The sequence below is a fragment of the Adiantum capillus-veneris genome, chromosome 5 (assembly GCF_014529385.1).
Source record: "Adiantum capillus-veneris isolate H3 chromosome 5, ASM1452938v2, whole genome shotgun sequence".
NCBI classification, from domain to species: domain Eukaryota; kingdom Viridiplantae; phylum Streptophyta; class Polypodiopsida; order Polypodiales; family Pteridaceae; genus Adiantum; species Adiantum capillus-veneris.
The window spans coordinates 84,066,134-84,138,222 of NC_140935.1; the positions used below are offsets into that span (position 1 = coordinate 84,066,134).

Sequence of the window (72,089 nt, forward strand, 5' to 3'; positions counted from 1 at the left end):
AACGATCGCGATTGTTCATCTCAAAGTCAGCAAAAACAGCGAACATGTGATCCTAATGGGTCGTTTTAGGGTCCCTAAAGCCCCCCCTAGGGTGAAAACAACATAAAGCACGCATATAGACACTCAAAACAGTGATTAAAGGCCTCACACTCGTAGTTGAATACCTACACCGAATCTTGAATGATTACTTGAATGAAAGAGCAAGAGGAGAGGAACACAATGCAATAATCAAATCTGAATTTGGATTACCGTAGCCGCAATGGCGAAGATTACAAGTTTGAACAAGAATGAGCTCTCAAACGTACGCTGTCTTCTCAGTTCTCTATTAAAAGGATTATTTTCAAACTTGCAAAAAATGACCTTTATAGATTAGGTCTTTACAAAATGGCTTGTCCGGCCATAAGCTCCCAAACCTCTAACTGGCTCTCTAATATACAATTGCTCCCATAAGAATAATCATACATCCTTGACAATTTCCCGGCTTAGAGATGCTTCTTTACAAAAGAATTTTACAATGGTTTCTCAGAAAAATATGGTCCTTCTGGCAACGGCCGCTTGTTGCTTCGTCCGCTAAACACTCTTCTTTGATCTTTCTAGCAAATGTTTCGTTATAAGTGTATGGTCTCTGTCTACTTGGTTTCGCATCATCTCTCATGGGTATAGTATGTTGAAAGATTTCTGGATCAACACCCTTGAGATCCTTGTAAGACAAAGCGAAGATATCTCGGTATTCCTTTAATAAGATCAACAAAATCTTTTCTTCTTCTTCTGTTAGGTCATTCACAATGTAAGCACTTCTCGTGGTTCAACCAAGTCTACCCTTTTAGCGTTTTTAGGCCCTTCATAAGATTCGACTTGTTTCCGTAGTTCCCTAGCAGGTTGTTCAATTATGATTTTTGGATCTTGGAGAGTATACTTTTTATAATGGGATGGAACATGCATTACATCCTTACCATCCTCTTCCGTGGTTTCCATTTCGGTTGTGTATATCTCCTTTAGAGCTTTTTTCAACTCTTGATATTTCTTTTTCTGCTCGACTCTGGTCATGAGTAGTTTCTTATTCTGTGATTTTTTCTTGAGTACTCTTCCTTGTTTTTCTTGATGTCTGAGACATTTTTGAACTTTTGTTTGAAGGATATCTGCCAGTTATTTTGTCCTTGACACAATCATTAGCATCTATCTGCATCAAGAATTGTGTTTTACTGGAGACTGATGGCATAGGTCGTGTTTTCACGATATTGGTATCTCTCTTTCGTCTATACCATTTTTGCCTTCTTGATTTTTAGTTTGAAAAGTCAAAAAACTTTTCCTCCCCTCCCCTTAAGAGTAACTGAGCTCTCCTATGCTCTTTTTCTGACCCTGAATCTTCTAAGGTAGCTAAGTGTTCATCTAGCTCATCAGTTGCATCATAATAGAGGTCAGAAAAGACTTGTTGAGATTTCATCAAGTCCTTGGGTTCCTCATCTTTGTTTTCAATGTTGAGGACTGACATCATTTGGATGGGAATTATGTCGTAGCCATCCTCATTGCAAAATTGAGTAGGCGTAGACATATTAACACATACATCCACTGTCGCTAAAATTTGACTCTACTCGAATGGTTCAAATAAATGCTCTGAAGCTCCGCACATCCAAATAGGAGTGTATTTGTTTAACCAGGATCGGAGTTTAGTTTCAGCCAAAGAGACTGAATCAAACTCTTAGATGGGTGTTTTCAAGAAATCTCTATAAGTGTGATCTTTTAGATTAACTCTTGTTATAGATCCCACCTGCTTCAAGTACAGATAGTTGTTTTTCCAATCTTGGATAAGATGTACCTGTCGCATGAAAGGTCTTCCCAATATGATTTCATAGTTGAGTTTTTTCCCAAAGTCTACTATGGCAAAAGTGTGTTGATATTCAATTCCACAGGAGTTGACTATCACTTTTTCAAGTAGCCCTAGTGGTCTCTCAATGTATCCGTCAGCCAACTGCAGTTTCATTCGCGTTTGTCTAAATTATGGCTGGCTGTCCACAGGATTTTCATACTGCTTTAGTGGCTATGGTTATGCTAGCTCCACTATCCAGTATTCCATGGTTTCAATGTCATTATATTTCACTGGGAGGGTGGTATTTCCTTCTTTCCCTTTATAATATTCTTCGACCTTGTTCATAGGAACTGATCGAATCTCTTTGTTTTCCATTTTATTTTTCAAAATTTTCAAATTCTTAGAGATTAATCCCATTATCTCCACCTTCTCTAGGGTTTTCTGTAAATCGTTCCACAAGTATGGTCTGAGTTTCAACAATCCTCCCAAAGTAAGAGTGCATTGGATGGGTGTAGACATGATTGAATGAATGTTGTCTACTTCTAGGGTTTGTTTTGCTCTTTTTACTTGAGTGGTCTTGCAAACGATGGATTCATCTTCGTTATATATCTCCCAAGTAAGAAGGTAATGTTTTTAATGTCAATGGTTTAGATATTCTTGAAGCTTCCGATCAGCAATTCCCATACAAGGATTGTAAATCCATGTTCATATCAGATGGTTGGTTATCCAACCAGACTTCCTCTATAGGAGCTGACTTTAAAGTTAGGCTCCCATCGTTGATCTCTCTCGCATTTTCCCATAAGTGTCCTGGCGAGTCTTCCTCTACTAATGGAATTCCGTCTAAGGCATCTTCGTTGTCCGGCACTATAAGCTCTGGTTCATTCGTTTCAAGGTGGGGTTCTGCCACCATATCGGATTTTGCTTTCGTTTCTTCTACCACAAGCTCTTCAAGTTTTGCAATACTTTCAAGATTGGGTTTTTGTTTATCCAAAATTTCTTGCGTGATTCTTACCAAATCTTGATAAGCCTCTAGCTTTGCTGCTTCCATGTCTGGAGATGGCTAGTTTTTTCATTTGTTTTCCATGTTTTGTCCTGCTTTAAGTCCTGCTTGGTAGGCTTACAAGGCAGCATTAATAGACTCAAAAATTTTATCAACCAGAATGGATCCTCCAGATTTCACGGTTGTTTCCTTGAATTCACTGCCAGTTTCTTTCAGCTTGTCGTGGGCTAGCATTTTTACTCTCTTCGTTTTCAACCGTTGTTTTTGTTTTCTCATCTCATATCTTTTGCTTCTGCTCCTTTTGATTCTTTGAGAAGAAACTTTTGTGTTCTCCAAATCATTAGAGAAGTTGTATTTCTTTTTCTTTGCTGGGCTCTAGTGATTACCTTGATTGGAACAATCGGTTCACTCTCTGATGAGCTACTAGGCATCACTTGGACTACGTTTACGACAGCTTTTTCCTTGTTCAAAGGATTCTTAGGACAATCTTCCGGAAAGTGTCCTCTCTTTTTGCAACATTGTATGCAATAGGCTTCAATTGGTTTGAGGTTTTTGTCAGGCTCTGCACATTCGTTCTTCCAATGGTCATCATCACCACAGTTATGACAATTTCCTATTCTAGACTTTCATCATGGGTCTTCCATGGGAGGTCTGACACCTTGATTAGCTACATAATACATCGGTGGGAGCTCTGGTGGAGCATAAGTCATGGTTTCTTCCATTGGTGGTGGATGTGGACTATACCAATCTCCTTCTACCATCACTGTACATGGACTAGGCTCTGCATAGGGTGTAACAGGCACTAATGCTTGTTCATCTATGACTCCTTTCGAGTGCATGTACTTTACACGCACTGCATTATGTCCTGGATATGGAGGTTTTTGTCCCAACACAGGTTGAGGTCTTTCCATGCCCATTGGTGTCTTTGAGCTTGGGCCATATTAGGCTGATATCTGCACATGAGTTGTCCTTGGGGCCTCATGTGCACGTATTGAACATTCCCATCATACTTTGGTCTGAAGTAGCACTCGTGGGTCTCATGGTTGGTACATTTACCCTCGATTGCACACCATTTTTGTGGCCTAATTGGTTGTCCCTGGGAGGTATCCCTTGTCCTGGTCCTCTCATAGGTGCTTTTTGCATATTGTTCATCATGTCATTCATCCTTTTTAGCACATTAGGAAAAATTTGAACTCATTTTTGGGCCTTTTAAGAGTGCCACATCATCAAAGTTGTACAAAAGAAAGCAACCCGGTAGACCCCTCTAAATATTTCTTAAAACCCCATGATATGACCTATCATTGGAAAGTTCTTGAAAAATGGATTCTAAAGAGCCAAGGTCCGAAAAATTTGGATGACTTCTATGAAAGTAATGCCATTTTTTTTTCAATCAGCCAGGTTTTGTTACCGTTACGGTAATCTAAAATCACCTTTTTCTAGATCTACATGAAGGCAATGTCCGATACATGCATGCTATATATCAATAGATAGCATTTGAAGAGTAGATTCTAAATATCTAACCTCCGACAAGTTTGGATCTTATTTGCAAAAAATTACCGATCGCCACTTTTTGAAAGCTATACCACATCAACAATTCTTACAAGGCCCATTTTTGAGTCCAAACTTTTCCTAATGTATCTTCTATGATTGAGAGTGGTGCCGCAGCAGCTGTTCCCACTTGTGCTGGTTTAATGGATGCTGTCTTCTTAGTTTGGTTATCCTTAGGGACATCTTCTTCATTGAAGATCTCACAATTGTCCCCTAGGTCAATAGCATCAGACACACACGCTTCTAGGGTTGTATGTTTTTTACTTTGGAGTATAGCGTAAAGTTCTTTGTTTAGCAGTCCCTCCAGAAACAAAGATACAAGTTGTTCTTCTACAGGTATCTCCATCTCTGGACATCTTTCAATGTATTGTTTTGTTTGAGTTGCACAATCCCTAATAGACTCACCATATTTCTGTTTAAAGCTGTATATTTGAGCTACCGTATTATGTTTAATTACCGTTTTGGAACAAGAAGCTACAAATTCTTCAGCTAATGTGTTTAAGTCCATGATTGACCTTGGTGGAATGTTTTGGAACCATGTCAAATCTTTTCCTTCTAATGTCATTTCAAACCCTTCGAATTGAGTATGAAAATCGAATCTATGCTCTGCTCTTAGCACTTGCTTAAAGCTTGCTAAGTGGTCATATGGATCTCTTGATCCACTGTTATTTTTTACCCATTTTTGAAAATCAGCTGGTCTGACACGTCTATTTGGTTCAACTCTAGGTCTTCTGAAAGTTGGTCCTGTTCCGAGTCCTTCAAACCAGTCTGTTGGAAATAGTGACTCATGTAGCCCTAGACTAGCCTTAGTGTCACCCGGTTTTCTACGTGATGAGGTGATTTCTAGTTTCTTCACATTACTCTCAGATGATCTCTCACGGTGTTCATCCCTTGGAATTGTTTCTAGTCCTTGCCCCAATATCCAATCCCGTATGGAATACCCTTGGTATTTGGTTTGTTCTACCTCCTTAGGAGTCATCATAACAAAGTTGTTGTTGTAACAATCCCTAAACAGGTAGGTTGGTAGGTCTACTGATCCCTTATCTTTGATCTTGAAGATATAGATGATCTTCATGGCTGTTAATTGCCCAAAAATATCTTTTATGTTTCTATCTTCCAACTATAGGCTCCAATCCTAGGATTATCCGTACTAAGCCGTTTCAAAGGCTTCAAGTCTACTTGATCATATCCCTCAAATTCCAAAGTTGGTGGTCCTTCTTTTGCTGACATATCTGGGATTATAGTGTTTACTTCTAACTCCCATTTGTCTATCACGTCGGGGTTTTTGACCTGTAAATACTGAGCTCCGTTACAATCCATGTACATTTTTCCTTGTTTTTTTGCCCTAACCTCTTCTTCGAACTCAATACCATGGTCATCAATGCGAATAGCATACTCCTCGTTAGGGTCCAAGTAAACCTGGGCTCCATGACAGCTAGTCTTGTAAAAAGATAGTATATGCTTATAGCGCACTGTCGTTCCGGTTTCCGAGTGAGTCGAGTAAGAAGACATTTCGGATGTTGAATCTGAAAAAGTGTCTGAGACTTCTTCAGGAATTTTGTGCAAGGAATTTCCTTGATTCACGCTTTCTTCGGTAGATACTCTACTGGAGGTTTCTCCGAATATGCCCTAATTTCCTAGTACACGACCAGATCTAAGGTTCATATAGACTTATGAAGCCCTGGATAGAGTACTCACCTTTGGATTGACTTGTCGTCAATTTCCACTCAATTCAATTGCAACTTTCTGTCAAGCCACTGATTCCTTGTATGCAGCCTTGATTCCTGTACAAAATTAATCAAGTTAGATATTCTTCTATAAAGACAATAGAGCTCTTGAGAACTCTCATGATTGGTCTCTGTGTATCACTTCAAATTGTGCTATGGGAGTCAAAATTTGACTTTCAGATTCGACTTTAGCAAAATCAAAGGTCTAATCTGCAAATTGTAAACTGAGTGTATTTGTACCAATTTTGATCCGATTGAACCCAAAATTTCCCTATGGCCTTATATTATGTTGGCCTATCACTGTATGAGTTCAAAAGTCCAAAATGATGTCTTTGGATAGCAGAAGTAAATAATCGCGATTATTTACTTTTGTCAATTTTTTGTACTTTTTTGATAGGTTTGGAAAGTATACAACTTGTTAGAGTCTCTGGGAAAATTTCAACAAGTTTGGGCCAATTCTGATCATGTTTATCAACTGTTTGGTGTCCGCAGGCTCTCATTTCAAGAATTTGGCTTAAGTCTCACTTTTGGGATCTAGATTCCACCAAAATTGATTTGTGAGTTCTACTTGATGTGTTTGACCTTGTGGTATACTCAAATTTGCAAAATCATCAAGTTTTGAAGCAGATATAAATAATCGCGACTATTTACTCCTGACAAATTTTTACAAATTTTTGCCCCAAATTTGATACAAATCTGTTAAGCACCTTAAGTTAAGGTCACTAGCCAATTTCAATCCAGTTTGGACAATTTTTGGTCAAATGGTCGTCAATTATTGGTCAGCAGACTATCTTTGCAATTTTAGTCACCAATTTCACTCCAGTGGTCCAAATATTACTATATTTGGTTTGTGGGCTTATTATAACATGGTGAAGCTAGCGATATGTAGACTTGGTCAAAAAAGTTGAAAAATAGGGCAGATGTAAATAATTATGATTATTTACTTCTGACAAATTTTTGCAAATTTTTGATCAACTGAGCATATACACATGTTTGTCACATGCTTGAAATGAGTACTTTTTTGTAATTTTCTTAAAGACAGTATTTTTATGATGTTTTTTAAGCCTACAAATCAAGTCAAAACTTAATTTGGCCTAAAATGTCAAGAATAAAAGTAAATAATCTGAGTTTTGATCAACTTCTTGAAATTTTTACCTCGAAGTGTTTTTGAGCTTACCCACTGGTTCGGACAACTCTTAGGCTTACTCTCCAGCCGGATTGAGTGGACTCAAGTATTTTCAAGCTATTTCTAGCCGTAGACCTAAAATTTTGCAGCTTCCAATAACAACTCACACTTGATTCTTTCAGAGAGAGCAATGTTCTGAAATCCACCTTGGATCCTATTTACCCTACTCCTAGATTCTCATGCAATGGGTTGTGGAAAGTGTCCACAAACACTCATTTTCTTGTGTTTTTTTATGTTTTTCAGAGTCTTGATCTTAAGACTTGTCTGGTCTACCAATCATTCTCCAAATCCTAATCTAAATCTACAATCCTACATTCCTAAAGGTACTCAGCAAGTATGATTACTTCCAAGCTACCTTTACATAGCAAAAGATGACAATCTTAAGCTATGCAGTTTCTAAAAGCAAGTTTTGAACTCTAGGCAAATTTAAAGGAAGTTAAAGGACAAATACACAAGAAGCTCGTGTTTTTTCCTAGTTTAGGTCTCTTCAATCCCCGGTAGCGGCGCCAAATGTGGGACCATGTCTAACCTCACTATCCTATCTTATTGCATGTCTAACCTCACCATCCTATCTTATTGCAATATTAGCAAGAACCACGATTAATTTGTCAAACCATGGGACGAAGCTGAGTCGAATAGTACATAGAGGCTACAAGAGGTTGTCAATCTCTTGGAAAACAACTATCAACTGGCATCTAACCCATGCTACACTCAAGTGACTGAAATCACCAAAAGCCAATCGCTCATCGGCAAGCAAATCACATCCGTTACAGCATCAAATGATATCCAAACTTAACGAAACTTCTAGGACAAGTTTATAAGACCTAAGCACACATGCTTACGGTCCCAAACCCCACTTTAGGTCAAGTTCCAAAATCGCGATTATTAACAACACTGGATTTTTGACCTAGTCGTTTTCAATCCAGAATGCATCTAAATGCTTAGCAATGATGCCCCAATACCCCACCTATGCTTAGTTTTCAATTTAAAAGTGTAAATTTATAGTTATGATGAAATTCGGCGATACCAAAAGCTACAAAATACTGTGAATGGCTTACGTCAATGCGTAGAGCTCTAACCTACGGTTGCAACGCAACAAATGCAATCGCAATGTGACAACCGGAGAGGGAGTATGAAGCATGAGAAGGAGGGAAGTGAGCGCCGTTAGCTCACGCTATGTATTTCTTATCCAAAAACTTACAAAAATTGGCTTTTATACCTTAGCCAAGGTTTTTGGGTGGTCAAAACTATTAATCTGGAGTTCTACCAAAGCTGGGAATTGACTAGCTGATACAATCTGGAAGCTTATGGCCCCGGATCATTAATTACAAGGTCTATCTCAGAAAATAGGAGTTACAATATTCCCGATTTATCAAAATAATCAATGTTTTACAAGGAGAACTCCAAAAAATAATGTCCGTGTTAGCTTGCTGCTAATATTTGCCTAGCTACCTTCTGCTGCTCGAGTTTGCAATGATAACCTCCTATAGTTTTCTGAGCGTGGACACCTTGATTAATAGTGGCACTCACATGCTGATTTATCACCCCCTTGCTACTCGCAGTTGAGCATCCACTGCCCCCTGCTGCCTTTCTTGGCAGATACAAGTAGTCGACCCTAATTTTCCACACATCCCTCGACCAAATCGCAATAGGTCCACCCCTATCCTCTGGCTTTTCCTTGAACTAGGCTGACTGTTCTCCTTTCCATTTTCATCGTTTCTTCTCCCCCCTTAGCTCGGATGGACACCGCTTTGTATTTTTATATATTATGACCAAAGAATTGTTGTGTTGCATCTGGAGCAAGGCCTATAGTTTGCATCTATAGTATGATGATAAGAGTCTTGATAGTTTAATCACATAACTTTGCATCTATGCTCTGATGATAAGAGTCTCGAGACTTTAATCACATAACTTTGCATCTATGCTCTGATGATAAGAGTCTCGAAACTTTAATCACATAACTCTAGTGAGCATATATTGCAACAATTAATGCATTCCAAGGCACGAGATTCCATACAAGAAAGTCATCAAGAACTTTTCAGCCTTTCATGAGATCATCATAATAGGCATTTATATTAGTCAAAGCACTTGCAATTATATATATATATATATATTAAAAATCAATTGGCCCATCTTTTTTGAGCATGAACGCACAACTACATGACATCCACCCCCTCCAAACCTGCACATCCTGTGGTATGTGCCAACCTTGTTGGATCAAGCATTTTCACTACCCTGAACCTTTGTTTCTATCATGCCAGTGCAAAGGTTCATGAACTCACAACTCTAGTGAAACACCTTGGGCTTGCATCTGCTCATCAAATTTTAGAGCCTCTTCACCATATCCAAGGTCAGCATACTTCAAAATCAAAATGTTCCATGAAAGGATATCTCAAAAAAAAGGAAGCTCCTCAAACACTCGTTGTCCTCTGCCAAGCATACCACAAGTAGCATACATATTAATAACAACACTACTTAACATGAGGATTTTTCCCAAAAATCCCTATCTTTTTATTTGGCATGCAATTCCCTATCCTTGTATAAATACTTGCGTAGGATCATGACTTGACCAAAATACATCTAGTAGTTGCTCATATCTAATCAAATCGGGGCTGAATTCAACCTCCACACCTTTTGCCTGGTTGCAAAATGTTACAATACTCTGGATTAGCTCTAGAGCCACTGGTGTATCCATTATTAGTTCTGAGAGCACCATTGAGGCACCCAAAGATAGTCTCATTGCACCGGAAGCTACCCAAAGCAAAAATGGTAGTTCTATCCTTTTTGAAGCATGCATCTATGAGTATCGTATGATTCCACAAACACGATTATTATCTCTGTGCAATTTTCCTTTGAACTGCATCTTAGAAAATTGTTGACCATTTGATCTATTTCTCTTTTCATCAATATTGAGCACATTCCAATTGCATATACATCCAGTTGGGTTCCCAAAGGAGATGACAAGAAACCTTCTTCGTGCAAGTAGCTTGGATATTGACACACGTTTTCAAACATCAAGCAAGTATAAATGCATCAATGGAATGCCCTCTGTTGAAAGCAACTTAATGGCTTACTCATCATTTCCAAGTTGAACATACCTTGCAACCAGCCCATCCCAGGCTACTATATCTTGAACTAGCATTTCCTCAAACACTTCTAATGTTCTTTTGAGCATGCCACATTTATTGTGCATATCTAAAAATGTAGTGACAAGACCAAAAATGTCAAAAAGTGTGCGCTCTAGCTGGGAAGGTGTGAAACCTCTGGCTGTGAGATTTTGATGAGTCACAAACACTTTGTGAAAAAGTGTTTGTGGAGAATCACCAACACTCTTTCTAAGGGTGACAGAAAATCTAAGAGCGTTCACGACAGCAAAGTCACAAACCCTCTTTCCTATCGTACTTGGTGTTGAGCTTATATGTGAAGCTACTCAATATATAGAGAAGCCATATATTGAGTAGATTCACATATAAGTTGAGGACAACATGAAGACATGTTTGGTGATGCCATATTGATGACAAGCTACACAACAGATTCACGGAGATACTTCTGATTACGAACTAATTGATAGCCTTTACACCTCTTTATTGAACCTTTGTATTCATTATTTGATAGGATAGGAGTAATGTAACTCCTCATAAAACATTCATTGTAAAAGGAGTGATGTAGCTCCTCATAAAATATTCATTGTAAAAGGAGTGATGTATCTCCTCATGAACATTTGTACATTCAATGATTTTTATAATATAACGGTGGGTGTATATAGAGTTGTGGGTTTTTCCCTTGATACCCCAAGGGTTTTTTCATCCACAGTTAGGGATCCTTATTTGAGCGGGGGTGTTGAGCTTATATGTGAAGCTACTCAATGTATGGCTTCTTTATATATGGCATCCAGGTCCCCTCTATATATACATCCTCTCATGTGTGTATTCTACACACTTTTGGGTTCTATTTCTGTGCTCTCTTTCTCTCTCAACACTTGGAGTCTGCTTGTTTTCGTAGTCGAGATAATGATGAAAGGATCACCAAATCACATTCACTTTCACTTTAAAAGTGCTCATAAAATCACAATTCTCAATCAAAACCCAAACCTCTTTCATGGTATCATGTAGCCTTGCCCCCAATACATAGTCGTAACATCAAACAGTTGAAACGAATGCTCGAGCTTCCACATTCACGACGACAATTTTTTGATTGTGTAGAGATTTATGAGCTTCTAAAGTGAAGCCCACACACCATTTTGATAAGGGGAAACCCTAATTCACTCCCTCACAAGCTCAGGTACAAGATTGCGAAGAGACGGGACTGCAACACACATAGATTTGGCAACCATGGAAGCTATTGCATAGTAGAGAAAAATTGATGGTTTCTTCTTTAAAAAGTAGCCCTCTCTCTCTTCCTCACGGAAATATGAGCTGATGTGTCAATTTTTGGGTCATTTTGCCAATTTGGACCAAAACTAGGTCATTTTCAGCTCATTTTGACCCACCATTTTTGATGCGAAAAATCCCAAACAGAGTTAGAAAAATCCCTAAATTTGTGGGATAATTTTCATAAGCATAAAAATCATAGATAAGCATCATTTTTCATCAATATACAATTTGGGGTCACTTTCCATACAATTCTGCAAATGGCGCTTGTTAGTTGCTATTTTTGGCAGTTTTTGCCCGCATCAGTCTTTATAGGCGAGATGAGTGTGCCACTATAAAATACTTGGACTATGTACATTGTCAAACCAGATTAAGCATCTTATCAAGTCAAAAAGCATGCAAATGTGCCATATCCAGGGCCATGACTCCCCGGATATGTATGTACATGATAGCGATCGTAGTAGATGCTTGAATATATATCACAACACTACTACATTTGCCCCCCCTATAGCGACGGCTACAGCGACGAATTTTTGTCGCATTAGCGAGGGAAAAAGGCGTCGCTGTAGCCGTCGCTACTATACGTCGCATAAACGAGGCATTTAACGAGGGCTATAGCGACGAGTTACCGTCGCATAAGTAACAGAAATAAGACGTTTACTTTTTGTCGCATAAGCGGAGCGTGGCATAAGCGACGAGTGGCAAAATGCGTGGTATAAGCGGCACGTGGCATAAGTGGCGAGATGCTTAAGTGACGAGTTTCTTTTTTTTTTTTTAAAGACCGCATCAGTGACTCTTCGAACACGCAACGACTATATGACGTGCAGGGTTTCATAAGTGATCTCTCTCCGCTCCCTCTCTCTTTCTCTCACACACACAGTACATACAAAAATCTAACTCTAATGCTCTCTCTCTCTCTCTCTCTCTCTCTCTCTCTCTCTCTCTATAGCTCTTCTACACACACATACAAACTCTAGCTCTCGAGTGGAACACACACACATACAAACTCTAGCTCTCGAGTGGAACACACACACCCACAAACTCTAACTCTCTCTCGCGCGCCGGTGTTCGTGCAATTGTGATTGCTCTCGTTGCTCATACATTTGTTGGCATTTCGCATAGTAGTGCGGACGTTGATCGGACCGGTGCGTACATAAGCAATATAAATTTACGATTTCGGCTTCAAGATGAATTATGGTAAACAGCTCTCTCTCTTTCTTTTTGCTAATTTTTTAAGTTAGAACTTTAAATTAAATAAAAAATAGACGATCATGTTTGTTTATTAAAATTATATATTAAAATAAAATAGCAGGCCCTCAAGCCAATATTAAATCTCAATCCCATGATTTTTGTCATGTAGCAGACGTTTCTATATGTTCTAAATGGGCTCCCTTTGTTCAGTTAAGAAAAATGTTCTTGATGTATAAAAAAAATAATTCTTGCGAACTTCTAAAATGGTCCATTGGCCAGCCGCTTCAGAATCTCATGAGCCATATAGCTTGCCAAGATGCCTCGTTGGCACGTGGACAAGCTATGTGGGCTCACGAGATCTCAAACGGCTCGCAAATGGGCCATTTAAAAAGTTCAAACAAGCTGTATAACTTGTTCACATGCCTCATTGGCACGTGGGCTCCATGCGTTAAAGCTGGTCGATCGACCATTTATGAAGTCCATGATCAAAAAAACGCTTGTGGACTACTTTGGACGGACTCATTGGCGAACCATTTAAGATTCTGCGAACCCACATAGATTTTTCACGTGCCAAAGAGGCATGTGGGCAAGCTATAGGACTCGCCGAGAGCTCAAACAGCTGACCGATGTATTGTTTCTGAGCATTTTTTGCTCGAGGACTTTGAGAATGATCCATATATCAACGAGTTGTTTGATCTCTTAGCGAGCCGTATAGCTTTCCCATATGCCTCATTGGTACATGGACATTCCATGTGGGCTCACAAGAGCTCCAACGGCTCGCCGATGGACCGTTTCTAGAGTCCACAAAAAAAAAAAACTTGTCCCTATTTCATACAACTCGGGACATGTGGGTTTAACATGAAAATAAAGAAAACTTGGTACATGTTGATACTTGGTACTTGGTACATGTTGATACTTGGTACTCGGTACATGTCGGTACTTGGTACTTGGTCCTTGCTTTAATTTGGTTGTAGGTTCCATAATGAAACTTCGTACTTGCAATTGGTACATGGTCCATGGTATTAATGGGTCAATGTAACTTTGTGGTACTGTAATAAATTAACATGAAAACAATAAAACCTCTTTAGTGTTAGATTTGGTATAAGGTACTTGGTACTTGGTACTTGATTTGGTACTTAGTACTTGCAACTTGAAACTTGGTACTTGATTTGGTACAAGATATGTAGAATCTGACACTTAGCGTAAAATCTTCTACCTTTACAAAAAATATGAAAATCAAAATCTTGTTAGTACTAGAGTCTGACATAGAAACCAAGAAAACTTGTTAGTGTTAGATTTGGCAGTTGATTTAGAGTTTGGTATCAGGTTCCATAATGAAACTTGATAGTTGTCATTGGTGCAAGGTACATGGTACATGGTACGTAACTTGAAACTTGGAGCATATGATGCTTGTAGTTGGTGCATGGTACATGGTACGTTACTTGAAACTTGGAGCGTATGATGCTTGGTACTTTGAAACGTCATAGTTCAAATCTTCATCTTAAAAACAACATTGGAAGCCTTTTTAACAATGTGTAAACATACCGGGTGACAAGCCACAGGCGGTGACCCAAACCAGGACAACAACAACTGAACAAAAAGACTAACGTCCCTAGCGATATTTCTTTTATATTCTTAAAGACTTGCACAAGAGTGCTATAAGATCAAAATGCCTTAATTTTGAGAAGTAGAGCAACTAACAGAAAACTTAGGACTAGGTTTCACATGCCACATCATCATTTGGTAGCACAATGACCATGATTTCAATCCATCTTTTTTAAAAATATATATATAAAGACAAATAAATAACATTGAGATGGTTAATTATCTTATCGACAAATAATTAATTGTTTGACAATAGACAAATTCAATGATGCAACAAACACATGCCAGTATATATCATCAGTAAGTTTATGTACATGTGTCCAAAATGTGTGGTGATCAATCCTCACATATACAAAACAAATCTCATCATCACATACGATGTAGCAATGCAAACTAAAAAATACATATATAACGATCCCAAATATGCAAAAGAAATCTCTACACAGGATCACTATGTGATCCATCACTACTAGAAGATTCACTATCATCGGTCTCATGATCGCTAGTGCCACCACCACTGGTCCGAACCGTGGGACTACGACTGTCCCCATCTCTGCGATCGTCACCATCATGGCCAGTGATTGGGCCGCTGCTCCTCTCAACCTCTCGACGTCGCCCCTCGGCCTCCTGTCAAGCCACCTCTGTCATATCAGCCTCCCCATGCTGCTCCTGTATTAGTTAGTGAAATGAAAAAAGAATATATTATAGTTATCATGAAAAAAAACTACAAAGCAAAACAAAGATACGTACAAGTGGATCTGGAGTGTCAGTAAGTGTCTGACACAAAGCACGATAGCCGCAGTATGTAGCGTACTCTATCTCTTATGCCGTCGTGCACGACCATAGTCTTTCGTCTACATTAAGACACAACCAAAGACTTATTAATTTTTGCATTCAATAATACTACCTTTAAAAGTTAAAATGTGAATGGTCTATGTGGCCACAAATCCATCCCGTCCCATCCGCCCTAGTCTAGATGTGTGACGTAAAGCTACTCTCTTTCTTGTTGCCTCCTAAGAAAATTTGAATAAACAAAATAACATAGATTTGTGAAAGTTAGAATCAATCTAGGAAAGTTCATATTAATTCTAATATATATTACCAAAGGCACACACCTTTTGTTGGGGAAAATTAATGCGTAGGCGCATCTCCTTGTGGAAGAATTGCCATGTCTCCATGCAAATGGTTGCCTTTCTCTTGTTTGACGGCACCATACAATAGCGCCTGTTTATTTTTTAAATTACAATAAGCGTCAGAATATACCATATAACTTATGGTACTTTTGAGCGAGCACCACCACCTGAGGAGCGACATCGACCTATGGTATATTTCTGATCTCCCTTTGTTTGATATTGGAGTTTTAAAAATCAAAGAGTAAAATATATAATGTAACTAGATTATATATGTAGGTATCTTCACTTGATGGCGAGGATGACTTTACTACCAGTGGTGCACATGTCTCTCGCACACGGCACGGACAGGTCATTTGTCAGTTGCAGCTCGAGGTTTCTCGACATCCTCTACCTCCTCCATTGGAGGCTGAGATGGGTGGAGATCATCCACTGCCTACTCATTTACAGGATCTAGTACAGAGCTACGATCGTAGACGATACGGAGGCTGGCAAGGAGGACCACTTCCTTCAGATGGAGTGGTTTTTGGATTTTGGGGCAATCGCTACATGATTGCTCCGTCCACCATTAGTGGAGCGGGACGAGGCGTCTTTATTGCACAGGATTTGCATGTGCCCCCTCATTCAGAGGTCACCCTTATGTCTTTTTGTGGACCTATATATAGATGGGGTCCATGGCATCAGCTCACTCGCTACATCTAGAGCATGACTACTTATGGATTATGTCTCAATGCAGCCTCTCTTTCTGCTAGAGGGATTACACATGCAGAAGACCAAAGACTCTATGTTGATGGAAGAACTTACTCTCAAGGAAACATAGCAGGTTTAATCAATAGTAGTCGAGGGAGAAGTGCAAGAACCAATTGCACATTTGTGGAGTGTGAGAATAGTCATGAACCAAGACACATGACTAGGGATGTACCAAGATATATAGTTGTCCATGCTATTAAATCATTACGTGTTGGTGATGAATTTCTAGTCAATTATGGATGGCGTAGACCTCCACGAGCACCCTTAACAGATGAGGGTTAAGAGCTCATTGTATACAATTCCTAATGTTATTTTGAACTTTTGTACCCTAATTCTACACTTTAATTTTCATTACGTTTCATGCTGTCGCTAATTTATTTTGATATTATTTTTTGTTGTTTCCAAATGTTATTGAATTCCATGCACATCTCTCTCTCCTTTTATATATAAGCATGCTATTGATACAATCTTCTTTACCTTCAAATATGCAGATTCTAGATTATGACATCAATAATGTCACAAATCAACATTCACATGACGTATCTCAAATGTCAATAGAGTGCATGAGGATCCTACGCAGGAGTGATCCTAATACGTATGCAAGACTAAAGGAACAATATTGTAAGGACTTTAATGGACGTGATGATATCTTTGATAATGACGATGGCATGGCTGATTTTATTGAGGATTGGCATCAAAATGATAGTGCGAGCGATATTCCTAAAAACGACAAGTATCTTCGAGAAGAAGCTCTAAAGCATATCTACGAAGGAAGCCAACTGACATGACTAAGTGCAAGCTTACTTATTCTTAATCTTCAAAACCGTTTTGGATGGAGTAATGTATCCGTTTCAGCACTATTGAAGTATGTATACATCTAACATATTTGTTTGCTACACTCTAAACATTGGTCCTTGTTATTGATCATATTTTTAATCAACTTGTAGGCTAGTCTCTCAAAATTTCTTGCCGACAAGCAATTCCCTTCCTGCATCACATGATGAGGTGAAGAAGATGATAAGTAGTCTTGGACTTGACTATTCTTCTATACATGCATGTCCCAACGATTGTATTTTATATAGACATTAGTACCAGTGACGGGAGCAAAGCCAACCCCGAACCCCGACGGCCTCTAAAACACCGGGGACCGAATAGTGCGCCTCGGGCCTGTCATGGTAAAGCAAACAGGGGGCACCACCTAGCTTCAGCGGCTAGGACGCAAACAACACACCACCATAACAAAGTTTTCATCCAAGAGAGATGGATGCTTGGGAGTAATGATGAAGAGGAAAGGGAATGAGATCAAGTGAGAGAGAGAGAGAGAGAGAGAGAGAGTGAGGAAGGGGGTATAGAGGCTTAGTACATAGGCACCACAAAAGGATGACGAATTCACACACCCTTCACACATACACAAGCTCACTCCAAACACAAGACTAGGTGGCCATTCCACACACCTCACATGGGAAAAACATTGCAAGAAAACATACTCACAAAACCTCAAGCTTTATTTAGAGAATAAGGCGATGAAATGGGGAGCATAGGGTAGGGGAATGAGAAGGGAGAGCGTGGTAGATCACATGGAGGATAGGTGGGAGTTGATGGCGAAGACTCGCACGAGGGTTATGGCCATCATCCTTCATTTATTTTCCCTTCATCTTCCATAGCCCAAGGGTGTAGAGGTCATGCTCAAGACGAGCATGGTGATTGCGGTGATGGTGATGGTGTGGGTGTGTGTGTGTGTGTGCACTAGGCACACACAGTGCATAGTGTACTCTTTGGTGATGGTGTGTGTCCTTAGTGTGATGGTGACCCCTCTTTATATAGGGGAGGAGGGGGGAGAAATTCTAGAATTTAGAAATGAAGAAATCTTTATCTACATAGGCTATGTGACTGTGGGCCCCACTTGTCTGGCTGTGTGTATATGTGCCAGAACAGCAGTCTCATGAGAGAGAGACTAAGAGAGAGAGATGGGTTGATGAAAAAAAGTGAGAGGTGACATGGAGAATAAAGTAATTACAAGAGGGGAGAGAGGGGAGTGTGTTCAGAGGTGAATCTGTGTGCAGATGTGTGTGAACACAAGAAAAATCAGGTAACCACCGGGTGGGGATGAGTCTGTGGGCACCTTTTTCAGTGAAACTGAGTGTGTGTGAGTGTGGGGGATGTTATTTAGCTACAAGACAAGAGACATGGTGCCCTTTATAGAGAGAGGGGGGTATTTGGGTCATGGGATATGATAGGAGAGAGAAAGAGGGGGTGGGGTATACTATTTTGGAAGATAGGGTAAGTTGCATGTGAGTTAGGGTGCATTATTGGTGAGTTATAATACATTATTGGTGAGAGGTGGGGTAGCTTGAGGGGAGAGAGAAAAGAGAAAGGACAAGGGGAAGAGAGAGGGGAGTTGACCTTTTGAGTGGAGGAGAGGAAAAGGGACACCCTGTGGGGCAACAGTGAAGAAAAAGGAGGCAAGGTGGGGATGGGCTACCCCGCAGGCATGAGGTGGCCTATTTTACCTTTCTTATATATTTACATAATCATACTTTTTTTTTTCTTACTTTTTCCAATGCCTTTTATCACTCCCTCCCTAAGAGGGGGTTTTCATGGGGTGGGGACGAGAGAAGAGGGGTATGGGAGCTTGGCTTGTGAAAAGCCCCCATCATTAGCCCTCCCCTTTTGGCTAGTGGTATTCATGTCTCTAGCTCATCTGTTTGATCATTATCGTCAGAGGTGGCGGCTGATGGTGTGTCGTCATCTGGAATGTCAATTGGTGGAGCCTGGTCTAATCGAAGAAAATAAGGTTTAAGTCCCCAACCATTTACCCTGGTTTTATGAAGTTTTCCATCAGCCTCCGTAAGCTAGTAGCTTCCATTGGCATACTTTTTCCTTATGATGAAAGGGCCTTTCCATCGAATCAGGAGTTTCTTATCCTTGCGCGTGTCGAAGCGATTGTCGTAGCGGAGCACCAACATTCCTTTCTTCAATTCTTTTTTCCGGAGATGCTCGTTAAAGCTAATAAGCCGTCTATGCTCTGCTTGTGCTGCATAATAATTTATTGCTTCTTCTCTGTCCAGCTGCAGTCTTTCCAAGTTGATGATGTGATCTCTCAAATGCATGTTGGGTTGTTGAAGTTGGCTTGCCATTACTCTGAGACTTTGTAGTTGCACTTCAATGGGCAAGATTGCTTCCTTACCAAATACTAGATGATACGGTGTGAATCCCAAGGATGTATGAAATGAAGTTCTGTAGGCCCATAAAGCTGCTAGTAGATACTTATCCTAGTCTCCGGAATGATTGTTTACCTGCTTGGTAATAATTTTAGAAACCATTCCATTTACCTTTTCAACTAGGCCATTACATTGAGGGTAATATGGTGAAGAGTGCCTCCTTGTAATGCCCAGTTTCTGCATTAATTCTCCTACCAAGTCTGCTCTGAAACCTGGACCTCTATCAGAGATGATCTCTAAAGGTGTGCCAAACCTACAGCATATGTGCTCGTAGATAAATTTAGCTACCTCTACCGCTGTGATTCTAGTGGTGGCTGTAGCCTCTGCCCATCTAGTCATGTAGTCGACCCCCATGATAAAGTAGAATTTTCCTGAGTTGGCCCTAGGTAATGGCCCAATGGCATCGATACCCCATTTTTCAAATGGGCCATATGAGAGAATAGGTGTCTGTGGTTCAGGCATAAGTGACCTAGTGCCGGCCTTTTGACACAACTTACACGTTTTGCACCAATGGTGTACATCACGGTTGAGGCTAGGCCATATGAAGCCTGCCTGTAATATTTTCCTACTTGTTATGTCTAGGGCAAAGTGACCACCACAAACCCTATCGTGACAACTAGCAATTACTCCCGTGATTTCGTGAGAGAGAGGGACCTTCTTGAGCATTTGGTCCTTACCCTTACAGTACAAACCATCATTGATGAGTCGATACCTTGTGGCCTTCCGCGTCAGCCATTGCTTCTGCCCCTTTGTTAAATGTGATGGGCATTCCCCTGTTTCCAAAAAATGCATGATGTCAGGCAAGGCATCACTCCCTTGAAATAGAGGGAGCTTTAGTTTTATTGCTCCAACCACCACTTCCTGTAGTCTTTCACTTGCTAGGGCATCTGCTTCTTGGTTTTGAGCCCTTGGGATATGGTGTATTTGAACTTCTTCAAACTTACCCAACAAGGTTTTTACACCACTTAAGTGAGTCCTTAAACTAGGATTCTTGCATATCCATGCTCCATTTACTTGCCTTACCAGAAGTAGAGCATCCCCAAATACATTAAGTCGTTGTACACCTTGGTTAGTGCTGCATACTCACCTTCATTGTTAGAATGTGAATCTAACAATTGGCCCAATGAAAATACCTTTGTCCCTCTGTCATCAAAGACCACTATGCGTGCAGCTGCTTTGTCGGACGCTCGCTTGTAAACTCCATCAAAGTAGAGAGAGTATGCTCCTTCTACCATCGGTGGTACTGGAGGTAATCGGACTTCTCCTTCCTTAGATTGCTTCTCCTTCCTTTCAAAGACTTGGCAGGTCATGAGTCCCCCCAAAATTGCCCTTGTCGTGCTTTCTACCTGTACTGTGTAGTCAAACTCTTGCAGACAAACTAGCCATTTAGTAATTCTAGCAGACACATCCATGTGTTGTACAACATAGGGAAATATTTCATCCGTGGTTAGAATCACAAATTGCTTAGGCAGCAAATATGACCTAAACTTTGTAGTTGCAAATCTAAGAGCTAGGACTAAGTGTTCCACATGGGTGAAACCTTTCTCTCCTGCTGTCATCATTCGACTAGAGAAGTAGATTGGCCTCATGAAAGATGTCGCCGTATCCTTTTGGAGTAGCACAGCCCCCAATGAGTCATCACCAACACTTGAGGTGACATAGAATTTTTCATCCCACTTAGGTGGTGAGATAGTTGGCAGAGTGGCTAAGACCTCCTTTACCTTGTTGTAGTGATGTTCGCTTTCCTCGTCCCAAGTGAAAGTTGATCTTTGAGTGAGTTGTTGCAGTGGTAGAACAAGTTGTGATAGTAGATGTATGAATCTACTTAAGTACCTCATCTTCTGTAGAAAAGAGACCAGTTGACATGCGGTCGTTGGTGAAGGTAGGGCTATGAGTGCGGACACCTTACTTGGGTCGGCGTTGATACCTTTTGCTGAAATTTCATGGCCTAGTAGAATGACTTTACTCTCCCCAATGTGGCATTTATCCACATTTAATTGCCCACCTAGGCTCTGCAACCTGGCCAAACCTTTAGTTAAATACGGGAGCGGGAGCTATATATACAAAAATCATCAATGAACACTCTTATGGATGTTCCAAAGAACGGTTGAAAAACATATGTGACATATCTTTGGAATGTGGCAGGTGCATTTGTGAGACCAAGTGGCATAACCCTGTATGAAAAACAACCCCATGGTGTGATAAAAGTGGTTTTTAGCTGATCTTCCAAGGCTATGCGTATTTGAAAGTATCCACAATAACCATCACAGACGGTATAGCATTCAAAACCCGCTACCTCATTCAGAATTTCATCCAAGAAAGGGAGAGGAAAGTGGTCTCTCTTTGTAGCTGCATTTACTGGTTTGTAGTCAACACAGACCCTCCACTTACCATTCTTTTTAGGCGTCACCACTACGGGTGACACCCATTTTGAGTTTTCTACAGGATAGATGAATCCCCCCTCCAGCAATTTCCTTACCTCGGCCAAGAGTGCCTTTTCTTGTATGACCCCCAGTCGTCGTAGCTTTTGCACAACTGGTTTTACCCCTTCCTTCAGCTTAATATGATGTTCCACCACTGTAATGCCTGTGATTCTTTCATAGTTGTCAATGAACAGGTTAGGAAATCCCATCAACATTTGCAAAAAACTATCTTTCTCCTCAAGTGTTAATTCCGTAGACAACATACCCTTCAACCTACTTCCTCCTAGGCCAGGTGATTTGCTCTCCTCTTCATTGGGTTTCCCTTTTGGTGATGGATCACCAGTTGTGCTTACCCTTTGTGGATCCTTCATAATGATACCCATCACATCAATGGAACTGTCACTTTCGTCAATGGATGTGGTCTCCTCCTCAAAACTGAAAGATTCGCTAGTGGTTTCATCTGCCGATGTTTCCAGATTCATTTGCTTCTGCTTGCCAATCCTCATGTCGTAGTAGATTGTCTCCCCTTTCTTACCGGTCATGCGTAGAAGGCCAGTACCCCAGTCCTGTTTTGCCTTCATGGCCATCAACCATGGCCTTCCCAAAATTAGTGGATAGCCCTTCCCCTTAGTAGGCATTACAAAAACATCTACCTCTACCTCATTGTTGAAAGCTTTGATTTTCACGGCACTTACCACACCCACACACTTTACTTTTGCGTTGTTTTCCATCTTTGCCTTGCATGGAGAAGGCCTGTCAACCTCGAGCCCTAATCGAAGCATCATAGGTTCACTCATTACACAGATTTGTGCACCTCCATCAATGTAGGTGTTTCCAACCCTCTTTCCTTTTATGTTTACGTCGACAATTGGAAGGATGTCATCCATGTTGCATCCCGAAATTGCTCCGGCTACCTTTGTTTTGGAGCATCTTGTACTTACCATTTTAGACCATTGTCGCCTTACTTTAGGTACAAGATGTAGCAGCTGTGGCCATGTAATCTTCGGTCCTTGCTCTGCCACATCCAATGTTAGATCATAGGGCTTAGAACTTTCCCCTAGCTGGAAGTCGTTGATGCCCAATTTTCGTCGTGGCCTCGATGGCCTCTTGCTAGTTTCTCCTCTCATGCTTCTCTTATCATCTGATTGTGTAGCCTTCTCCCTCCTAGCTCTTTTCACAGTCATGGCCTCAAGTGGTTCTAAAAAGGTTACCTTCTCCTTACCCTTGTCCCTCTCCTTTGCTCTGGGTGGATCCACTACTACGGCTTTTCCTTTCTCTTCTAGCCTTATGATGTTTACAGGGCGATCAGGTGGTGGGGCTGGTGGAAGAGGTGGAATGGATCCTTGTAGTCGTGTCTGGGGTGGACTTCGAATTTGTGTTGGTGGGGTTGGTGCTCGGGGTGGGGGTGTTCTTTCTCTAGGGGGTGACAATTGGTTCCTCCTACCTCCTCTATTATAGTTTTGTCGTGGTTTGGGACAGTAGTACATACTGTGACCGTCTTCTCCGCAGTTGTAGCAATGATACTCCCTGTTTTGTCGTCGTGCTCTTCCAGGGTCTTGATCTCTTTCTTGACTCCTCCCTTGTTGTATTAAGTGGACAGACAAATTCTGCAGTTGGTCAGTAATATGGGCCAACATATCTTGTTGGTCATCTCTTACCCCAAGAGCCGGTGGTGGTGGTGGAATGGTGGTTGTCGTAGTTGCTGGTCAACGTGATGTTGTTGTTTCTGTTGACTCGGTTTCTTTGGCTTTCATTCGCAGCTTCTTGTCCTTAAGGCGAGCAATCTCAACGGCTAACTCGTACGTAGCCGGGAATCTACCTTTCATCTTCTCCTTGAGAAGTGGCCATAAGCCATGCGTGAACTGATCTTTTTTTAGGAAATCGGGTGCAGCTTCCCCCCTTGCCAGTGACTCAACCCACCGTTCCCACAAATCCACAAATTTGGACTCATAGGTGGCATATTCTAAAAGACCCTCCTGCTTCAAGTCTCTCAACTTGTCCCACAACTTTTCTGAAGTGGTACCTCCCCCAAAGCACCTCTTAAAAGCGGTTTTTAAGGGTTCCCAGTCATCCTTGGTTGCTTGTGGAAGTGCATTGTACCATGATCTAGCTTCTAGCTTCATGATATGCTTAAAGATTCTAACCCGGGATTCATCCGTATCTTTGTTGCTCACTACACATGCTACTTCAAAGTCATCTAGGAAGTCTGTTACCAAATCCTTCCCCTTCTTTCCTTTAAATGTTGGAAATGCTACACTTGCCATGATTATTGAGAGAGATCTAGAAAGACACACTACTTAACTTGCAAAAGTTTTTTTCTTCTTTACAAGGAGGCGTGTATACCCTCCTATACTAGGACATAGATTAAAACTTCAAACGGTACATTGCCTTGTACCAAAGGTAAAACAAATGGTTGATCTGATGCTAGAACCTCAAAATATCGCTCCCCACCCAGCATGGTGTCAATGACGTGCTGGTAGTGAGCCTTCAAATCCAGTATCACCTTGATTGAGCGTACACGTGTTGGTATGTGTGATTTGTCTTGAGGTAGGTTGTACTGATTCATGTGAAGCTTAGAGGTGCTTAGTCACTGTCCAAGCTTGTGGGAGAGGGTGGTGTTCTTTCCTGAAACAAACTCAGTAGATCCCTAGTTTCTCTAGTGAGAGTTTGAGCCAATGATTCCGTTATCTGTGCTGTAGCATTAGGTGCGACTTGAAAACTGACTGTGATAATTACCTCGGTGACTTGAGTTACCCGATTCTCAAAGTAGAATAGTGTTGATTCTCTATTGTGTAGAGCTCCTTCCATTTTGTTGTTGTGGGTTGGTTGTAGATTGCGGACATGGTTTCGACCTTCTCCTTCTTCTTCTTGGCACTTGGCCTATGTATATCCACTGGGTTTGGCGTGTTGGTTGACTCTCCCACTGCAAATCGATTACCGTTACGCCTGGCACTCGAGCTTCGATCCAGATGCGGAGTTCGTCTAGTTGTGCTTGGAGCTCTTCTTCTTCTGTCGTCCAATTAGCAAATCCTGCTAGTCATTCATCCATTCACAATAGTTTAGGGGTTTTAGTCTTGTAAACTGAAGGGTTTCGTGAAAAGATCCTCCGTGGGCGCACCAAATGACAGGAGCAAAGCGAACCCCGAATCCCCGACGGCCTCTAAAACACCGGGGACCGAATGGAGCGCCTCGAGCTCACAAAACCTCAAGCTTTATTTAGAGAATAAGGCAATGAAATGGGGAGCATAGGGTAGGGGAATGAGAAGGGAGAGCGTGGTAGAGCACATGGCGGATAGGTGGGAGTTGATGGCAAAGACTCGCATGAGGGTTATGGCCATCATCCTTCATTTAGTTTCCCTTCATCTTCCATAGCCCAAGGGTGTAGAGGTCATGCTCAAGAAGAGCATGGTGATTGCGGTGATGGTGATGGTGTGGGTGTGTGTGTGTGCACTAGGCACACACAGTGCATAGTGTACTCTTTGGTGATGGTGTGTGTCCTTAGTGTGATGGTGACCCCTCTTTATATAGGGGAGGAGGGGGGAGAAATTCTAGAATTTAGAAATGAAGAAATCATTATCTACATAGGCCATGTGACTGTGGGCCCCACTTGTCTGGCTGTGTGTATATGTGCCAGAACAGTAGTCTCATGAGAGAGAGACTAAGAGAGAGAGATGGGTTGATGAAAAAAAGTGAGAGGTGACATGGAGAATAAAGTAATTACAAGAGGGGAGAGAGGGGAGTGTGTTCAAAGGTGAATCTGTGTGCAGATGTGTGTGAACACAAGAAAAATCAGGTAACCACCGGGTGGGGATGAGTCTGTGGGCACCTTTTTCAGTGAAACTGAGTGTGTGTGAGTGTGGGGGAGGTTATTTAGCTACAAGACAAGATACATGGCGCCCTTTAGAGAGAGAGGGGGGTATTTGGGTCATCGGATATGATAGGAGAGAGAAAGAGGGGGTGGGGTATACTATTTTGGAAGATAGGGTAAGTTGCATGTGAGTTAGGGTGCATTATTGGTGAGTTATAATGCATTATTGGTGAGAGGTTGGGTAGCTTGAGGGGAGAGAGAAAGGAGAAAGGACAAGGGGAAGAGAGAGGGGAGTTGACCTTTTGAGTGGAGGAGAGGAAAAGGGACACCCGGCGGGGCAACAATGAAGAAAAAGGAGGCAAGGTGGGGATGGGCTACCCCGCAGGCATGAGGTGGCATATTTTACCTTTCTTATATATTTACATAATCATACTTTATTTTTTTCTTACTTTTTCCAATGCCTTTTATCACTCCCTCCCTAAGAGGGGGTTTTCATGGGGTGGGGACGAGAGAAGAGGGGTATGGGAGCTTGGCTTGTGAAAAGCCCCCATCACCAGGACAATGTGACATGCCCAAAATGTCAAATGCCTCATTATAAAGATGAGAAAGGTAAGGTCCCTAGAAAGGTATTGAGACATTTTACCTTGGCTCCGCGTATAAAACATATGTTTCAAAGTCCTGAATTAGCTAATCTTATGACATGGGGAGCGGAGCACAAGAGCAAAGATAGAGTAATGCGAATTCCGTAGGAGAGTCCTGCATTTGAGCATATTGATTTTCTATGGCCAGATTTTACAAAAGAATCACGCAATTTAAAGATGGGTGTAGCATTAGATGGTGTGAATCCATTTTCTATAAAATCACGTAAATGGTCTACATGGCCGGTGGTAGTTATTAACTATAATCTACCCCCATATCTTAGTATTAAGAAAGAGCATTTAATTCTCTCACTCTTAATCCCAAGAAAGCGACAAGTTAAAGACCTGAATGTATATTTGGCTCCTCTCATTGACGATCTTCAAGATTTGTGGAGAGGGATTGATGTCGTGGATATATCAAGAAGCATTGGTGAAAGGCAGTTCATTGTTCGTGGGATTTTAGCATGGACTATCCACGACTTTCCAAGATATGGTTTTTGCTCAGGTAAATGGTTTAGATATATACATTTTCTCATATGTTTTTTGTATATTTATTGTGCTAATAATCTTTGTTATGTTTTTCATGTAGGAATATGTACCAAGGGCTATAAAGCTTGTCATGTGTGTGGTGATTGGTTGAGATCAACTTATAGCAAAAACCTCAACAAAAATATATATCTTTGACACAGACCATTTTTACCTGAAGAGCATCATCTACGAAATAGAAGTCAAGCCATACATTTCAACGGGAAGGTAGAAGAAGGAAAATGTCCAATACCAAACACACCAAAGGATTGGTATCTAAAGTGGACTGTTGGGCCCGCTATCGATCCGGAGTCGGAGATCATAAGCGGTGATGATGATGGCACTGTGAAGGTGCGAGCCAGAGGAAAACGTTCTCTGGCTCAAAGTCCTTTGATATGGTACACTTTGGAATATTGGAAAGATTTGAAGATATGTCATCTTCTTGATCCTATGCATATATTTAAGAACATTGGTCATTCGTTATGGCAACACCTTGTTGGCTTGAAAGACACAGTGGCAGCAAGAACTGACTTAAAGGATTGAAATTCAAAGCCTAATCTATGGCCACTTTCTGATGAAACTGGACTTGACACAACCTATGAGCCTGCCCCATGGGTACTCAACGCAGAAGAGGTGCAGACTATCAACAAGAGGATTCAATTGATTCGTACGTCTACAGGATTTGGAGCATCTTGTCGAAACATGTTTACTTTAGATGACAAGAGCTTGTCTGGTTTAAAAACACATGATTGGCGCAATTTTGTGAAGGTAATGTTTTATCAATCTTCGTAAGTATTTATTTTCTTGCATGTTTTGTTGATTGGACTAATCATGTATACAACATGTTCTACCCCTTGTTATTGATGGATGTACTACCCAACGAGTCCGAGACGTAATATATCGCTTTGGATCGCTTGCAAGGTATTTATCGCTCATTAAATTTTAGTGTAAAATTTTATTTGATAAGTTATTAATTCAAATATAACTTTAATTTCTTCTTTCTTTTATTGATAGATGGATTACATTTAAAGAAATTGACAAAGGGTTAATTCCACAAAAGAAGCGTGAATGTATAGAGCTTCTTTGGTTAATGGAGAAGGAACTTCCAACCTCCTTTTTGATATCCAAGTTCATCTGCTAATCCATCTAGTGGACGAGATAGAGCTTGCTGGTGTTGTTTCTACTCGATGGATGTTTTGGGCCGAGAGATTTATGGGAGTACTGAAAGGTTATGTACGTCAAAAAGCAAGACCAGAGGGTTCTATGGCGGAAGGATGGATGCTTGAAGAATGCATGTATTACGTTTGTGAATATCTTGAGCAAACCGATTTTGAAGCTCCACGCGTATAGACAAATGCGTCTTCTTCTACCATGTCAGACGAGGTATTGTCTGGTAAGGGAGTCCCTTTTTGAATTAAGATCCAAGATAGTTTGGATATTTCTACTTTCATTGTCTATAATAGAGAATGCATGAAACAATTTGTTGAGGAGTATGAGGAGAAACTTGCGAACCAACGAGTTGGCAGACGTAAAAACAGGAGATCCAGATGTCAAACCAACGTAAATAACATCAAAGACATACCTACTTTCATGGATTGGTTATACACCCGTATGCAACGGGCGGATAGAGATCATGAGACAATCTCAAGGGAACAGAGAGAGTTTATGATCGGATGTGAAAGAAAGGTAACTTTTGGGTTTTGAAAACTTTAAACTAAACAAACAATATTCCTTTTTTTCTTATATCATTTATATATTGATCTAGGCTCGAATGTATCCAAACATGTGGGCTTATGGTCAACATCTTCGAATAAAAGCTATTGACGACTTACATCTAACTCAAGATTCTTCCGTTGTTGCCTCTTTCAAGCAATTATCACGTACAAGTTCAAGAGACACAAATCTTGTTGATAGTGAACTGGGTTATGTGGGAACCATAGTTGGCATTTATGAAATATCGTATCGGATCTTCAAACAGGTGAATGAAATTCCTCTTCATACAACAATGACATGTAGATTTCTTGAAGTTATACATAGTTCTAAAGTTTTGATTCGTGCATTTTGACAGGTGATTCTGAAGGTGGATTGGTTTCGTGCCGAGTATAAAGGCAATAGTGTCACAATGAGAAGAGAACCGTCTAAATTTTGGTCCGTCGACTCCTCAAAGTTAATGCGTGCAACAAGAAAGCCTTACATTTTGTCAACTCATGTTGAGCAAGCGTTCTTTTACAAGAACCCAGATTCTCATCCATGGTGGCAAGTTGTGCATGTCCAACCTAGAGGTCGTCAGTTTTTTGATAGCGTTGACCCTGAGGAAGCAAATCAGGATGAATTGGTAACATCTTCGAATCTAGACACATCCATGTTAGAGACGTGTAGAATTTTCCTTGCCGATCACGATGACATTGTAGATGATGATGAGAACGACAACCATCCGTACTCTGACACTACAGACACCGAAGAGGAAGAAATAGTGGATGTCGAGCACACGGAGGAAATGAACGTCAACACAGATTTAACGGTAGAGGAGTTTGAAGAAGTAAACAAAGATAATGAAGATGAGATTTTATTGACGGTTAATCTCAAAGATGACGATGAGGACTATTAGCCGTGCGTATCAACTCACAAATCAACCTATATTAGGTAAGATTTAATCTCGCAGTAATTCATTTTGTTAAGTAATGATTTTTATTCTTTTGAAATCTTACTAATAAGGGTGGGTGGTGGGGAGTCTCATGGTGATAGCCTCATATGGCTAGTGTCAGGGTTCGATTCCCTTCAGACTCATTTTTCTTTTTGTAGCTATGTGCAAGGTAATCAAAACACGCCGCTGCTCAAGATACAAGGACGCTGCCACCGACAGTGAAGCCCATCTGAAAATCCTAGCATTTTGCATGACAGATCAGCCCTGGCATTTTTGCACTGCAGATCGGTCCCGACAACAGCAGAAGAGAGATCAGCCCTAGCATTAGCAGATTCCACAGCAAGATAGCATATCAGCCCTAGCGTTTTTGCATCAGCATAACCATCCAGCATTTTGTAGATCTACCGCGACGAAACCCAGATCTAGACCAACGTTTTCAGTTTTCAGCAATCAGACTCCGCCGTAGAATCATCGAACCTCGCAGACCTCACCTTTCTGCAACAGTTCCTCACCGCATGGTCAGATCCACGAGCGTTTGCAGGTTCAACCCAAAAAACGTACATTTCAGTATCTGCGTTTTCAGCCCTAGCATTAGCAGATCGGTCCCGACAACAGCAGAAGAGAGATCAGCCCTAGCATTAGCAGATTCCACAGCAAGATAGCATATCAGCCCTAGCGTTTTTGCATCAGCATAACCATCCAGCATTTTGTAGATCTACCGCGACGAAACCCAGATCTAGACCAACGTTTTCAGTTTTCAGCAATCAGACTCCGCCGTAGAATCATCGAACCTCGCAGACCTCACCTTCCTGCAACAGTTCCTCACCGCATGGTCAGATCCACGAGCGTTTGCAGGTTCAACCCAAAAAACGTACATTTCAGTATCTGCGTTTTCAGCCCATCGTCGTCATCGACATAGAGTCAAAATTAAGTGGATAAAGATTCATAGATTTCAGCCATAGCGTTTTTCAGATTCCAGTCAGTCTCGTTGTCGTCCTGATCTTCGTCGACATTGTCGGCAAGTCCATAACATATGATTGTTTACGATTTGCTCAAGATGACTGCTCCGAACTGTGCTCAAGGTTCCTTTTAGTTCTTATGGAAGGGAGAGCCTTCCGTTCTTAATCGAAAGTGCTATGATCACAAACAAAGTGAATGGACATTGTGCGTGCAAGTGTAGAGACTGAGAGATAGAGAGAGAAGAGAAATACAACACCAGAAACGTTGTAAAACCCTCCTCCGAAGGCCCCACTCTCGTCGGCGAGAGTGGTCTACTATTGATTGCACAAAGTGGTACAATGCGGATGCAATGGACTGATGCAACTTGGGACTATGCCGGTGACGACGACGGTGATGACGACGACGACTTTAGGACTGAAATTTGTGGTCTTCTATCTACTGAATTTCGGGACTGTTTCAGTGGCTGAAAATGATTGTTTTGGCTGCGTTTTCGAGGGCTGAAAATGGAGATCTTCTGCAACCAACTAGGGCTGATTTGGGGCTGTTAAAAATGTTGATCTACTGCGTTTTTATACTGCTGAATTTGCGTTTTTCTACTGCTTGTATAGCTTCCCTTCTTGAGTGTGGCTTGTATAGCTTCCCTCCGCAAGGGTGATCACCCAAGGTAGAGACCTCTTGTCGGCCAAGGGCCCTCGAGGTCGCGTCTCACGAAGTTGACTCAAGAGGACGAGTGACTGTGGAGGGTCTCGGAACCCGCCTATTCATAGAGACCCGTAACACTCTTCCCACCTACGAGAGAGCACGATGTCCTCATCGAGTATGTTCGATTTGAGCAAAATTGTAGCCTTGTCCCTACTGTCTGCTTTAACCGAGCAGGCTGCCCACTCCCCTGTAGACATGGATGTCACATACATAGCATGTAAACTATGCCATAAAGCATGAGTTGTAGTCTCCCTTGAGACCTGCCAGTAAACAGACTCAACCAGATGCAAACGAATCGTAGACATTGCTAACTCATCAATATCCTGCCAATCATCATCACACATAGACTTGGGCTTCGCCGATAAACCACGCAAGGGTTTATCCTGCCCCAAATCCGCAAATGCAACAAGCATATGCTCCTTCCAAGCAAAAAAATCTGCACCATCAAACTCTGTCAGACCATAACGCTGGAAGTCAAATGAAAAATCAGCCATAATGCTCGCAAAAGAGCAACCAACAATGACTAGCAAATGTCAACCAAATCGGCCCTAAACTGGCTCGAGTCGCATCAACAAAAGTCTGAAAATATGACTCAAAAACTGATGAAAATTGCACCAATAATCGTGCAAAACCTTGTACAAAATCACAAGTCAATATGACTCAATCGCGCATAAATATCTGACAAAATTTTTGTAGAGTCTCCTATGTAACTGGAGCAAAGTCTCAACAGTAAACCTCAAAGAGACAATAATATATGCCACAATGGCCAATCCGGGAATAAACTTTACCGGAATCACCTTACAAAGTCATACATATGAGCATACCCGCTCTTGCCTGAGTACCACTCAACGACACCTCAAATGACATACATGTGAGTGATGATTGCTGCCAAAATACCTTCCAATCGATGACCAAATGTCTGCCAGATTTTGCAAAACCTTGCAAGATTTAGCAACATTTCGCAAAACCTTGCAAGATCTATCGCTATGCGCAATGCGAAATACGGCACACAAGGGCATACACAAGTGACTCCAAACTCCAACCAAATGATGGCTGAAAATCACCTATCAAGGTGGGAGTAAACTCAACCACTAAATTGTCAAAGAGCAACCTGCAAATACGTAGAAGCTATGGCGAGAACCTGAATAAAATCCAACAGAGTTTCTTCTATAAATTGAGCCAAATGTCAAATAATCTCAGCCATAAATAAATACACAAATCCATATATGGCATACATAAAACGCCAAGACCATGGCAACATAGCTCACTCTTGCATGAGTGGCTCTCTGGAAAAATGCATATCCAAAAACCTGTGTACACCTATGAATCTGCTGGTTGCTGCAGAAAATACTCCGTGTGTGTGAGATATACCAAAAACAGTGTTTTTGGGACCTGAAAGGGCACAAACAAACCTGCTGTTGTACCTGCTATAATTCAAAGAAGAATTTCAGCAAGTAGACATCGCCATCGCTTCCGGAGCGTGCCAAAACCCTGACGTAGACTCCTGGATCATGTAGATCTGATTCTGTATGATGGAGCTACGCAAAAAACTGCGTTTTAGAGCCCAAAAATGGCAAAAAACGAGTTGCACATAGTCTTGAATCTGCTCCTGCTCCACTCTGTGTGATGCAATGTCCTCTCAATGCAAGCTCCAATGCAAGACTCTGCCACAATAGCATCCAAGCACTCGAATGTCAAGCTCTCCTCCGCCGAGCACTTCTCTATCGAGCTCCACTGAGCTCAAAGCTCCTCTCACCAAGGAAGCCGCAACCGCCTCGTCGACCAAGCTTGACCACACCAAGCTCCTAATCTCCAAAGAGAATCCGCCTCAAGATTCTCTCCATTGGAATTCCTCCCTTTGCATCTCCCTTGACTGTAACCTCCATGAAGTGCCAACCGTACCAGTAGCATAACCGTCATCAGTGTGCCCCCACTACTTACTTGGGGACCCCACGCCCGTAGGCTTGCTAATAATTTCATCCAGAATGGCCTGGAATACAGCCCGCTGCCCGGTGTCGAATAACCCCCATTCGGGCTAGTATCGGTTAAGGTATAATAGCATGTGCCTAATCACTCACACAGCACAGCTCCCCGAATGAAAGGTGGGCTGGTGCTGATCGGAGCCCGCCCTCTTGCAATGCGTAGTCGTGTTGCATTCGCACTCTGTGGCTCGCCCGTCTCTTCGAGGGGAAACACATCGGCCATACATAACTTGCCCCAGCATTGTTGTTCTTCTCGTACCTGCATATCTCACCCTGCACCTTAGTTGTTTGCTGGCCCTCTTACTCAGCCCAATACCTCCTAGTTGTGGTACATCCCCGATTATGCGATCTAGTCCTTGGCTGCCTGGTATGATTTTGAGTCCACCTGACTCGCTCCGCATCCTCTTGCAACCTGCCTTGTCACGGTGGGATCCAACGGCCGTCTGTGGCCTGCATTTATGCCAGCACTCATCTTGCTACATTCCGTCTGTCAGAACCAGCAAACGGCTCTAACCCTTCGGGCTTAATCCCGCATCGGCCAAGTATATTCCAGCGTGTTGTCAGCTCAGTACCTCCGTACATTCGGGTCATTCTGTAAACAAATGCATCCCCGCATGGGTAACCTTATCTCGGGTCCCATATGCATATCTTCACCTCCAGTAGGTCACTATCCACAACCCCAAGCAGCCCTACTTGCCACACAAGACTTGGGCAGTCGCATTTTTTAACACCCATCACCGAACCACGCGGCGATTAATCCCACTGGGTTTGCCTCAGCTAGCTTATGGATCGTGTAAACTAGTCTATAAGGCCCCTTCAGGGACATTCCCAATCAGGTCTCCATGACCTCCTTCATGACCCAATGACCTTGCACCACTGTCAATTCATAACCCTAGTCACACCTTGATGACCACCTTTTCCGGGTAATCCCACAATCATCCTTCCGATGTGTGCTCCAAGCCAGTAGGCTTGTTGCTGACCTTCCTGTTTTCCCGACCGCCATCTGGTCCAAGCTGTTCGCAGCCATACTGTGAGCACCATTTGCTGAGGGGTTCGGCCTCATGCACACACCCCAACTTAGCGGTATACCGTAGGTTATACGCATATCAGTAGACCCTGCCAGGCTCACATCCTTTATCTTCACTTCACAATCAAGCATCACGACCACAATGCCACATTACAGGTTTGCCACATCTCCTCTCAATTCTTCGCATACGAATAGCTTATTGCCATGGATTTCCACAATCCCCTTCTCGGGCAATTCGAAGGTAGAAACTTGTAGGTCGCTGCGTGTTGCATGCTCCAGCTCTCCCCTCTCATGTGGGGGATAGGAGACCGCAAGGTTCACCTGGAGCAGAAGCTCAGCGACCATCGACAGAAGAAGCTCAGCAACCTAGCGTTTTTGGAGACCCATCACCTAGCGTTTTTGACAGTTTTGAGCATGGCGTTTTTCAGCAATGAAAGACCAGCAGATTGAGCCCCTAAAGAGTAGCACATTCAGCCCCAAGAAACCTCAGTTTTCAGCCCTAAACCTGTAGATTTTCAGCGTCAAAGACCTACAGAACAATCCCAGAATAGCGTTTTTGGACATAGTCGTAGATTTCAGCACATAGGGTTTTTGGACAGCAGATACGAGATTGCAGATTTCAGCCCTTAGGATGGTGTCGTCATCCCCTTCTTCATGGCCGACATAGCCTAGACTTGCATTAGTTCCATGCATTCAGCTTGATCGAGTTGGTGCTCTCCTACGCGATTGCAGCTATGAAGTTACACGTGCCTCCATTGGGTTACTAGCATGGGAGCTTTTGATGGACCAGAAAAACCAATTCGATCTTGTTCTGACGGAGGTCGTGATGCCCTGTTTATCAGGCATAGGTCTATTGGGGTGAATTATGAACCATGGGGCCCTCAAGAACATTCCGGTTATCATGATGTCCTCTCATGACTCCATGAATTCCATTTTCAAATGCTTGTCAAAGGGAGCTGTGGACTTTCTTGTGAAACAAGTGAGGAAAAATGAACTGAAGAAGCACTTGCAGCATCTTTGGAGGAGGTGCCATAGTTCAAGGACCTGAGCATTGGGAAGATAAAGATTTTGATCTAAGAGGAGTGGCTGCTGCAACAAATGCAGCTTTTCTAGACCTTCTGCATCAACACACAAAAATTCTAGGACAGCAGGAAGCGTTGAGGATGCTCATTTGGCTAGACACCATGTACATTTGATTTGTCTCATATGGTCCCAAGCGGCGAGCATGATAGAAGAGAGGAAAAATCATGCACCCCAATAGTGCATGGTGCACCCTTGCGAGAGTTGCCTACAACCTGCCTCTACTATACGCTACACCTACTCAGAGAGCAGCTCCGACCGATTTCCACCTTGACAGATCGAGAGTCAAGAGACGAGAGAGAGAGAGAGAGAGAGAGAGAGAGAGAGAGAGAGAGAGAGAGAGAGAGAGAGAGAGAGAAATGAAATGTTATATTAACGTCTTCAAAAGGCCAAAGTGACCTATGAGACTAGAAAGTTACAATGCGGTGTATCTGATACAAAGTCAGATTAACAAAATAAATTAAACTAGGATAACAAAATATAAATACTGCGGGATCCTAAACTAAGCAGTACAATGTGAAGACAAAATGGGAGGGGAGTAGAGATCCATCTTCATCTGCACTCTGGACGACGAAAGAGTATGGCTTGAATCCTTTGCCGTAGCCTGCTTTGAAATTGTGTAGCTCCTCTCCTCCCTTGGGGTCGTCTAGATCTCCCAATGCTCGGTCTATGAGAATGCCAGTAGTGTGGGTAGACCTCTCCACTGTCGCTGGTTGCTCCTCTGTTTGTTCTTCTGGGTGTATAGTATCTAGTGTAAAGAAATCTGTGATCTGTCTCTGGGGATGTCTCTCTTCACCTCTCCTCAGTAAGGTTCCTCTATGCTTGTGTAACTCAAGTAGATAAATCCCAAGACATCTTTGATCCTCGTAACTCATGACCCTAGATAGAGGCCCAAAACCTTCTCTGAATAGACAGTGAAAATGACCTCGTATCTCATAGTATACTGTGCAATGACATATGTAATGTACTTCTGTCTCTGGCTCTACATGGCATAAGCGGCATATTCTGTTATCTGCCGGTGTCCCTCTGAATCTGCCAATCTCAATCTCGAGCTGGTGTGAGGACATGCATATCTGGCCAATGGCACAACACAAACCATGCGAAAGATGCGTGTCCATATAGCTAGGTCGAATCACAAACCCATCCCCCGTGAGGTGGAGAAGATTATCTCTATAGAAAGCCATTTTTGTGCCCAACTATTGTAACGGCTCTATCCATGTCCTTCTCGTGTCCAGCTGGATCAAATCCTGACGGATGAGTCTATTAATCTCTACCCATGTCAGAGACCTCAAGGGTTCCTGAAGAGAGTATTGAAAAGGAGGCAACCTATCCATGGTGAAACCATGTGTTTGAAACCATGATGTCATCTGAGCATACCAGCATGATGTGTCCCCATTAAAAGCTAATTGTTTGGAGGACTCTAGAGCCACCCTTGCATATCTGTCTCTGGTAGTATCCCATAGATTGTGTACAAAGGAGACTGATCTTGTGAGCGCCTCAATCTCCATAGGGGGGGCAGCTAATTCCGCTCGAATGATATCATGCGGTATAGAAACCTTGGCTCTAATCAGCCGAGAGATCATAGATAGCAGGGGCTTCTCCATTCGCCTCCACCCATCCTGGCCTATAGAAGGTCCCCAAACTTGCACCCCATATAACATAGTAGAGGCTACCAAAGTATCAAAGAGCCATAACTTTGTCCTAGGTTCCTGGAACTGAACTTGTGAACACATCCTCTCCATTCCTCCCAGAGCCGCACCGGCTCTAGTTAGTCTAGTCTCTGCTGCTCTTCTCAAAGAAAATCTCGGCCCCGTGAAGACTACCCCCAGGTAAGTGTCTGCATCTGTATAGTCCACAATCTCCTGAACATATTTGAAAGTAGGTACTGATCTCCTGACCCGTTGCGGTGTGGTGTTAAACACCATAACCTTTGTTTTAACTAGGTTTACACCCAGGCCACTATCTTCTGCAAAATTGCGTAGTGCGTCCAGATGTCGTTGCATACCTTCTGGTGAGTCAGATATCAGTACAATATCATCAGCATAAAGAAACAATGGGATCCACGTCCCTGCCAGCTGGGCACCCCTGTCACCCTTTCTGTCAATGTAATCAGACACATCATCCACATACATACCGAATAGAGTAGGAGACAATGGGCAACCTTGTTTCACTCCAATAGTAGAGTGAACTAAATCAGATACCCCTTCTAGAGTGCGTACATGTCCCACCACTGATTTGTACAAAGCCATTATCCCCCAAATTATCTCTATGGGCACCCCCATCTCTTGCAGTCTGCGCATCAATCGAGCCCTTGGTACCATGTCAAATGCTTTGCGAAAATCCACAAAGCTACAATAGATCCGTCTCCCATGTGCTCTGCCATCCTCAATGATGGCCCTGAGTGTCAGAATATGATCAAGAGTGGAGAAACCCCTCCTGAAGCCGGCCTGACCCTTTGCTCGTACACCCTTGCCCTCTGCCCAGCTACTCAGGTGTTGCTCTAGAATAGATGCATACAGTCGTGCCAATGTGTGTCCAACCATAATAGTGCGGTAATTCCCAGGCTCTGTAGGGTCACCAGCCTTGAAGATGGGCACTATATTAGACAACCTCCAAGTCTGAGGTAATACCTCACACATGGCACGATTGAACAACACTGCGAGAACCTTCATCAGCATATCCTTGGCATGTATCAAGTGCTCCGCAACTAGACCGTCATGATCATATGCCTTCCCGGTCCTCATCCTTTCGATGGCCCTTCGTACCATCTCAGGCATAAAGAAAGTGCTTGTAGATGGGCAAGGCTTGGTAGGGTCTAGAAGGGGTTCCTGTCCCGGAACCGTATATAATGATGTTGCATATTGGCCCCACACATTAGGTGAAGTAATCACTCGGGGAGGAGAGTGGTCATGGAAGAGTCGCCATGCCTCTCCGGAGTTCCTACTCAAGAACATTTGATATAAGTCTCGCTCCATCTGAGCTAGGTAAGCTCGCTTCTTCCGTCGCACAAGGTGTCGGAAAGCAATCCGAGACTGTTTGTAAGTGATGACTCCTAGCAGAAGATCCCTCTGAAGCTGTGCCCTCATCTCTCTGCATTCTTCATCATACCAACTATTCTGTGGCATGCTCCCAGCATGTCGTCTCTTACCCAGCTGAGTGCGTGGATATGCCACTGATGCAGCCCCATGCAGTGTCTCAGTCAGTATATCGGTGCACTCCTCCACTGAGAGGCTTGTACCATTTCTGCCAGCTGTGCCTTCCAATAGACGGTCCCAGATCTCCTTTGTATAAACGAAATCAGTCTGGTGTAAATGTATAGCGGGTGTGTGGCCTGCCTCTTGGTGTTGTCTGGGTTGTACTATACTGAAATTTAACGGATAGTGTCAATAGAGCATGATCTACTGCTATGCCCACTAGCCTGGCTCCCACTGTGAAATCCTGAATGCAGGGGAAAAAGCTCGGTTGTGTCATAACATAATCTAATGTACTGGCCCCATGTCTATGTGGAAAGCATGTGAAACCGGCTGCTCCAGGAAATCGCTATAAGCCATTAAGTATGGCTAATCCATGTGTGGTCATCATTTCCATGAGGTATCTCCCATACTCCGTTTGCTCACACTCTCCCATCTGTCAAGCCCCAACTCACCCGCATCCAACTCTCGAAGCACCTCATGTGAGGTGTCGTAGAAGACTGTCTGCGAGTTGCCCGTTCGAGCATTGAAGTCCCCTAGGATAATGATATCACCATCCCTTGAAAACTCCCAAATGTCATCATCTAGGATAGAGAAAGGCGACTGCCCTCTGGATGCGGCATACATTGATGTACTGGGAGGGAAGTAACATATGGCAATATATAGGAATCGACCTGTGTCAGGTCTCAGTCTCACCCACATATATCTAGTATGATCATCTCTTCGTACAATACGCAGTAATGGTTGTAGTTCCTCTCTGAATAGCACTGCTACTCCTCCTGAACCTCTACTCCCGTGCTCAGATCTCGCATTTGTCCTGTGAGCTGTTTCCCATCTGTATCCCACCACATGTGGCATTACCTGTCCAGGGGCCTGATGAGTCTCTGAGAAGAACACAATATCCTTGTCTTTGAAACTCTCCTCAAATGCACCCACATCCAACCTCATAGACCCATTACAGTTCCAAGTAGCCATCTTCAGTGTGGTCCCATAGGTCTCGCACCGTCATGCAGTACGCCGCTCTAAAATCACCACCCGTCCATCTCTGTAGAAGGCTATCTTTCCCTTCTCCCTTGCCGCTGTAATCTCTGGCATTACCTCTCTCATATGTGCGAGCTGTGACAGGGTCAGGTCATCACCGAGGAAAATAACCTGTCTTTTTGAGAGTAGGCCTCTTCCTCAAGAATTCCTTCTTCTCTTCCGACGAGGGGGAGCGTATTATGAGAGCTCTCCCCTTTGAAGACTCTCCCACACCATCATTTTTCTTACCTACCCTCCATGCCTTTGTGTGCAAAGGCTTTTCCATCCCCATCATGGATGTAAGGCTTGCGACCTCTTTCTCCACGTTGTTTATGTCCTTAAAACCAGTCACTCTCACATGCAGTGAACACATCCGCCTTCTTTGTTCCTCTTCGAGAGTCATGTTAATAAGCGTCTGTGTACAAGGAGTTTCTTGACCTTTCCCTTTCTTGGCGACCTCGATCCATTTTTCAGCCTCGTCCGCCTTTTTCTGTGTCCTTGTTATCATCTCCGCCCACGAAGATGTCTTTGCCACACTCAGCTTCTCTTCCTCTGTGATCAACCTTACCTGTTCCTTAATTTCCTTGATTTCATCAATTACCGAGGGTTGAAATTCGCCTTCCTCTAGTCCATTGCTTACTCTATCAGCAAGCTCCTATTTAAGGGCTGAGACTTCTTTTTTGAGTACCCGTATCTTTGCGTTTGGGTTCTCTTGTTTGAGGGCTGATACTTCTTCTTTAAGTGTCTGTATTTCTGCGTTAAGGCTCTCTTTCTCCTTCTTCCATTGTGCGCCTTCATTGAAGACCATCTGAAGGAGGTTGGCCTTCTCCTTCCACCCTCCTTCCATCTCCTTTTCCATTCCTTCATTTCCCTCTCCATCTGCGCCATCCGCTTATTCGTGAGCATGAAGGTTGCCTTTGCTCGCGGCTTGCAAACAGGTGAGACATTGGCGGCTTCTGTGTCCTGTGCAGGGTCTTCTTCAAGTGGATCCATTCCGGTGAGGCCCAAAGAATCAGAGAGAGAGAGAGAGAGAGAGAGATGTTAAAAATATTTCTTTCTTTCTACTTACTGTGCTGCGTCGCGTCGATGACCCATGAGTTTGCACATTTGCTTGACCATCCATATGAGACTCCATCATGTCCCATACTTCGTCTCTAGTGTGTTGAGAACATATTTCTTGTCATCCTCATGCTGATCTCTACAGTGCAAAATAAATCCGATTAGTAATTCAACTAACAAACTAAAATTTATATTTTTTATGTTAATTAATACTTACTCCCATGGTATATGAACTTGCTTTAGGTAAGACGAGCAGAGGTCTCCCATCCGACGTTTGAGGGCGATGCCGGCTCCGAGTTGGCGGCTCCGAGCTGGAGGATAGCCCCGTCAGGAAAGATGTCGCATGTGACACCCAAGCTGCCAATGCACGGGTGCATTGGTGGAGGTGGAGGCACTGATGGGGGAGCTGGCGGCTGAGGCGGTGTCTCACGAGTCGATCGGCCTAGTGGCGTGCTACTCTGCCGGTGATGCCTACATGCAAAATAAACATACGGCAGACTAGATGAGAGTTCTTAAAAACTACTCGATATTTAATTCATAATCACCATAATAGATATACCTCTGAGACTGACGGCCACTAGCTTGTGAATCAGGTGTCAACTGAGTACTAGGAGGTACATTAGGAGTAAGCCGCTGACTCTCATGATGTGATGTACCCAGAATAGGAGTCCTAAGCAAACAAAGACATCAAGGGAATACATATATTAAGATTTCTATATTAAAAAAAAGAATGACATTACTACTTTATCAATCGAGAAGATTACCGATGTGCTATGGTCTGATCTGCATGAGAGGAAGTCTCCACTCCTATGTGTGGCTGGGAGGATGTACTCTCTCCAGGACGTACGGGCAAACTGAATCACCCAAGAAACTCGATGGAGCTGTCTAAACTGGTGTCATCCATCTCCATATAATCTGACATAGCCTCCGTCAAAGCCTCTCCTGATAGTCACTTGGTATGTAGCAAAGTCTTGATGAACGTCAACTTCACTCTATGACCCTGGTCACTCATCGTATCTGTATATTTAAAACAAACCATATGTCAAACTAACACAAACATCGTATATGCATGTAACATCAATGCAAGTAAAAATATTAATAGATCAAGAATCTATAGATGAGGTCGAAGCAGCCATGAATGGAGTGGACTACAACAAAATAGATCAAACAAAAATGCTACAAATGCTTCAAAAGGTTATGAATCAAATGCAAGATCAGGTAGCAAAACTAAAAGAAAAACACGCTCAATAACAAATTCAATGCAAGAGTAAGCTACATGAGAGATTTGATGGTTTGTGGTCGAATGCAGCACGAGCTTATAACCATATGGCAGATGTGGACAAAATGAAGCAGACCTGGATGTATTCTTGGAAAGGACTCAACCTGAGCTATATGCTGTTGTTGGCAGCGCTTTCGCTTTCGCTTTCGCTGCCTACTCTCACATGGTACCAGACGTTGAGGTTCTTCTCCCAAGCCGACGATCCCCTGCTGATTGCTTCCGTAACGAAACTGAGATCGCTCCCCCTTGGTGGCTGTGTTTTCTATAAACAGCAGCGTTTTCACCTCTCAAGCTGCGTTTTCTGTGCTATGGAGCGAGACCAGCCATTGCTACTCCCTTCTCTCTCAACCCTGAAAGGATTACCCCAGCCATCGCTACTCCCTTCTCTCTCACCCCTGAAGGGATTACCCCAGATCAGCCATTGATAAAGCACTTGCAGTAGCCTTTTCAACATTAGACACAGTACCAGATCAACCCCTTGAAGCATTGCAGAGAACCCCCATTTTCAGCCATAAAAACGCAGCAAAACAGTCATTTTTAGCCACCCGAAAGAGCCCAAAGATTTGCAGAATTTCAACAGTTAGAAGACAACAGATTTTAGCCCTAAAGTCGTCATCGTCATCACCGTCGTCGTCATCGACAGGTCCCAGGTTGCATCAGTCCATTGCATAAGCATTGTACAACTTTGTGCAATTAAAAAGTAGACCACTCTCGCCGACGAGAGTGGGGCCTTCAGAGGAGGGTTTTACAACATCTCTGGTGTCATTGACAAAGCTGTTGCCCCCGCATCTGCCGTGCTGAAAGTCTTTGATGCCATGCATGACCTCGAGCACTCTCTCTTATGTGATCCCCAGCATGATCTCATCGGCTACATTAGTCTCATCTCCCGCCTTGAGGAGGCTATCTGCTTTCTGTCTCAAAATTGCCCTATGGCCATTGAATGGCTTAAGAAATTAGTTGATTTTTTAGATTATAATGAGGTCCTTCAAGATGCACCCATGAAAAGAATTTCATCTCATCTCAAGCTTCTGCAAGCGTGTTAGTCCAGCGGAGATTGGGCTAAGCTTGATGGAGGACTTCACTCCGTGTCCCTAGACAGGCTGGAGGGTGAATTTGAGAGAATCCTTTCTGTTGATAGCTTGCTAGTCCCTCCTCTTTGTACTGAAGTGTTAAGGAAATCTGATTCTAGGAGCGACAAAAAGCGTCAATCACAGAATTTGAAGAGCTTGCACCTAATCATGCAAAGCTGGTCTCCAATGGAAGGACCCATAGAAGTATGGAAATTTTCATTGAAACTCGCGTGCTAGTTTTTAGAGAGAGTATGAAGGCTCTACCACTTAATTTTCTTCAAATTAAGTCTGGCTCAAAGGTTGATTGGAAAAGCTTAGGAATGTACATTGGCCATGGACACAACATATGGAGGTAGTTGTTAAGTCAATTTGTGAGCCAGAGTATCAGATTTGTAGTCAAGTTTTTGAAAAGCTTGCCTTTGAAGATTGGGAAGGCAGCTTTGGAAAAATTGTCGTGTGTGGAGGTTTATTGGAGCTTTTACATTTTGGGGAAGTAGCAGTAAACAGTCCAGATGAACCATAGAAACTCTTCGAGCTTCTTGACATGTTTGAAGCCATGACTAACTTGAGACCATTGTTTGGAAGGCTCTTTGGGGGCCCAGGATGCAAGGATGTTCAACAGAGGATGAAAGGTTTATTGAAGTTGATAGTGCAAGGTGCTCATGACATTTTTTTGGAGCTAAAGTAGCAAATAGATAATCAGAGAGGCTCGAAGGCACCCATAGATGGAAGTCTGCCAAAGGTTTTGAGCTTTGTGATAGGATATGTCAAGCACTTGGTTGGAGATTTCTATGGAACGATCATGACCAAGGTGCTTATAATATATCGAAGTTGGAAAGATAATGTTCAGGACAAGACAATCACAGAAACTCTGGTTTCTAAAGCGGTCCTTAGTGTGATGAATGCACTTGTGCTAAATGTCAATGAATGGGCAAAGTCTTTCAAGGAGGACTCGGTTGTGTATCATCTCTTCCTTTGCAATAACTTCTGGTACCTTGCTGTGAATTGCCAAGCATCAGAGTTCAAGGTTCTTCTGGGTGAGTCTTGGCTTAAAGAGCAACAACAGCAAGCTGAGATTAATATCTCTATGTATATGAAGGAGGGTTGGGCAAAGATAGTTCATCATCTGAATATACCAGGGGTTAGGACCTTGACAAATAGCCGTGCCGCGGCTCGAGAACTCCTCAAGACCAAGCTCAAGGCATTCAATGCAGCATTTGAGGAGCTTTATCAGATGCATGTGAAGTGGATTCTTGTGGATGCAGAGCTGCGAGAAAGGATCGGTATAAAGGTAGTGAAATTAGTAGTCCCAGCTTACAGAACTTACCTTCAGAACTATGGACCTTTGTTAGAGCAAGATGGCACTAAGAGCAAGTATGTGAAGTATTCTGCACAGATCTTGGAAAGGATACTTGGAAGCCTCTTTCAAGGGAGATCTGAGAGAATTCTCAGTGGGTCTGATAAGAAATTGAATGGGTCAGCTGCCATTGCACATCCAACCACTGTTAGTGTTGTATGATTTTTACTTGAGTGAAATTAAACCTACAGCATTAGTGTTAAGCATTGGTATGGTTGTTGTTGAGCCTGTCTTAGTTGAAGGAGTTCACTGATTTTAGATTTCCCACATTTGTGTGTGTAGCCATTGCCTCGTTGAGCAGTTGCCTCCAAGGTAGGGGCATAAAGGTTGGTGACGGTAGCAGTAGTAGTTGCAGGTCCGATGGCTAATCAAACTTCCTGAGCTGAGAAGGATCAATTTTCCATGCATGCAGGCCCTGTTTTCTTCTGTTGACAAGCTTGTTTAAGCATATTTTGAGTAGCACATTTTGTCACCATCTGGGCTTCTCGACTCAGTATTAGTTGCTTTTGCCTTTCTTGTCTTTGGGTTATCGACAAGCTTGATTGAGGAAAACTTGAGTAGCATACTTCGTCACCCCTTGGCTTCTATTATCCAAGTAAGTTAATCAGGCCTCCTTTCTCAACATGGAGTGCTGACAAGCTTGTTTGAACATATCTTGTTCTCATTTTGATCATCCCCAGCGATGGGGTTAGGGCTACACATAATGTAGCTACAACATAGCGGCCAAAAAATTGAAGGCGACTGCGGTGAGAGTCTAGGGGAGCCCATTAACCCAGGCATCGAGACAGTGGTTGAACTCCCCCTCTGCTAGCATAGCACCCCCTAATTCCAGCTATTTTTAGGAGACCATAATCAGTCTTCAAGACCCAGATTCATAGATCCTCTCCCTCTCACCATCGTTAACAGAAATTCCTCTCTCTCCTCCCCGTTTGGTCACACCTTTGAATTACATAAATCTGCGGTATTGCATTTTTCACTAAAGAGGCAAGTGATGAAGAAGAACGGGGGGGGGGGGGGGGGTTACCTGCTCTTCTTTTGCGTATTTTACTGTAGCGCTGCCGTGGAGCTCGGTACTGTGTATAATTTTCCGCGAGTCACATTTCAAAGGCTTTGCAACAATAATATAGAAATGCCTCGTCGCATGAGAGAAGGGACAGTGTGCAGGCGTCGCTAGGAGCCTCGTTTCTCTGCGTCGCTTAAGCAAGGTTCAATTTTAAGCGTCGATTATTCCACGGCTACAAATTCAAGACGTCGATTATGCAATGGCAGTCGTTGTTTATGCGACGGCCGATTTTTTTAAAAAAAATATCCTTGCTTATACGATTGAAACCTCATCTATGCGACGCGTTCGTCATCGGTTAAACGACGCCCGTCAATTATTAGTCCCTCGCAAACCCCCCCTATGGCTAGTAGTGCAATATGTACATGATTGCTTTTATTTGCATACATTGAGAAGTGTCAAGAGTGAGGTGAATTTTTTTATTTCACACTATGTACATGCCACAGCACGACACCCACCCCCTCTGAACTTGCACATCCTCCGGTATGTGCCACAACAACATTTGTAAAGCATTAAAACTCATGGTCAGATGCCATATTTTCACTTTGATCGTCAGTTTGCATATAGTTGGATTCATCATCCTCTTCACTTGGTTGTGCATCAAATGGATCAACATCCCCTCCTCTTTTGAAAAATTTAATTCTTCTTCCTGCAATGGGAATTTTCATTTTTGTCCCATCCAGTTCACGCAAGGTGTAAGTTGCATTTCCATGCACATGTTTGACAACATAAGGACCAAACCATCTCTTTGCAAGCTTCCTTATTGTAGAGTGTTGATTTTCAAGGCTACTATCGTACACCAATACCCGCTCACCTTCTTCAATATTTTTTGGTATGAGCCTATGCATCTTGTTGAATCTGTCTTTGTTTTTTAACCTTGCATTCTTTAGGCAAGCTTTTGCAAGCTCAATGTCTTCAAGCCTTCTTTCCAATTGCCATATGCACAATGCAAGAAGGCCATCTTCTCTACTCATTCCATCTTCCCATGGCAATACATTCCATGTAAGAACTATATCTTCAATTAGCATCATAGGTTTTTGACCATACATCAATTCAATAGGCATATAGCCAGTGACTGAACTATGTGTTGGACGATTAGCCCACAATGCAAATGGCAGTAACCTTGGCCACTCTCCAAGCTTACCTTCACAAGCCTTAGCTAAAGCTTTGATTATTGGACGATGCTCTCTTTCACTTTTTCCATTTCCCTCTGGGTTATAAGCACAAGTTAAAGCTAATTTGATGCCCATTCTAAAAAAAAATTCCCTTGCTTCATCATCATCCAATTCTCCTCTATCTGCAGTTATCTTTCCCACACACCCATAGCGGTAGATCACATGTGCAAGAAGAAATTTACATACAGATTGTGTACTCGTTGTCCTCAATGCACACCCATCAACTTGATTAGACAAATCTTCTCTTGGAAGCACCAAATACCTCATTTGCCAAAGTCCCAAAGACATTGTGACAAAGTCCACAACCCATTTGTAATGAATGGCATGTCACACAAGACTCATTAAACTCACTCACATCCTTATACATCCCTTTCCACAAATACATTTCTTTTACCTTGGCATATGTTTCCCATGTACCTCGATGTCTTGCCCATAAACTTTCATGGAACTCCTTGATGATTTGTTGTTGAGTAACCTTATCGCATACTACCTGCAATGGTGTTCCAACTCTTTTTTTAGGATGCATTCATGAGTAACCATACCTCAATAAGTATCCGTATGCTTTTCTTATTATGCTCTTAAATTCCTTCTCAGTCCAATCATCCTACTTCTGCAGAGTACTTAAGTAGCGACCTATCAAGAGCCATTCATTCTCATATAGTTCCTCTGAAAATGACTCATGTGAAGACACAAAACATGCATGACTACTCTTTGCATGATCAATAGTGTAAAACTCTGTGCCTACATCATCTCCCTCAATAATCATGTCCTGTTCATCTTCATACCTTGCCCTAGATAGCATATATGCCATTGTGTTGTCTTTCCCTGCAATATGCTTAAAATCAGGATCCATCGCAACATTGCAATATCAGGAGTTGAACAATTTGTGATCATTCCAAGAAGAGGCAAACAATCAGTTTCCACAACCACTGATGCCCCTATCAAGTACTCCTTGTCACACCTCAGTGCTGTAACCACACCCCATAGTTCCCTTTTAACTTGTGCATAATCTCATTGGCAGGAACTCAGAATCTTGGCTCCAAATCTCACCACATACCTTTTTTCTTCATCATCATCTTGGCCTACTGCCCATCCTATCCATGTAGAACTCGTGTCCACTGTCTCAAAAGGTTGGCGATGAAAGAAGTAGCTTTGTTAGCTTTTTCATGGCTTTTGTGTGCTCTTCTTCCCATCAAAACTGTTGATTCTTTCTCAACAACCTATAAAGGGGATCTAATACATGTGCATAATGTGGTATCCAAATAAGATAGAAGAAACAAGCACCAAGAAATCTTCGAACTTCACTTATAGTTGTACATGTTTCTTTCATGTTTTTGATTGCATCCATCTTTTTTGGACAAGGCCTTCTACCATAAGGACCACACATATGCCCCACAATCAACACTTCATTAACTCCAAATAGAGATTATTTCCTTGATAGGGTAAGATTTCCTTGAGGTAAGGTACACATCCTTACCAGTGCCAAAGGTGTTTTCATAGTTGTCAAATCTCTACTCTCAACATCTAGCTGAAATTGATTGTACCCTAAATAGAGATCTCCGAATGGGTAAAAATTGACCTCCCTGCAAACGCCTTTGTAAATTCATCCACTATAGGTTGTGTACCCACATTCGTGATGGTAACCTTGTCCACAAGTTTCAGATCTTGTATGAATCACAAAGCTCCATTCTTCTTAGGCACAATGAACCACCTGTTTGAATATGGCACACAAGAAGGCTCCAAGATACCCATGCTAATCTTTTCATTGAGTAGTTCTATTAAATTTGGCAAATGTGCTTTCGGAAGCGGAATTGGGCGTAGATTCCAAGGTACATGATGGATAGTGAATATCACCATAGGTAAAACAACATTAGGATCAACACACCCTATCTCATGTGGCTGGAAAGCAAAAACCTTACCATGTCTTGAAAGAATTTCTTTGAAAATCTTCTTCTCTTCTTCTTTTCAAAACTCCTTACAACCAACTTTTATCTCTTTTAGGGATTCCATTGTGAACTTGTGTCTAGTTCTTTTTGGATCCCTGAGACTCGGCTGCAAAGAAGCTTGCTCTAGATTTTTCCTACAATCTGATGGTAAAGGTAAGGCCACTGTCTCACTTTCTTTGCCATCGTTTTGTACTTGGTCTCCACACGCACTTCCAATCCTTCATTAGCATTCAAATATTTCTGATCTTTAAAAGCCTCAATCACATCATACATTTCCATAGAGCATACTTCCACAATGTGGGTTCCATCTTCAATGCTAGAATCCATTATAACTTCAAGCTCAAGCGTAGTATCTACATGAGAAACTTGTTGAAAGAAACCTGAAATGCATTCACTATCCTCTATGAAACCATTTTCTTTCATGTATTTCTGTACACTATATACATATTGTCGTGCAGTTCTTTTCATATCCTCGAGCTTCATAAAACATACTGACCTATGCTATGTTAATCCCTGGAAACCTACAAAAAAAGCTTCTTCTCGCTTTGGGTCAGGCAAGAATCTTTTTCTTCTTGTACCATTGCAATCCCGCTTCACAATGATACATGGGGCCAAAACCCCTTGTCTCCATATACTCTTTAAACTCTTTGTTTGCTTTTGGTAGAGGATACTCACGAAGACTATTGCGGTTCCTCTTGTGCTTATCACACACAGTCAAAAATTGCATAGCTCACTTCCCATCTCTGCTCTTTACCCTAGCATAAGCAGAACCATCATCCAAGACCTTGTTTCCATGTGAACGGCTGTGATAAGAGGATAGGTAGACATTTCTTGCACAAAGAAATTTTGCTCATCCTTCACATTACCAATCTTCAATTTCACATTTGGACAAGCCCCATACAACTCTCTTGATGAGTTATTTACAGCTCTAATCATCCACCCATGGTCTGTGTCTATCAACCACTTACCCTTTATGTAAAGACTCTTGGACAAAAGATTGATCTCAGAGCCATGATCTATCAATGCAACATATGGCTCCTCAAGATCACCCACCTTGACTAAGGTTTCTGTTGTAGCTCTTGCCCAATGACTTTTGGAGTAGTGGATTTTATAGGAGGCTTCATCATCATCATCATCATCTACAAATCTAGCATGTGCATCTCTTCAAGAAGACTGGTAGCATCCTACCACACTTTCATCACAATCACTCTCTTGGACATGTATTCCATGTGCCTTAAGTGACCTTCCTTCACCCTCAGATTGTGGAGGAATAGACTTAGTGAGAGTTTTCCTCTTTCTTTTTATGATATCTATAATTTCTTCATGAAACGCGCATTTAGCAATGCCAAGAACCTCACCCACGGTAAACTCAACTTTGCTATTCAAAATCCTTTCCTCCAATACCTGCTTTTAGTTTGTGACAGCTTCAATGTCAGATTGTAGTTTGTATGCAGGGCCTTTTGCTTTAGCTTTTCCTTGCTCCTTCTTCTTCCTAGTAGATGTCTTATCCATAGGAATCTCAGGAGAAGGAGGCACATGTGGTGGAGCCTCATAAGAAGGTCTTGGATTCTTTCTTCCTCCGGCTCTTGTAACCCTCTTTGAAGTAGAAGGACCTGCATCTCCATTCTCATATCTACGCTTCTCTTTCACAATTGCTTCATTTTTATAGCATTTTGCAAGATAGGCATGCACTGATAAAGAGTCCACAGGGTCATCCCAACCTGTTGTATGGCATATGAAATCATGAAATTCATGTAACGCCTGTTTAGTTACCTTTCCCTTTTTTACTGAGGCTACTGCATATGTCCACAAGCTATCAACTTCCTCAAAAGGATCTAGAGTAGAATTTAACGCTATCTTTGGAATGAGCTCTATCTTTGCCCCATAGGTAGAAGCCTCCACTGTTGAAATAGCATGACTAGTTGCCATATCCTCCACTAACTTTTGCATACCTCCTTTTCCAAAGTTAGTTCCTACTAGCATACCTGTCTCCCATAGATGGATCTTGCCATCCTTAAAAAACACAAGATCTCTTTTTAAGGCATCATTGAAGCTATCACAATCCATTTTGCCATGGTCTGTTCCATCACACCATATGCATATGTTCAAAAATCCTTCTTTGCTTTGAGATTTTTGTCCCGTAGGTTGTCCTTTATCTTCAAGCCTTGTTAGCTTTAACTTCATTTCTCGCATGCCCTTAACAAGCTCATCAAGAATTGAATTATCACCTTTTGGACTCACAACAGTAGAATTTGGTGGAATCTCTGACATGCTAGGAGGAGAGGTAGTACTATTCACCACCATCTTATCCCTACAATGTGCCTCCTAGCAAGCAATGAGACTGTGTCCTCAACCTCTTTCCACTCAGCCTTTAGACCCTGTTCTGTATTCTTATCTTCAAGGAGTAGCTCTAGATTTTCTTGGAGTATCTTGAAGGAACAATTTGGTCTTTTCACTATGCAAAGTAGCCCACTCTGTTCGTGACAGTTGAGCATAGCACCTCTCAAACTCTCTGAACAGTTTGGTGATGGAAAGTCCTTCTTTTGGTTTTGCAACACATTCTAAGAAGGTCCTTTTTGTAACCCTTTCAGAGTCCTCCATGAATTGCTCCCAACCTTCTCCATGCCCCTCCTTGATTCCCCTTACATGGTCTCTAATCTTGGGGACCACAACAAGCTCAAAACTACGATTCATGTCCACCTCTGGAATCCGTTGGAGCTCCATCTCATTTACATAACCACGAAGAAACTTTGGGACATCTTTCCCTTTAGATTGGTCCATTTTTTTCACAATAGCTTGAAGGGATTTGGTTGCAGACACCTTCCTTCTTTTTGCAGCCTGTTGTTGTTGCATAAACATGGCGATTGCTTGAAACATTTGCATTGTGCCTTGATCAAAATGCATGCCTTGTTTCTCTTGCTAATCCATAGCTTTACTTATTTATAATTAAACCTTTCAAAACAAGTTTTTGAACCCCCACCCCAGCTGCTTCGCGTGGGGTTCACCAAAAATGTCGGAAAGTGTGCGGTCTAGCTGGGAAGGTGCAAAACCTCTTGCTGTGAGACTTCGTGATGACAGTCACAAACACTTTGTGAAAAAGCGTTTGTGGAGAATCACCAACCCTCTGTCTAAGGGTGACAGAAAATCTAAGAACGTTTGTGATAGCAAAGGCACAAACCCTCTTTCCTATCGTGCTTGGAGTCTGCTTGTTTTCGTAGTCGAGATTATGATGAGGGGATCACCAAACCACATTCAATTTCACTTTAAAAGACCATTTAAAAACACTAAAGTTTCAGCCATGAAACCTTAATGCTCATACCACTACAACATAACATGAAGATATCAATGCATCATATATCGACGGCCATGCCTTTGCACGCATATATCGACGGAATTAGAGCACGTCGATATAGGCATCGATATCTGCGTCGCAGTAAACGTCGCTATACATGTGGGAAGGCTTTATTTGCCACGCTTATATCGACGCAGTCATCGACGGTTATATCGACACTCATTGCGATGGTAAAAAATTTGGGAAAAAAAAGGGAAACCCGCGTGCATAGGGGCCATTTCCGCCTGCTCAAATCGTGGCCGAAACCTGCTGCGCAGGTATTATGTCACTCTCCCCCTCCCCAACCCCTCTCTCTCTCTCTCTACATCGTGTGTGTGTGTGTAGGAGAGAGAGAGAGAGAGAGAGAGAGAGAGAGAGAGAGAGATAGATAGATAGATAGATAGAGAGAGAGAGAGAGAGAGAATTAATGTATGCGTGTAGGAAATTAAAAATTAAAGAGAGAAATGAAATGAAATGTTATATTAACGTCTTTGAAAGGCCAAAGTGACCTATGAGACAAGATAGTTACAATGTGGTGGATCTGATACAAAGTCAGAGTAAAAAGATGACAAAATGACAAAATAAAATATTATGGAATCCTAAACTGCTGGATGTGGACTAAACGGCTAAAATAGCTAGCTGGGATAGGTAGATCATAGGAAATCCAACATTTGTCATTGGCGCATCTTATCAATCGATCCAAAGTGACCCGGATCGACTCATGCAGCCTATGACTTCATTTGACCATCTCAAAATACATTCGAAGCTCAACTCTCACCTTTACACATGAAAGTCCTCTAAGGAGCAACAACAGTGCCGTCGTTGCTCTTAGAGACAAGCTTCCTCTCAAGAAAGGTTGGGCCGGGGCATATAGCAAGCCGTAGGTCAAACAAATAGAAGAAACGCCCAAAATAAAAGCCGTATTTGAAGTTCGATTGGGTTTTTCTACGGAAAAACGCAAACGGACTTCATAAACGGCTTCTACGTCGTAGGTCAAATCCGGTTACGTTTTTCTATGGAAAAACGCAAACGGACTTCGGAAATGGCTTCTATGCCTACTGAAACCAGCCGTAGTCCATTAGGTAGTCTTAAGGCAATGTCAAGAGCGTACATGGCAAGCCGTAGGTCAAACGGACAGAAGAAACGTCAAATACACAAGCCGTAGGTCAAATCCGGTTGCGTTTTTCTACGAAAAAACGCAAACGGTCTTCGAAAACTGATTCTATGCCTACCAAAACCATTTGTAGTCCATTAGCTAGTCTTTATGCAATATCAAGAGCGAGTATAGCAAGCCGTGGGTTAAACGGATAGAAGAAACACCAAATACACAAGTCGTAAGTCAAATCCGATTGCGTTTTTCTACGAAAAAACGCGGACGGACTTCGAAAACTGATTCTACGCCTACCGAAACCATCCGTAGTCCATTAAGTAGTCTTAAGGCAATGTCAAGACCGTGTATGACAAGCTGTAGGTTAAACGGACAGAAGAAACGTCAAATACACAATCCGTAGGTCAAATCTGGTTGCGTTTTTCTACGAAAAAACGCAAACGGACTTTGGAAATGGCTTCTATGCCTACTGAAACCATCCGTAGACAATTAGGTAGTCTTTAGAAAATATCAAGAGCGCATATGGTAAGCCGTAGGTCAAACGGATAGAAGAAACGCCAAATACACAAGCCGTAGGTCAAATCCGATTGAGTTTTTCAAGGAAAAACGCAAATGGACTTCGGAAATGGCTTCTATGCCTACCGAAACCATCCGTAGTTCATTAAGTAGTCTTAAAGAAATATCAAGAGTGCATATGGCAAGCCGTAGGTCAAACGGATAGAAGAAACGCTAAATACACAAGCCGTAGGTCAAATCTGGTTGCGTTTTTCTAGGGAAAAACGCAAACGGACTTCGGAAATGGCTTCTATGCCTACCGAAACTATCCGTAGTTCATTTAGTAGGCTTAAAGCAATGTCAAGAGCGCGTATGGAAAGCCGTAGGTCAAACGGATAGAAGAAACGCCAAGTACACAAGCCGTAGGTCAAATCCGGTTGCGTTTTTCTACGGAAAAACGCAAACGGACTTCGGAAATGGCTTCTATGCCTACCGAAACCATCCGTAGTTCATTTAGTAGTCTTAAAGCAATGTCAAGAGCGTGTATGAAAAGCCATAGGTCAATGGGTTTGAATGAACGTCAAATACACAAGTCGTAGGTCAAATCCTGTTGCGTTTTTCTACGAAAAAACGCAAATGGATTTTGGAAATGACTTCTATGCCTACTGAAACCATCCGTACTTCATTAGGTAGTCTTAAAGAAATGACAAGAGCGCGTATGGAAATTTGTAGGTCAAACGGATAGTAGAAACGCCAAATACACAAGCCATAGGTCAAGACTCAAATCCGGTTGCATTTTTCTATGAAAAAACGCAAACGGACTTCGGAAATGACTTCTATGCCTACTGAAACCATCCGTAGACGATTAGGTAGTCTTTAGGCAATGTCAAGAGCGCATATGGAAAGCCGTAGGTCAAACGGATAGAAGAAACGCCAAATACACAAGCCGTAGGTCAAATCCGATTGCGTTTTCTACGGAAAAACGCAGACGGACTTAGGAAACTGATTCTACGCCTATCGAAACCATCCGTATTCCATTAGGTAGTCTTAAAGTAATATCAAGAGAGCGTATGGCAAGCCGTAGGTCAAACGAATAGAAGAATGACCAAATACACAAGCCGTAAGTCAAATCCGATTGCGTTTTTCTACGAAAAAATTCAAACGGACTTCGAAAATGGCTTCTATACCTACTGAAACCATCTGTAGACAATTATGTAGTCTTTAGGCAATGTCAAGAGTGTGTATGGCAAGCCGTAGGTCAAACGGATAGAAGAAATGCCAAATACACAAGCCGTAGGTCAAATCCGGTTGCGTTTTTCTACGAAAAATTGCAAACGGACTTCGGAAATGGCTTCTATGCCTACCGAAACCATCCGTAGTCCATTAGGTAGTCTTAAAGCAATGTCAAGAGCGCGTATGGCAAGCCGTAGGTCAAACGGATAGAAGAAACAGATAGCCGTTTGATGTTGAAGAAACTATGGAACTAAAAGAGGCAAAGGGCTTTTGCCCGCTACATGCATTGCCATGTAAACCTGGGAGTGCACGTATGTGTCTACCCATATAGGATTTGACAAATAAAGACGAGATTTTGACCCGGTGGTCCTGATCTCCGTACACCTCTGGACCGAGGTGTACGGAGATTGGGCAAGACTAGAGAATGGGAGGTAGTTTACATTGTGAGGAGTATATATATTAAAACAACATTCATAATCATTGTAGATGGAAACGTCATCAACTAACATGGAGGAAAAGATTGCATGCTCGTGTACGCTCTGCAAGTATCAAATCCTGCGCAATCGTAGGATATGTAATGAGCATGTGCACAAGTACGGAGAGTTCGCTAAAGAAACAGTACAGAATCTACGATATGACTCCTACGGAACGGGCATTGATTTTCGCAACATAGCACCTACATCTGAGAGAGAGAGAAAAAAAGAATTATGCGTGAAGGTCCAACCAATATAGAGCCAAGGATGGAAGCAGAAAAGGACTTACAGACAAAAGATGACGGCATGGAGGAGATGATGGATGCCTTCTTCCAGACAAGCGAGGAGAACGCTAACGAAGCAGCACCAGAAGTTGTGCGCCTATCTCCTGAAGACATGTTGAGGAAGTTGGCACGTCAACCAATTTATGAAGGCGCCAGAATATCGACGCTTCGTACTTTTCTGGCGTTTTTGAATCTTCAGTCAGTGTACGGGTGGTCAGATGCAAGCGTCACTGCTTTGTTTAGGTACGTAATTTACAAAAGAGATTTTTTGATTGCAACGGTGACGTGCTTGGAAAGCGTTTTAATTTAATGTGGCTTAAACAGGTTGTTGCGGGAGCAACTTCTCCCGGATGGCAATGAAATGCCCCCCTCCAGGCCAGACGCAAAGCAACTATTGACCTCAATTGTGCCACGCTTCATTTTCGACCAGCATTCATTTAGGGTGCCTGCTGATTCAAAGGGCTGGAGGCACATTGCTGGAGACGTGGTTACAGATCAGGGAGGATGAGCGGACAGTGGCCACGCGGTTCAGACAGCAGTGTGAGGCCGTGCAAATACGACAGACGACCAGGGGGACATCTCATCTTGGCAGCGGAGGCTTCGACACCTTTCGCTATGAGTTTGTGAGTTTCTAATCCAATCTTAACTATGGCGTTTTTTAAAATGCGATGAATCATGTATTCTTATTACTCTGATTTTTGTATAAACATAGAATATTGCAATGCATCGAGCCCCGACACGTCAGGAGGAGTCAGATGGATATCGCAGAGATATCTATGAAGTATTGAATGATCTTGATGCTTCAGGAGAGCCCGTAGACTGGGCGGCCTTACAGTCTCGCTGATCGCTTGAGGTGAGACGTTAATGTGTGAGTTGATTTAATTAAGTAAGTATATGTGAAGTAATATCAATACTAATTTTAAATTTTCCTATGTGCAGGTTGTGACGCCTAGTCATCAGTGGACCGGATTTCATATATATGCTTTGTGAGACACAGACACGCTTCTGTGTCTCCTTTTGTATAGACATATATATATGGTTATGATTATTGTTCAGACAGTTATTGTTTTCTTGACCCTCATGGTTATTGTCATTGTCATTGTATAGACATTTCTCCTATTCTTGTATAGACATATATAGTTATGGTTCAGGTTTTGTTTATGGTTATGTTTAACTTTCTGGTTATGCTTATGGTTATTGTTAATTTTGTTTCTGGTTATGATCAAATTGGTTATATTAGTCGGTTATGGTTTTAAGTTATGGTTATGGTTCGTTATGGTTATGCTTTTAAGTTATGGTTATAGTTCATTATGGTCATTGGCCTTAAATCTCATGTGAGATCCTACATGGATAGCATGTAGGAGGCGTATACATGATTTTTTTTTTTTGAAAAGTTTATGTAAAAATGAAGGGAACTCTGCCGAAATTTCTGCGGGAGCACGGTTGATTTTGGTGCAGCTCGCTTTCTTGGGCAGAGGGCAGGAAGTCTGGCTGTGGTGGCTGTGTCCATCTTTTCACTGGGCACAGGCCAGGCTACCTGCCCTCTGCCCAAGAACTTTTTTTTCTGTTATGGTCGTCGATATCTACGTCGCTATTTACGTCGATATCTGAGTCGCAAATAAAGCCTTTCCACGTAGATATCGACGCAAATAGCGACAGGTGACAGGGACACTTATATCGACGCAGTGCATTGATATATGCATTGATGAAATATTTTTTTGTTGTAGTGTACAAGCACAATTCTCAATCAAAACCCAAACCTCTTTCATGATATCATGTAGCCTCGCCCCTTCACGACAAATTATTTTTGTTTTTTCAGAGATATAGGAGCTTCTATAGTGAAGCCCACACACCATTTTGATAAGGGGAAACCCTAATTCACTCCCTCACAAGCTCAGATACAAGATTGTGAAGAGACGGGACTGCAACACACATAGATTGGGCAACCATGGAAGCTATTGCACAGTAGAGAAAAATTGCTGGTTTTTCCTGTAAAAAGCATCCCTCTCTCTCTTCCTCACGGAAATATGAGCTGATGAGTCAATTTTTGGACCATTTTGCTACTTTGGACCAAAATTAGGTCATTTTCAGTTCATTTTTTACCCAAAAAATGCCGTTTCTGATGCGAAAAATCTCAAACGGAGTCAGAAAAATCCCTAAATTTGTGGGATCAGTCACATAAGCATAAAAGCATAGATAAGCATAATTTTATCATCAATATACCATTTTGGATCACTTTCCATGCAATTTTGTAAACGACGCTTGTTAGCTGCTGTTTTTGGTAGTTTTTGCCCGCATCAGTCTTTATAGGCAAGATGAGTGTGCCACTATGAAACACTTGGATTATGTACATTGTCAAACCAAATTAAGAATCTTATGAAGTGGAGAAGCACGCAAATGTGACACATTGAGGGCCATGACTCCGCGGATAGGTATGTACATGATAGCAATCGCAGTAAACGCTTGAACATATATCACAATATGTACATGATTACTTTTACTTGCATACGTTGAGAAGTGTCAAGAGTGAGGCAAATGTTTTTATTTCACACTATGTACATGCCACGGCACTACATCCACCCCCTCTAATCCTACACATACTCCGGTATGTGCCACAACAACATTTGTAAAGCATTAAAACTCATGGTCACACGCCATATTTTCACTTTCATCGTCAGTTTGCATATAGTTGGCTTTATCATCCTCTTCACTTGGCTGTGCATTAAATGGATCGGCTTCCCCTCTTCTTTTGAAAAATTTAATTCTTCTTCTTCCAATAGGAATTTTCATTTCTGTCCTATCCAGTTCACGCAAGGTGTAAGTTTCATTTCCATGCACATGTTTGACAACATAAGGACCAAACCATCTCTTTGCAAGCTTCCTTATTGTAGAGTGTTGATTTTCAAGGCTACTATCGTACACCAATACCCAATCACCTTCTTCAATATCTTTCGGTCTGAGCTTATGCATCTTGTCAAATCTGTCTTTGTTTTTCAACCTTTCATTCTTTAATCAAGCTTTTGCAAGCTCAATGTCTTTAGGCCTTCTTTCCAATTGCTGTATGTGCAATCCAAGAAGGTCTTCTCTACTCATTCCATCTTCCCATGGCAATACATTCCATGTAAGAACTACATCATCAATTGGCATCCCAAGTTTTTGACCATACATCAATTCAACAGGCATATAGCCAGTGACTGAACTATGTGTTGGACGGTCAGCCCACAATGCAAATGGCAGTAACCTTGGCCACTCTCCAAGCTTACCTTCACAAGCCTTAGCTAAAGCTTTGATTATTGGAGGATGCCCTCTTTGACTTTTTCCATTTCCCTCTAGGTTATAAGCACAAGTTAAAGCTAGTTTGATGCCCATTCTAGAGAAGAATTCCCTTGCTTCATCAGCATCCAACTCTCCCCTATCCACAGTTATCTTTCCCACAGACCCATAGCGATAGATCACATGTTCAAGAAGAAATTTACATAAAGATTGTGTACTCGTTTTCCTCAATGCACGCCCTTCAACTTGATTAGACAAGTCTTCTCTTGGAAGCACCAAATACCTCATTTGCCAAAGTCCCAAAGACATTGTGACAAAGTCCACAACCCATTTGTAATGAATGGCTAATGGATAAGTAGGATGTAGTCCATCGTGATGCTGAACATCTGAATACATTTGGCATGTCACACAAGACTCATTAAACTCACTCACATCCTTATACATCCCTTTCCACAAATACATTTCTTTTACCTTGGCATATGTTTCCCATGTACCTCGATGTCTTGCCCATAAACTTTCATGGAACTCCTTGATGATTTGTTGTTGAGTAACCTTATCGCATACTACCTGCAATGGTGTTCCAACTCTTTTTTTAGGATGCATTCATGAGTAACCATACCTCAATAAGTATCCGTATGCTTTTCTTATTATGCTCTTAAATTCCTTCTCAGTCCAATCATCCTACTTCTGCAGAGTACTTAAGTAGCGATCTATCAAGAGCCATTCATTCTCATATAGTTCCTCTGAAAATGACTCATGTGAAGACACAAAACATGCATGACTACTCTTTGCATGATCAATAGTGTAAAACTATGTGCCTAGATCATCTCCCTCAATAATCATGTCCTGTTCATCTTCATACCTTGCCCTAGATAGCATATATGCCATTGTGCTGTCTTTCCCTGCAATATGCTTAAAATCAGGATTCAAGGACTTTATGTAGGCTATCCATCGCAACATTGCAATATCAGGAGTTGAACAATTTGTGATCATTCCAAGAAGAGGCAAACAATCAATTTCCACAACCACTGATGCCCCTATCAAGTACTCCTTGTCACACCTCAATGTTGTAACCACCCCCCATAGTTCCCTTTCTACTTGTGCATAATCTCGTTGGCGAGAACTTAGAATCTTGGCTCCAAATCTCACCACATACCTTTTTCGTTCATCATCATATTGCCCTACTGCCCATCCTATCCCTGTAGAACTCGTGTTCACTTTCACAATGACAGGTCTCTCACATGCATAGTCTCTCTTTCACAATGACAGGTCTTTCACAATGACAGGTCTCTCACATGCATAGTCTACCTTTCTCAAGGTTGGCGATGAAAGAAGTAGCTTTGTTTGTGTTCTCATGGATTTTGTGTGCTCTTCTTCCCATCAAAACTTTTGATTCCTACTCAAAAACTGATAAACGGGATCTGCTACATGTGCATAATGTGGTATCCAAATAAGATAGAAGACACAAGCACCAAGAAATCTCCGAGCTTCACTTATAGTTGTACATGTTTCTTTCATGTTTTTGATTGCATCCATATTTTTTGGACAAGGCCTTCTACCATAAGGACCACACATATACCCCACAATCCACACTTCATTAACTCCAAATACAAATTTTTTCCCTGATAAGGTAAGATTAACTTCTTCCAGTCTTGACAAAATCTTCCTCACAATCTTTGATATGGTTTGCAGCAAACTTACGGCACCCCCTTGAATCCATAGCTTCATCTTTATCTTTGTCTTCACATCCTTCGATGGGCACATCATCAAAAAATGGCATTGTGATTTGAGGTATGGAGTCACGTAGAACCTTGTTCATCCCATTCATCATATGTGCAACTAAATTTGTTGCTCCTTGAGGTAAGGTACACAACCTTACCAGTCCCAAAGGTGTTTTCATAGTTGTCAAATCTCTACTCTCAACATCTAGCTCAAATTGATCGTACCCTGAATAGAAATATCCCATTGAGTAAATTGACCTTCCTGCAAAAAATTTTGTAAATTCATCCGCTATAGGTCCTGTACCCACATTTCTGATGGTAACCTTGTTCATAGGTTGCATATATTGTATGAAACGCAAAGCTCCATTCTTCTTAGGCACAATGAACCATGTGTTTGGCAAATGTGCTTTTGGAAGCGGAATTGGGCGTAGATTCGAAGGTACATGAGGGATAGTGACGATTACCATAGGTACAACAACATTAGGATCAACACCCTATCTCATGTGGCTGGAAAGCAAAAGCCTTACCATGTCTTGAAAGTATTTCTTTAAAACTCTTCTTCTCTTCTTCTGTTAAAAACTCTTCACAACCAACTTTTATCTCTTTTAGGGATTCCATTGTGAACTTGTGCCCAGTTCTTTTTGGATCCCTGACACTCGGCTGCAAAGAAGCTTGATCTAGCTTTTTCCTGCAATCTGATGGTAAAGGTAAGGCCACTGGTCTCACTTTCTTTGCCAACGTTTTGTACTTGGTCTCCACACGCACTTCCGATCCTTCATTAGCTTTGAAATCTTTCTGATCTTCAAAAGCCTCAATCACATCATACATTTCCATAGAGCATACTTCCACAATGTGGGTTCCATCTTGCATGCTAGAATCCATTATAGCTTCAAGCTCAAGCATAGTATCTACATGAGAAACTTATTCAAAGAAACCTAAAATGCATTCACTATCCTCTATGAAACCATTTTCTTTCATGTATTTTTGTACACTATATACATATTTTTGTACACTATATACATATTTTTGTGTATTTCTTTTCATATCCTCAAGTTTCATAGAACATACTGACCCATGCTCTGTTAATCCCTGGAAACCTGTAGAAAACGTTTCTTCTTGCTTTGGGTCAGGCAAGAATCTTTTTCTTTTTGTACCATTGCACACCCGCTTCACAATGGTACATGGCCAAAACCCCTTGTGTCCCTATACCCTTTGAACTCTTTGTTCGCTTTTGGTAGAGGATACTCACAAAGACTATTACAGTTCCTCTGGTGATTCACACACACAATAAAATATTGCATAGCTCGCTTCCCATCTCTGCTCTTTACCCTAGCATAAGCGAAACCATCATCCAAGACTTTGTTTCCATGCGAACGACTGTGATAAGAGGATAGGTAGACATCTCCTGCACAAAGACATTTTGCTCATCGTTCACATTACCAATCATCAATTTCACATTTGGACAAGCCCCATACAACTCTCCTCATGCGTTTTTTGCAGCTCTAATCATCCACCCATGGTCTATGTTTATCGGCCACTTACCCTTTATGTAAAGACTCTTGGACAAAAGATTGATCTCAAAGCATGATCTATTAATGCAACATACGGCTCCTCAAGATCACCCACCTTGACTTATGTTTCTGTTGTAGCTCTTGCCCAATGAATTTTGGAGTAGTGGCTTTTATAGGAGGCTTCATCATCATCATCATCATCTGCAAATCTAGCATGTGCATCTCTTCCAGAAGACTGGTAGCATCCTACCACACTTTCATCACAATCACTCTCTTGGACATGTATGCCATGTGCCTTAAGTGACTCCCCTTCACCCTCAGATTGTGGAGGAATAGACTTAGTGAGAGTTTTCCTTTTTCTTTTTATGATATCTATAATTTCTTCATGAAATGCGCTGTCGTGCTGTGACACGTTGAGTGGCATAAAATGGTAACCATCTTTTTGCAACATTTGTCATCCTACTCAACGTCCTCTTCCTCATATGTGTATATATTTTTCTACGCTATTAAGTTATCTAGAGTAAATTCTCCCTCTTCATTTAACCTTTGTGGCGACACATACATTACACTCTTTCCAAAAATGTCACCTTAGTCATATATTTATATTACCACCTTTTTCTTTTTTGCTTTGTAAATAGAATAAGCATACAATAACCAACTATATATCCCCAAACTTTCTTACCTCTTGTGAATTAGTAGTAGAAAAATAATATATCCATCTTCCACCCCATATAGATAAATTCCCATGGAAATCAACTCTCCACTTGTCTTTACCAAGGATTATGGTCCCTCTCTACAAGTCTTCTATGCCCCCTACATAGGTGACCCAATATCTCTTAAGAATATACATATGGTTTCTCTCCTTTCAAAAAGACTCCAATTGTATATTCTTTTCACAAGCAAATAATATTGGGCCCTCCTCTATTTGTTTAAGCATCATAGCCTTTTGAAAAAGCATGATTCCCCTTGGATGCATACAAGCAAAGGGTCCATACAAGAAGACTTGGAAGCAAAAGATTCCCTAGCCTAGTGTGGACCTTCCAAACCAAATTCCTTGGTGCATGGGCGTGAAGAATAGTCCAAATTCATATGAAACATGTTGAGAAGTTCAATTTTTCCTTTTGAAGCATGTCGTTCCGAGCTACAGGTAAAAAGTTATGGTCAAAATAATGTAAATCTGTCAGATTCGCAGCAAAAGGGAACTGTAAATCAAGTAAATCAAGAGGGTGAGATCTTATTTTTCCCCTACTCATCTTCTAGAAGAGCAATGAGTGTTCAAGGTCACTTGCATGTGATGGGACCAACCTAAAGATGCTTTCTAAATGCCAAGACAGACAAGTTGAGATACCCTGCAAGAGCCACCCGTAGGGCCTCATGGTGGGGCCCACCTACATTATGCACCCCTATGGAGCCTTCACGGTCTAAAATGATATTTTTGGTGAATAAATAGTCCCTTTTATGTCCAAAATTCAATGAGTGGTCAAAGGACACTTAATTAGGTCTAATCACTTACTCTAATTAAGTGTAGCATAATCCCACTCCTACACAACTATAAATAGCCCCCCTTGGAGAGACTCAAGGACACACACCTATATTTTCAACTTCATGTTGTTTCTTGATCAATAGTAGAGAAAACCCCAACTCTCCCTCTTTCACATCCTCCCTCCTAACCCTCCTCTTTGGAGGAAGTGCAACTCTATTCTCCACTCTTTCCATTCTACCATCTCTTACTCCATCAACCCAATAAATCATTTGTAGCACCTCAATAACTTGTAAATACATCATGATCTCTCTCATGGTTATGTTAATGATCATGAAATCATCTTCAAAACTTTCAAGTGTCGCAATTCGTGATGGTTAGCCAGTGTCTGTCCTCCCCTTAAAAGGTGTGCGAGAAATCAAGTAAGTGTTCTATTCTCAATTTACCATTGGTTTGTTTCTCCACACTTATTCAATTGGTCTAAAGAAATTTCTCACTCCAACTCTCTTTTGCTTCATTACATATGCATGTGGCTACCTCTCATGGTGATTTTATTTGTGTCACGGCATTGCATAGATGGAGATGAGCTCTCTATGCAAAGTGTGTTAGTTTGATGTAAGTGATTCTCTTGTGTGTTTGAGAGGCAAGTCTTGTGTGCATGATTTTTTTGATGAGTGCTTGAGAGAGGAAGAGTTTGGATGTATTATGGGTATTCTTATGGGGAGAAGGTGAATGCTATTCCACAAATTGCATATTTCATTTTGATGCACGGTATTGGGTTGCATAATCGTTGATGGTGTTCAAGTGTCCAAATTGTATATAGAGTAAGGGGGTTTTCAAAGTGTGTTGCTTGAGTGGGTGAGTGCAAGTGTTATTTTGATTGTTTTCCTTCTCCACTCCCAAAAGAAGGTGGTGCCCCAAGTAGTGTGCGTACCTCTTTACGAACATTTTGTGAGGGTAGGCCCATTGGTTTGGGTTTAGAGGCCCCATTTCAAAAAGCTCGCCCTCATAATGTGGTGCCCCTACTGTGGAACATATTTCCAAGTTACCTTCAAATTTTTTAGTGATGAGCAATGGAGTTCCCATCTATCCATTTCATTTTGCACAACACATTAGAGTAAATGTTCACATAGATAGAACAGTCTTTTTCCAGCAACGCATTGTTTTTATGTTTGGTGAAGAAAGACTTAGAGAAATACTGGCATCACCCAATCCAATTATACTTCCAATCATCAATTATGAAACTTCTTTTGATGTTCATGTTTTCATTTTGTTTTAAAAGTAGGAACAAGGAGTGGCGAAGGGGTGCTCAAGGGCCATATGAAGGAACGAGGTCTTCAAACCAACAACGAGGAGTAGCACATGAATCACGATCAAAACAATGAACCTTTTAGGCCTATTGCTCGGAACTCCATTCATATAATCATTGCAACTAAGTTTAGGTTTCAATCTATCATAAGGAGGATATTTGGATCCACTCGCCTCAATGAAATCAATGCTTCAATTAATCCATTTATTCTACCTATGATAAAGTACGCATTAACAATGGATGTGTACATCTTCATTTTAATGTAATCAGATTTATAGTGTCAATAATCTCGTGCGGCCCGTAAGAGAAAAGTTTCTTTAAAAAAAAGAGATTTCAAAAAGTCTAAAAAAAATGTCAAGTTCTTTTCCCACGTTCTATGCAAGAAGTGGGGAAGATGCGCAAGAGTTTCTTGACAACTTGGAGATGGCACATCTCATATCCGGGAGAGATGAAGAGGAAGTAAAGCTACGAGCCTTCCCGTTGGTTCTAAAAGCAGAAGCTAAAGCATGGTATGAAACCTTGCAACCCCAAATCAAGTCCAATTGGGAGAGACTGCGAGCAAGCTTCCTCTCCAAGTTCGGGCAAGGTGATACTTCTGAAGGACTATGGAAATGTCTTATTGGACATAAGCAGGTATCACTTGAAGACTATCCCTCTTATGAAGCAACCTTTGTCACTCTATGGGGTAGGTGGGAGGCTACATTAGAAAATCATGGTGGTGTACCTAACTTTCTAAAAAAAGAGAGATTCATGGTTGTCTTGTATCCACTTTTAAAGGCTAATGTAGAGCTAAAATTCCCATCCACCTTCGAAGAAGCACGTGAGGTAGCCATCATCAAGTTTAGAAAACTACACTTCCAAGCACATAGAGCAGGGGGTTTGAATGAAGTGAGTGAGAGGGAGTCTTCACAAACCATGGAAGCACCAATTAGGGCCCCTCTTGCACAATCTTCACAAATAGGAGATAACTCTCAACAAGAGGTTTTACAAAGGCTAACTCAACAGCTTGAGAACCTCACTCTGAATCTAGTACAAGGCCTACCTCAACAACGACCACCAAGAGAAGGGAATCGCAATCAACGAAGACAAGCTCAAGAGTTGCGATGTTGGAATTGCAATGAAATGGGCCATGGCATGTACAATTGTCCACATCCAAGGCGACTTCCAGGAGACATATATCCCCCAGACCGCCTCCTCTCACTGTGCAACAAGAACAAGCTCAAGGCCCACAAATCCTTCGTCGACCACCACCACTAGCAAATATACCTCCCGTCCCACATGAGGAGGAAGAAAGAGGAGTCAACATCATTAAGCTAGAAGAGGTAATAGATGAGAATACTCTAAACTTTGATGTTATGCCGGCAGAAAAAAGCACAAGAGCACATGATAAGGATGAAGACATGAGAAGTGAAGGAACAAATTCAGCCAGAAGGGACAAGAAGAAGAAGTCAAAGATGGAAGAAGCTGAAAGTAGCAGGAAGAAAAGATCAAGGCGAAGGGAAATTGGTATCAACGACTTCCCATTGGGAAAGGAGCTAGAGCCCTACAACATCCTGGAGGATTTACAAACCCAGAAGCCAAACATTTCATGGCCTCAACTTCTACACCTATCAGCCAAAGTAAGAAGGCAATGGCCAAAGTTGGTAAGTACAAGAATTCCAAAAAAGAAAGCAAATCTTTCCATTAAGGTTGTGGCCTCAAAGCTACAAAAAGATGTGGAACCCATTGTGGATGCTTACATAAGGGGTAAAAAGGTGTCTAATGTATATGTTGATGGTGGAGCTCAAATGTGTGTGATCACGGAAAAATCAATGAACAAGTTAGGGCTTGAAATTACAAAGTCCTCTAATTGTCAAGCTAGGCTAGCCAACAACTCAAGTGTGAAGTGTTTGGGGATAATTGAAAATGTAAAAGTATCTGTATGTAACATAGATGCACGAGTGGATATGTATGTCATGCCAGCTAAGGGGGAGGGCTATCCCATCATCCTAGGGAGGCCTTGGCTCATTGTTGTGAATGCAGATCAAAAATGGGGAAGTGGTCGTTTGATTCTTAAGAAGGGTCAACCAGTGGTGTATGATTGGCGAGAAGGAAAGCAACTAGATATCAACTATGAAACCACGGTAGATGAAGAGAGCGAGGAGGAGAGTCCTTACGCAAGTGATGAGGAAGCATCAACCAGTGAAGAGGAGTCTTCTTTGGAGGTAGTGGGAATTGTATTCAACGCCAACACTCAAGATGTTCCAGTAGAAGAAAAGCCAACAGACAATCACACAAGAGGGGATGAAAGATGCCACCACCTTGAAGAAGGATTTGAGAAGATGCTTGCAAAAGATCTTACTTGTGAGGAGAAGAGGTCCTACATCAATATGTTAAGGAGGGACCAAACCCGTGGCTCAAAAGTTAAGGTGACTAGGATCTGTGCAACAAAAGGCTCTCCTACAGGAAGTGAATCGACTCTTGAAGACTGGCTTCATCTATCCAGTATCCAACTCCGAATGGGTATCACCTATTGTAGTCACTCCCAAGAAGAATGGTAAGTGGAGGGTCTGCGTGGATTACAAACCCCTCAATGCTGCGACAAAGAGGGACCACTTCCCTCTCCCTTTCCAAGATGAAATTTTGAATGAAGTAGCAGGTCACGAATGCTACACGGTGGGTGATGCGTATTCAGGATATTTTCAAATTAGAATAGCAGAAGAAGACCAACCAAAAACCACCTTCATCACACCTTGGGGATGTTTTGCATTCAGAGTAATGCCTTTTGGGCTCACCAATGTTCCTAGCACCTTCATGAGATTCACAATATTTGTATTTCAGCCATTCTTTGGAAAATCTATAAGAGTCTTTATGGATGATTTCTGTATTTATAGTTGTATATCACTTCATTGCCAAAAGGTTGAAGAGGGGCTTAAGAGGCTCCATCAATTTGGGGGACAACTCAACCCAGAGAAGTGTCATATCGGTGAATCTCAGGTGGTTTTGCTAGGCCATGTGGTTTCTTCACAAGGAATTCAAGTGGATCCCTCTAAAGTAGAGGCCCTTTTGTCATTGTCTCCACCAACAACAACTAAGGAGCTAATGACATTCAACCACAAAGTGAGGTACATGTCTCACTTCATCCATCTCCTAGCAGAAGCCATCTCCCCTTTGCATACGTTGGCAAGCCAATCTACATTTGAATGGGGGAGGGAACATGAAAAATGTTTTGAGGAAGTGAAGGGCATTCTTAGCTCTCTCCCAATCCTAATGCCACCAGATCCAAAGGAGACCTACTATGTCACTCCAAGTGTAGGTTTCGAAGCAATTGGTGTTGTTTTGATGCAAAAATATCCTAAAACATCATACATGAGGCCGATCTATTTTGCAAGCAAGGTGATGACTCCGGCCGAGAAGGGATACACTGAAATGGAGAAAGTGGTCTTTGCAATCTTGTTTGCGTTAAGGAAGTTTCGATCGTATCTTCTCCCTGTGCCATTTGTTTTTCTCACCTTAGAGCACAATCTACCATATGTAGTACAACACATGATCCTCTCATCTAGAATAGCAAAGTGGGTGCTTGAACTCCAAGAATTTGAATACACTTTCCTTGTAGAAGATAGCACAAGAGCAGGACTTGCAGACATTCTCACCTACAAAGTGAGAGAAAGGGAAGGATCACGAATACAAAGAGAGGAAGGCTCAAAACAGTTCAAAGTAAAGGAGATTGATAATGCCCATACTTTATGATTTGACGGAGATTATCAACGCCAACAAGACAAAGCAGCAGGCGGAATCATCATTTTGAACCCACAAAAGGTGGTAATGGTTAGAAAAGGTATCACTCTACCCAGTGTTCACTCTAACAATGAGGCTGAGTATGCTGCTCTAACCCTTGGGTTAGAAGAATGCAAAGAATTAGGCATACAAAGACTTATTATAAAAGGTGATTCTTTGCTAGTGGTCAGGCAAATCCAAGGGACTTGGAGGTGCAAGAATCGTACATTTTTTGAGTGGCTTAGTAGTGTAAGAGCTTTGATGAAGGGTTTTAAAGCAACATAGGTACAACACATTGTGAGAACTCATAACAAGGAAGCAGACTTACTCGCAAATGAAAAGCTTCAAATGGCGGTGGGAGGTGTGAAACTATATGAACCCAAATATCAAGGTCAAGAGGAGCTAAAATACATTATCTTATTTCTACAAGCAGGTGAGTGTCCCAAACACTTAGACAAGGTGCAAAGACATAGACTAGTTAAGAAGGCCACACCTTACCAGTTGATCGGGGATGATTTATATCACAAAGGGAAAGATTTGGTCTTGAGGAGAGTACCAGGTGTGCAAGAGATAGAGAAAATTCTTCTTTCATGTCATGATGATGTCTGTGGTGGTCACTTTTCTCAAGATATTACAAGTAGGAAGATTTTACAAGAAGGGTTTATTTGGCCGAGCTTACATCGTGATGTCCAATATTGGTGTAAGGCATGTAAGCCATGCCAAATTGCTGGGGATAGACGACTAACATATGAGCCTCGAGTCCCAATAATATCTTATGGCCCTTTTGAAAAGTGGGGTTTGGATGCAATAGGTCCCCTACCTCGTACTTCTACACGGAAGGTTTTCATCATCATGGGTGTTGACTACATGACATGATGGGCGGAAGCAACAAGCACAACCCGAATCACAGCTGAAGAGGTATCAAAGTTTATTTTTGATCATATTTGTAGTAGGTTTGGAACACCCCTAGAAATCGTATCAGATCGAGGCCCGGGTTTTAGGGCTGACCTTCTGAATGATCTCTTGAGGAGGTTGAAAGTGAAACACCTGCATTCCACACCCTACTATCCTCAATGCAATGGATTGGTGGAAAAATAGAATGGAATGATATGTAAGATCATTTCTAAGCAGGTTGTGGACAGGCCTAATGATTGGGATTGCCATTTGACGGCTGCTCTTTGGGCGTATAGGACATCTTTCAAGGTATCTACCCAATTCACCCCTTTTCATCTAGTTTATGGACATGAAGGACTTCTCCCCATTGAGGTAGAGCTCTCAAGCTTGCGCGTTCTTGCAAGAGTGGCAAAAAAACCAAAAGAGGTTCTACATGAAAGGATCTTAGATCTCCAACGACTTGAGCTAGATAGAGAAGAGTCCATTGATCACTACATCACCAAAGCGACAAGCCAAAGGGATAAAATCAACAAGAAGCTCAAGGGGAAAGGATTGAAGGAAGGTATGTTGGTTCTTCGCTATGATAACCGACTTGATACTCGACTTGACAAAAAGTTTTTGCAAAGATGGGAGGGACCTTTCATGATAAAAACAAATTTTGGGAATGGTAGTTACAGATTAGCAGATTTATCAGGAAAACTCCACAAGACCAGAGTCAATGGATGGAGATTAAAGCCCTACTTTCAACGTATCAATCCGTTGATAGGCAGTCATCTGCCTACATCGTCTAAGCTCCAAATTGACATGGCTCCCTTCGGCTTAGCAAATGCTCCACCTATTTTTAAAGCTTTGATGTGCAAAGAAGAACCAGCTTTGGAATCTGAACATACCCAAGGCAACCCTCCCATCTCCGATTTATGGGATTGAGGTAATGAAAAGCAGGTCTAATGGAGTAAAAGAGTGCATGACACTCCTCCTATTGAAAAAAAAATAAAAAAGTGGAAAAGGAAAAATGATAAAAAAAAGAGAAAAAAAAAGAAGAAAAAGAAGAAAAAGAAGCAACACCGTCCTCCTAAAGATATGAATATCTCTAGGCTTGGGGAAGGGCTAATATGACTGGCATAAAATGGTAACCATCTTTTTGCAACATTTGTAAGCCTACTCAACGTCCTCTTCCTCATATGTGTCTATATTTTTCTACGCTATTAAGTTATCTAGAGTAAATTTCCCCTCTTCGTTTAACCTTTATGGCGACACATACATTATACTCTTCCCAAAAATGTCACCTTAGTCATATATTTATATTACCTCCCTTTTCTTTTTTGCTTTGTAAATAGAATAAGCATACAATAACCAACTATATACCCCCAAAATTTCTTACCTCTTGTGAATTAGTAGTAGAAAAATAATATATCCATCTTCCACCCCATATAGATAAATTCCCATGGAAATCAACTCTCCACTTGTCTTGACCAAAGATTATGGTCCCTCTCTACGAGTCTTCTATGCCCCCTACATAGGTGGCCCAATATCTCTTAAGAATATACATATAGTTTCTCTCCTTTCAAAAAGACTCCAATTGTATATTCTTTTTACAAGCAAATAATATTGGGCCCTCCTCTATTTGTTTAAGCATCATAGCCTTTTGAAAAAGCATGATTCCCCTTGGATGCATACAAGCAAAGGGCCCATACAAGAGGACTTGGAAGCAAAAGGTTCCCTAGCCTAGTGTGGACCTTCCAAACCAAATTCCTTGGTGCATGGGCATGAATAATAGTCCAAATTCATAGCAAACATGTTGAGAAGGTCAATTTTTCCTTTTGAAGCATGTCATTCCGAGCTACAGGTAAAAAGTTATGGTCAAAATAGTGTAAATCTGTCAGATTCCACTACAAGAGGCTCTTCACATTAGCGACGCTCACACAGCGACGCTCAAAAAAAAAAATCCCGGCGTCGCTATAAGCGTCGCTATGAGCGTCGCAAATTTCTTTGTAAATTTGCGACGCTCATAGCGACGCTCATAGCGACGCTCATAGCGACGCCAGCTGGGGTAAAAAAAATAACCGAGCGCGCCCAAAAACTCAGATCTCAGATCTGAGTTTTTCGGCGCCCTCAAGCAAAGAGCAGGTAACGCTCTCCCTCACTCTCTCTCTCTCTCTCTCTCTCTCTCTCTCTCTCTCTCTCTCTTTTTCTTTTACACACACACACACACACACACACACACACACACACGAGGAGAGGAAGGAGAGCCAGGTATGCTCCTTCCCTCTCCTCATTCTCATGTTCCCTTCCCCTCTTTCTCTCTCCATCGCTCTCTCTCTCACACACACACACATACACACACACATATAGTGTTTTTGAGAGAGAGAGAGAGAGAGAGAGAGAGAGAGAGAGAGAGAGAGAGAGAGAGAGTGCAAAAACGCACACACATACATAAACAAAGAATGCACACACACATTGAGAGAGAAAAAGAGAGAGAGAGCATGCATAAACAAAAAACGCACGCATTGAGAGAGGAAAAGAGAGAGAGAACATGCATAAACAAAAAACGCACACATTGAGAGAGGAAATGAGAAAGAAAACATGCATACGATCCAAAAAAACGCACACACATTGAGAGAGAAAGAAAGAGAAACTAAGGGAGCGTCGTAGGAAACTAATTAAAATTAAAAGACCTAAAGATCTAGCCGACGAGGAGTTGAACTGAAGACCTATTATTCAAGAGAGAAATGGCATAATC

General features: G+C 41.9%; 1 protein-coding gene and 4 pseudogenes across 1 annotated transcript; 4 read left to right on the forward strand and 1 right to left on the reverse strand.

The window, feature by feature from the left end:
* Nucleotides 1-13,587: 13,587 nt before the first annotated feature.
* Nucleotides 13,588-41,606, reverse strand: LOC147457631 (uncharacterized; annotated as a pseudogene).
* Nucleotides 15,708-16,596, forward strand: LOC147457632 (uncharacterized; annotated as a pseudogene).
* LOC147457633 (uncharacterized) lies at nucleotides 29,052-29,583 on the forward strand (annotated as a pseudogene).
* Nucleotides 41,607-43,194: 1,588 nt separating the features above from the next.
* On the forward strand, nucleotides 43,195-43,702 carry LOC147457634 (exocyst complex component EXO70A1-like; annotated as a pseudogene).
* Nucleotides 43,666-44,462, forward strand: LOC147457635 (exocyst complex component EXO70A1-like). Its single transcript, XM_086513626.1, has one exon. The coding sequence runs from the start codon at nucleotides 43,746-43,748 to the stop codon at nucleotides 44,460-44,462; it is 717 nt and encodes a 238-aa protein (XP_086369752.1). The 5' UTR covers nucleotides 43,666-43,745.
* Nucleotides 44,463-72,089: the final 27,627 nt, after the last annotated feature.

Excerpts from the sequence above, each read along its gene's own strand:
- LOC147457635 (XM_086513626.1), top strand. The coding sequence starts at position 43,746 with ATGACCAAGGTGCTTATAATATATCGAAGTTGGAAAGATAATGTTCAG.